This window comes from Hippopotamus amphibius, chromosome 10, assembly GCF_030028045.1.
Source record: "Hippopotamus amphibius kiboko isolate mHipAmp2 chromosome 10, mHipAmp2.hap2, whole genome shotgun sequence".
NCBI classification, from domain to species: Eukaryota; Metazoa; Chordata; class Mammalia; order Artiodactyla; family Hippopotamidae; genus Hippopotamus; species Hippopotamus amphibius.
This window is the reverse complement of record NC_080195.1, coordinates 96,638,596-96,710,684: the sequence shown is the minus strand read 5'-3', so window position 1 is coordinate 96,710,684 and position 72,089 is coordinate 96,638,596.

The following is a 72,089-nucleotide window of genomic DNA, read 5'->3' as shown; positions in this document are numbered from 1 at the left end:
TTGAACCAATATTTTCCATTTTTTCTTACTCATTAATTGCAATCTTAGGATGCAGGAATGAACCTCCTTAGGGCAAAAACTAAAGGCAAAAAGAGTAATAGACACTATTTAAAAATAAGCCTCTTCTGCCATGCAGTTATATTATCCTTGATGAAAATATTAGCACCCATCCTGTTTTCTCTTGAAATGAATTGTTTCTAAGATGATCTTTTTCGTTCATGAACCAGATGAAGGCCCAGATAAACAAGCACAATTTATATTCTAGAAGTGTCTACACATGCTTAGACTTCAGAGTATCAAAGTTTATGTCAAATTTGCATTTACTTATATACAGGTATACCTAATTGTAATTAATTTTGCTAGACCTCTATAAAAATACTTTCTTCTTATTGATTTCTGAGTGTGTAAATATATATTTTGTTTGTTTGTTGGTGGGAGAGAGAACTCTAATTTCCTTTATGGGTGGGTTATCAAGCAGCTGCACACATTTTTTCTCAGCTGCAAGCAGGAAGGATTTATTACATGACAAGCATCACAAGTGAGTATTTAGTACAGAAAAAAAATGCAAAAACCACAAATATTCAAAGTTCCAACTATTTCAGTAGGAATCTAAGTCTGAAGAAGAGACAATTCCTTTCAATTATTCAAAGAAATTATCTCTTTAGAAATTCAGTTTGGCTGAAGCAAGCCAAAAAATCATTCTCTTTTATACACAAAACAAATTTGCATTCTATCAAAAATACATTTTGGGATCAAGTCCACTTGTATGCAAATAATCTGTTGTTGGCAGTGTTTAAAAAAATCTGTAAAATCCAGAGTCACTATGGACAACATGACTGTACATGAAAGTTTGCAATCTCACAGATAAAGTATTCTGGAGTATCTTCATTCAAGTGGGGACTATATTTCTTTAGAAATTTTTAAAGGACATCTATAAAAGCCAGTGCCACGCTGAACAAGGTGATTATAAATCCATCAGTTTTCAAACATGGGTGTGCTCAAGCCCAGTTCTGGGACACTGACTGTATTCTATATCACTATGATTATTGGATTGTTAGGTAAATATTAATCTTTGATATCTATACAGAGTGGAGCAAATGACAGGGTCAACACATACATGTATATTTATGTTTATGACATACGTACGTACATGCCTACACACACACAAAGAAATATGAGCATCGATTCTGCAGGAATTGTTATATGGAATATGTTGCTTTACAAAATACTGGTTTTAGAACCTCAGAAATTAAAACAAATCAGCAGACAACAATAAAAGCAAAACAAATAATAAGAAAATGAAAACAAGGTGAGACATTCCCTTTCCTTTTCAGGAAGCTGGTTCCTGGAAACTCAGTCTCTGTCCTAAAATTTTGGTCTGCTCATTTCCTGTAAGGTTGGTACTTGCATTCTATGATATTCGACATTTTACACATACACACACACACACACACACACACACACACACACACACACACATATGTTATATACATGTATATAAAGATCAATTTTTGTTAATTATAAAAATTCATTTCTTTACCAGGGTTGCTTGATGATAAACACATCCAACATATTAGACATACATTTTACAACTCTACTACTCACTAGTAATTAATAACATGAATTTTTTTTAACAATATCTACATGTTCCATATGAAATTTAATTTCATTGGATAGGTAGATAATATTGTACAAGGAGAGCTTCCATTGAGTGCAGTTCAGCCAATACATTTGGTTAAGACTTTCTGCAACTTGACCTACAGTACTGCTCCGGTTTCTAAAGTCTTCACACTTGAAAAGCTATGGCAGGGTTATTTCAGAATGGGGACCATGGGGCCAAGGTAATTGGTCTTCAAACTGTTAATTCCTGCTACTGTGTTGATACAATTCAAGGGATACTTAGAAACATGATGACCAAAGTGTACATCTTAATTCTGCCTCTGGCTACTAATGTGGTTTTGAACCAGTCTCTGTTTTTTAAACTTTTTTCATGGCTAAAAATGTAAATATTACACTGAATAAATATGTTATAATGTTATTTTACTATCCAATGTATTAGGCTTTTGTGTTCTTTCTACAGAGCTCCTAAAGTTAACATGTCTTTTCGTAACTCAGAATAAAATAAACATTCACTTAAATTTGCATACAGATTTAACTGCTTACATTTTTAAAAATTATATTTATTTAATTCTATAGAATTAATCTTGCTTTGTATGTGAAGATTTAAATGGTTGTATTTTTCTTTCATGGTCAACATATGATTTCCTGCAATAGTATGATTCCAGCACCACCACACACAAGAGTTCACACACCTACTGCCATTCTACCAAAAGAAAAAAAAAATAGAATGTAACCCTAACATCTTAAATAATTTTTTCTATTAATGTAATTATATCATTTGACTTCAGTTTCATGGTAGAGATGTGGCATATCATCTTTCTCTTTTGCCAAAGGAAATAGGGGGGAAAGTGGCATGTATCATTTGGTCTCTTTCAGTACTTAATGTTTGCTTGCCTGATGTGGCATGAAACAGACATAAATTTGAGTCATGAACTCCAGTTTCAGGCTAGAAAATCTGGATTTCTCCTGTATCAAATAAGATTCTTGAGACTGGCTAAGTAAACTGCAAGAAGGGTTTTCATATTTTAAAACTAGAAGGAAATTTCAACTTCAGGCTTAAAGCAAAACCTAGATTAAGCCTGACAAAGATTTTTTTAAATTTGGAAATCTTTATATTTTGGTGTTCTCCCCGCTTTCACTCCTTGAATCAGAATATAGGATAAAGAAATCTGCATTATTAAAACAGGGATGGGACTTCCCTGGTGGTACAGTGGTTAACAACTGACCTGTGAATTGGGTTCAATCCCTGGTCTGGGAAGATCCCGCGTGCCGCAGAGCAACTAAGCCCGCAAGCCACAACTACTGAAGCCCACGTGCCTAGAGCCAGAGCTTCACGACCAGAGAAGCCACCACAATGAGAAGCCCACACATCACAATGAAGAGTAGCCCCTGCTCGCCACAACTAGAGAAAACATGCATGCAGCAACGAAGACCCAATACAGCCAATAAAAATAAATTTATTTAAAAAAAGAGATGATTTATTTTTAACCTTCCTCAAAGTGAAGCCTCTTTATTCAATTACTCATTAATTTAACTACACATTTTCTGTCTTTTTCATTATCAAATGGGATATGAGATTTGATAGCTAATTTAGTCATACTTAAAAGTTCAAAAATTGTCTGAGGATGGAGCAAATTACTCACAGTGAAGAACTTGTTTATGGAAAGGCATTTCAAAATTACAAATAATTTTAAATGAGGATATACATATGATGCTTATATAAATATATTTACAGAAATGTCAACATATCATTAGGAACATTAGAAAATCAGGGAAAAATTATTGAAATTTTAATAGATATTATTCAGTATAAAGAGGATAAAAATTGATAGAAAACAAAAAAGAGTTTCAATGACCAGAGGGAAATATCAAGTGGTCTAATATACATGTACTTGGAATGTGCATAAATGAGAGTAAAGGGGCCACGGAAGAAAAATATTAAAATAGACAACTGGACTTTTTTGCTGTGAACGAACAATTCAAGAACTGCTGACTACAAACCCTCTGCAATAATGAAGCAGGCACTAGATCCAACCTAAGTCAGTGGGAAAAACCCTGTCTATCTTCCTCATGGTGTAATAACAAGGTGTTGCTTCTCCCAATTCCAATCCAAAGCTGAAAAGATTATGGAGTAGAAACTCTGTCATCTGATTAAATCACAGAACAGAGAGCTGCAGAGGCCTCAGAATGTAAATTGACATTTAAACAGCACCCTGAATAGATTGGTTCCTGATGAAATAAAAGTTTGAAATAGGAACCAGAATCTTAAAACAGACTACTCAAAATATCCAAGATACAGTCCAAAATTTGTTCTCATACAACAAACAGGATAATTTCAATTTGAAAGATAAAATAAATCAAATACATCAAAGCTGATATGACCCAAATGTAGGAATTATTGAACAAGCATTTTAAAATAACTATTGTAACAATGCTCCAAGAAACATTTAATACTCTTGAAAGAAGTGAAAAATTAAAACCTCAGGAAAAAAATCAAAGATATAAAAAAAATTTAAATGATAACTTGAGAATTAATATTTACAATAAACAAACAAAAATGTATTAAATGGGCTCAATAGCAAAATGGAAAGGACAGAAGAAAGTCACTGAATTTGAAGATAAATCATTAAAAATCACCCAAACTAAACAGAGGGGAAAAAAAAAAAAACAGACAAAACTAAAAATAAGCCTGTGAGACTTGTGGGATGATTAAAAAAGAATTAACATCTGTGTCAATAGACTTTCAGAAGAAATGAAAGATAAATAGCTGAAAAAAATGTATGAAAATATAAAGTTGAACATTTCTCTGGTTTGGCAAAAGACACAAACTCGTTTATGCAAGAACCTAAGTTCCAAAGAAGAGAAACACACAGAAAAGTATGCACATACACTTCATAGTGAAGCTTCTGAACTAAAGAAAAACATGTCTTGAAAGCAGCTACCGAGAAATGAAATATTACCTAGGAAAATAACAATTTGAATGATATCAGATTTCTCATTTGAAACCATGTAATTAAGAAGAAACTGGTACATCATTTTTCAGGATTGAAAAACAATATTTATCAAAACTGAATTCTACATCTAGGAACAATATCCTTCAGGAATTAAAAGTGAAATACAGACATTCCACTCTAAGAAAATCTTAAGAGAATTTGCCACAACCAAGCATGCTGCAATATCACTAAATGAAGTACTTCAGACAGAAAGAAAATAATAGAGGAAGAAAATTTGAATCATAAGAATGAAAAGAGAGCATCAAAACATATGAGTAAATACAATTCACAACTACTTTCATCTTCAGTTCTAAAAGTGTGTTTTACTGTTAAAAGCAAAAATAACTGATGGGTTTGCCAACAATATTGAGACTATTTTTCAAAGTTAATTTTGGTAAGATTTTAATATTGAATTTTTTATATTATCTCAAATGCAGTTATGAAGTTTCTGGAACAGAGATCTGAGAGATTGTTGCTTACAGCAGTAACCACAACAGTTCATCATGTTCAGTTTCTGCCTCTTATGAGGCAATATGATGAGAGCTACTAGATAGTTAGAATTCATGTACCAAGTGTATACCTTGTGCCAAAGAAAAAGAGCTCTGAAATTACCAATCTAGGAATTTATACAGGAGTTATACAGCTGACACCCTCTCAAGACAGAAGCCATAATCCCTAGTCTTTTACAATTATTTGTAACATATACCACTGATTTTATATATCTAGGTTTTATCCCATGTTGAAATATAAGCAAATTCTTTGAAGAGGATAAAGAAGAAAGTTCCTTCCCTGGAGGGCAAGTATTTGACTCCAGTATAAATAAATATTCTACTTTTTGAATGAGAGAACATGGCTAAAATTCTAACAGCCTTGGACTATGAGGAGCAAATGAGTCCAGAGAAAAGGAGACATTCTCTAGTATGCCAATTTCTTTTGCTCAAGAAGCCAAATTGCTCAGAACTGTGAGACTAATAATGGGACATTGTTTTTTCTGACAGTATTTAAGACAATTATCTCACATTTGGAGTTGAGGAGTAAAGGGACCTAACTGGTAATAAGATATATGTATTGCACTATTGATAATACTAGACTTTAATCTACTCTATATGTATATTGCATGTCCTTATGCAATTAATTTAAAAAATACAAAAACACATCTCAAAAACATTATAGATTAAAATAAAGGAATACAAAAATGTTTATGTAATACACAAGAAGATAGAAAAGGGGAGGCAATAAACTGAGGGACAAATCAATAAAAAATAATACAATGGCATCAATTTTTAAAAATCAATACTTCCATTAAATGGCCCAAATTCATGAAATAAAAGACATACATTAGCAGAGTAGATGGAAAAACATGATTTAACTGCACAATGCCTACCATAAACTCAAGTCAAAAATACCTGCATATGTTGGTTAAGGGTAAAAGGGTAAAAATAAATAAATAAATAAAAAACTAATCAAAGTAAAAGTGGAGTGGCTATATTAACATCAAAGTAGATTGAAGAGCAGAAAAATAATTATCAGGGCAAAGAGAGAGATTACACAATGATAAAAGCATGAGCTCATCAAGAAAACAGAATTAAGTGTGTATGCACCAACCATCAGCTGCAAAACACACATAGAAAAACAAATAAACAAAAGGAGAAATAGAAAAATCCACAATTATAGTTGGAGACTTCAAAATGCCTCACTAATTGATAAAACACAAGTCAAAATCAGCAAGATTACAAGCAAACTGAAAAATACCATCAAAATTATCTCATTGACACAGATCACTCAACAAGAACGAATACTTTCAAGGGTGTGTGAGATTTCATCAATATGGACACACTATCTTAGGTCATAAAGCAAACCTTAACGAAAGAAAAATATCAGAAATTATTCAAAATTATACTCTCTGACTACAATCAAATTAAACTAGAAATCAATAATAAGAACATATCAGGAAAATCTCCAAGCACTTAGAAATAGCTAATACCTATCTAAATAAATAATGAATTTATCTGGGAAAAAGTCTCAAGGGATAAAAATAAAATATTGCACCACTTAAAAATGAAAATATATCAAAAATGTGTTGGATTCAGTAAAAGTAATGCTTATTCACAGTATTAAATCATTATCAGAAAAAAAAACCCTAAAATTATTTTTAAAAGGGAGAAAAAAGAATAATATAAGCCTAAAACAATTTAAGCCTATACATAAAGAGAAATAATAAAAATCAGTGAAGAAATCAATCATATTGAAAACAAGATAATGATTTAGAAAATAAACTAAACCAAAAGTTTTTCTTTTTAAAAGATCTACAAAATTGATAGAACTCTAGCAAACCTAAACAAAAAAAGAAAGAAGATTCAATATTACCAAAAAATAACAAAAATGAAATGGGGGCCATTACTATTGATCCCATTGACATTGAGTTAATAATTGACTGTCACTAATAACTTTATGTCATAAGTTTGATAAATTAGATGAAATGGACTAATTCTTTGAAAGGAAAAAAAGAGGAAAAAAAAGAGGAAAACAAACCAAAAAAAAGCAAGGAGAAAAACATAACCTGAATAGTTCTCTGCAATTAAAGATACTGAATAAATAATTAATAATCCTACAAAAAGGAAAAGCTCCATTCCCAGATTATTTAACTAGTAATGTCTACCAAACGTATAAGAAATAAATAATACCAATTCTCCACTTTCTTTTCCAGAAAAAGGAAGCATAGGAAGCACTTCCTAACTCATTCTATGAGACACGCATTACCCCAACACCCAACTTAGATAAAGATATTACAAGAAAATAAAACTCCAGGACCATATTTCTCTCACGTACATACCTCTCGTGAACTCTCTCTCACGGATGTAAACACAAAAAATCCTCAACAAGTGACATTAGTAAGATAAAAGGCTAGAAAGCTGCTGCTGGTCCAGATTCTCCCATGGAAACATTTAAACAAAACAAAACAAAAAACAAAAAAACAGCACTGGAGACTGCGTAGAATAACTATATAAAAACTCTGGAAAATATTCAAAGGTCTACAGCAACCAAGCAAATGATCAACCAAGCAAAAGTCACATTCAGAATCACAGGAAATTCTGTGGTGTTTTTGCCTACCTTTGCCCCTCTCCTTCTCCTAACTTGTATGGTCTTGGGAGAAGGTGGCAGCCCAATTTCCAGCTCCCTGCCTTGAAATGGAGTGAGCAGAGCAGACCCCCATACAAGGTTCCAACCTGTTTGGGTGCCTGAAGGACTGGTCTATGTTTTAAGGAAAGGGAAAAGCAGGGTAACTGGGATCTCAGGCTATGAAAAGCAGCTGAAGCAGTGGTCACTGTTGGTAAATTCAGAGCTAAACAGGAAGTGTTTTAGACAAATAATAATCTTTCAGGCACCACATAACAATAGTCATTTTAATGGGATTAAATTATTCTATTAAAAGACAGATCTGATATAAAATATCTATATAAATATACTGTTTACTGTCAAAGCAAAAGCACTGCAACGAAAAAAAGGCCTATGTTTGCAGTACATTTTATTGAAGTAAAATAGCCAATAACTATAACATAAATATAATCAATTCTATTTTAACATATTTTTCCTGACATCTTAAAGACTAGCCATTAGTGTTATCCCTAAAATTTATCATTTTAAAAGATGATTTTCTTATTTTCTTTTGTACATACAAACATAAGAAACTGACTGCCATTTCAGTAGTATATGGGTAAATCCTATGAAACTTTACATTTGAACATCCAATTTGTTCATTGTAAAATAGTTAAGATGCTCTACCAAATCAAGAATTATGGTTCTAGACAATCAGTAATAAAAGATTGCAAATTATTCCTGAATAAGAATTTGAATGGAAAGCAAATACCATATAGAGGTGTTTCATTTCAGGGTGTTTTTTTTTTGTTTCTTGGGGGGAATTGGTGTGTTTGATTTTTTGTTTGTTTGCTTTCCAGATCACCAGGCATATAGTGTTAGCATCAAAAATATTTGGGCCATAATTCTCCAACTTAATTATTTAGCATATAGTTTTTGTCAGTTCTTAAAGATCAATAAAAGGATAGCTTAGTTATCTTAAATTCCTTGAGATATTAAGTACCCATATAGAATAATTCACAGCATCAACAGTAAACATATTACTCAGGCACTGGTCCTTAATATAATCAAAATATACTTTTTCTAATTGGGAACACGTATGTTTTAAAAATTATCAAATTGCAGAGTAAACTGATACAACCTAAATCATCACAAGATATAATTCATGAAGTGTTAAAAGTTAACTAATACATTTCTAAGAACATTATGCAAGGCACTGGAAAAAACATTTTTTAACCAGAGTAGTCAATATTAGGAATTCAAATTTAGATATCCTTTAATGCAAGTTGCTATGATGCTAGAAGAACTGTAAATAAGTTATTACTGACATAACAAGACTGATAATTGTTTTACTTATTGTCATTTTGAATTAATTTATCCCTCACATTTCAAATAAAAAGGGATACAATCTAGTTCTTAAAATTATCCTACCACAGGTAATAAAGTAGAGTTCTTCATAAACTTTTTGAATCCCAAGCCAGTCTGTGCAAACTACTATAATTTGCTTAGTGGAATATAGCCAGTCTCCACAATATATCTTATAGTTTAACCAGTGATCTAGGGAATAAGAAGCTTAGCCAAGTTGTCTACCTCCACAAAAGCAAACTGTTGTCCCCTCTTACCTGTGTGGGTATGTTCCAAGACCCCAGTGGATGCCCCAAACCAAGGATAGTACCAAACATTAACTGCATAATATAAACTGCAAAACCAGCATGAATTTTTTTTCTTTATTCACAATTTCACAGATAGAATATTTGTCCTTACCGTAAATAAGGCTAACTCTCACGTAAATTGATACCCCAGTGGGCTTCACGCTAAGGGTAAGGTTAAATCAGAAGTTACATAACATTCAAGTGCAGACTTATAGCACTTTGTGGGCTTAGATCTGTAAAAACTCTATAGTGATCACCGAAGTGTTGTCAGAGAACATTCAAATGAAATAAGCTGTGCACTACAGGACCAGTTTAACACTCAGCTCTCTGTTTCTAAATATCTTTCTCCAATAAATGAAACCAGCATTCCTTGAAAAAGTAGTTCATTCCAGGGTTGAGGAAGGGACAATACAAGATGAACAGTAAGCACTCTATGATATCAGAAAACAAGAAAGTGCTCAAAAATTGGGGAATATCAAAGGAACCAAAGAGTCAACCTGAAAGAGTTCCCAGTGACCAAAACTGAGATATTTGGGCAACAAACTGAATAGTAATAGCATTTTGTTTTACCCATAAAGTGAAAGAAATATTTATGAAGCTTAACTTACAGAAGTATATATGGCAATTCTATATTACCCCTGAAAAAGCAGCAAGGATTCCTGACCCCAAAAATCTGGTTTGAATGTGCAGTTGACACTCAGCAAGAGAAACTGAGAGAAAGTTTATTACTCATACATGGGACTCTTAGAAACAGCTAGGTGGATGCAGGGAAGTCCACGTTGTCTTGGTTAAATCAGAGGGTGTTTGTTTTGGCCTTTGTAATGGCTAAGGACTTAGATGGGGGAAAATTAATGCACAAAAGGTTTAAATTTCCCACCAGTGCAAACTCCTGGATTTTATCTTCCTGTCCAAATGTGGAGCAGAAGGGGAAGAGAAAGTATGGCCTAAGAAGAAGTCAGCAGTCAAACATCAAAATAGAAGGCAGACACTTCATTCAGGAATAAATAAATAAATAAATAAATAAATAAATAAGACTAAGAAGCTCTTCCTTACAGAAGGATTCCAACTAATTAATGGGAAAAAATAAGGGAAAAATAGACTCACTATTCAGAAAGAACCAACTTGAAATTTTATATATAGCAAAGTTTAATGATCAGTACATAGAGTAATCTTTCAAAAGGGTTCAGAAGTCTTGGCAGATTGAGTACTTAGAGAAGATTTCTTGGTCTCTGTCTCTCTTTTACACACACACACACACACACAACAGTTGTACACATAATTGACCTGGTCTTCATAGGATGTGAGACAGGGCCTATCACTTTGGACAAAAATTTAAAATAAAGGATATCTTATCATTCTCTAATAGTTTGGGAAAGGTAGAAATTTCCTTCCATAATGAAAGCCAGAGTATTTTAACCCACTAGGAAAGAAAAGTTAATAACACAAAGGAGAGACACACCTAAGTACTGGCAAATTTGATTAGAAAATACTAGAGCTTAAAGTAATTCCTTCTCTAAAGTAATTTAGTCACATCATTTTCCTAATATCCTTTTTAACATGGGGGTATAAATGATGCTTAGGTCTGTTCCCTAAACTGTTAGCAAATTGGGGGTTCTATTTTTTTTTAATTTTATTCACTATTTTTTGGCAGTATTGGGTCTTTGTGTGGGCTTTCTCTAGTTGCAGAGAGCAGGGGCTACTCTTCATTGCTTCATTGTGGTATGTATGCTTTTCTTAAATTAATTAATTTGTTTATTTATTGGTTGTGTTGGGTCTTCATTGCTGCTGTGATGGCTTTCTGGCTTTCTCTAGCTCCGGAGAGCAGAGGCTACTCTTCGCTATAGCGTGCAGGCTTCTCATTGTGGTGGTTTCTCTTGTAGCGGAGCACAGGCTCTAGGCGTGTGGGCTTCAGTAGTTACAGCACATGGACTCAGTATTTGTGGCTCATGGACTCTAGAGCACAGGCTCAGTAGTTGTGGTGCACGGGCTTATTTGCTCCGTGGCATGTGGGATCTTCCCAGACCAGGGCTCGAACATGGGTCCCCTGCGTTGGCAGGTGGATTCTTAACCACAGCGCCACCAGGGAAGCCCGGGGATTCTATTTTAAGTAAATTTGTGAGTAAGAGATAGTTAAAAATATAGCTCTCCAAATCTCTTAGTGAATTTTTTGTTAAGAAAATGTATTTAATTTTTAAAGGCAAAAATATTAGACACAACAATTAAGAGCTTAGAATATCTATATTCATACAGAAGAAAAGAAATGTTGCCACTTTATTAGAGTTCCATTCTGATTATGGCTAAATTTCTTCCACCCTTCAACATGCTTTGTGCATGGAGACATATGGGAAGATAAATAAATGGATGGCTTGGGGAAACATAATTTTATTTGCAAAAAATAGTTGTATATGCTGTGGGACAATAAATTTGCTGCAGAAAATTAGGAACCTTTTCTACTCGATGAGGAAAATATGTGAAATGGGCTAATTTTGTTTGGAATGCATATGCTTTCTTGTGCTAATGAATAATATGTATTTAATTAATAGTCCATAGTGTTTTTGTTGTTTATCTTCTTACAACAGAAATACACATGAAATTTTAATTCATAGAAAGGAAAAATAGTGTGTGGTACCTGGCAACTGTGAGTAAATATTTCACTTAATCTTTATTGAAAATGAAGCAAAAAGATTTATTTTAATTTTTTTCATAACGTTTAGTCCACAGGTAGAGAGGCATAGAGAAAGTTCCCTTGTTTACATACAATTTTTAAAGCTTTGAATTACATTTTTGGGGTCTGGGTGTTTTGCAATTAACTCTCCATTTAGGTGTACGAGCTTTCATGGATTCTAAGCCATCGACTCACTAACTTCTGACTTTGCCTTTTCGTCAATACTACCATGAACTCTGATTTCATAACTTTAAATATATTTCTGACCTAGTATTGTTTTAGATTTCCTGCCAGATTAACACTGGACTGAGGAGACAAAATGCATATGATTTTTGACGATTACCCTCTAGCAAAGATTTAAAGCTACTGCTTAACCATAATCACTATCACGTACATGAAATGACAATTTTGGAATGCAGACATATGGGATTGTTAATAAAGCTGACCCTTCCTCTTGGCAAGGGCAATGATAGTCTCTTGTACAAACAGTTAGACTTGGCAATGTGATTAGAAAACAAGCTTAGTAAAAATATCCTTGGATAATTTTGCTGAAGTACAGAATGTCCACAGGGATTTGCTAATTGAATTGTTACACGCATGGTTGAGCAAGTTAACTACTGTGGTTCCACGTGTTCAGGGATTCACTGTGTCTCATTATGTCAGCCAAGACTGATTGCCAGAAGCGGGGAGTGTGTGTCACAGTTTAAAACAGTTTGTGTCCCTGGAGGTGGGTTCAATGTTGTTGTAGTGATAATTGGAATTTACAAGCAAGACCACTATGTTCTTGTCTTAATGGATACATTTTATGATAGGGAAGCAAGAATGCTGCCATTGATTTCTCTTCTTATTTGATTAATTTCCCAAGCTGACACAATTAATTTATCATAAATAATGCACAATATTTTGGTCTATGTTTGTACAGCAAACCCGAAACCCGAGGACATTATATTGCTGAATAATGTTCTTGATGAACTATGTTATTTTTAGTTAAATGTGAACGTACAGAAGAAGTTAGAGAGTTATTAGTGAAGTATTACTTGGATAGTTCAATAAAGACAAGCTCCTATACAATCACAACAAACTTTCTAGAAAAGATAATAGAAATTAGCCAAAATATCATTTTGCAGACAATAAAACTGTTTTCATGATACCCTATCTTTCCAACTCATCTAGGGTTGAGTTCTTATCTACACTGTTCAGTCTTCTTATAATAGTCCTCTATTTTCACCCAGTTTTATGCTACATTATAATTATATTTCTATGATTTTAATGCTGTTTTGGGGTGAATCTATATGTACCTGTGTGTGTATATATAATAGTGGAGGAATTATTTGCTATTTAGTTAGGATTCTTTGTTGTTTCACTATATTTTTAGAGTCATTCTTCCTCTTGCTGCTTATCAAATAGCAATGTATTTGATTCCCATACAAAATATAATTTGTGCAAAAAGAGTGATTAAGTAACATTTCAATTAAACTTTGCTTATATTTTTATATGATGGAACAATGGAGTAGAAACTTTATTCTGTGGAAAGTTTCTCCATTTGTTATTAAAATCAGAGTATCTTTTCCCATTATATCATCAGGTACATTCCTAAATGGAGATTATAAGATGTAGGAAAACTTGGGGGAGGAGCAAGAAGAGTGGCATTATCTGTAGAAAAATGCCATTGAAGGTCCTGCCTGTATTTATTTGTCACTCACTGTTCCAGGGCAAAGTGAAAATGCGATTAAAAATATTAGCTAAGACATATGTCAGAAAGACTAAATAAAGCGCTATATGTAATTTACCTCCTTTTCTCTACAAAATGTTGCTTGTCCAACCACAATGTTGTCATATTGTTCTTAGAGCTGACATGTAGTCAGTAGAGTTACCACTCTTTGCTACACTGAAAATAAGAATGATAGGACCCTTCCTTCCACCACCACCCCCCAAACCCACGCTGGAAAGAACCTGCATGAACAATGAGTGATTTGTCATCTAATCATTTAAATAGTAAGCTGTAGTTTACTGAGAAGCTTTTAGGAACCTTGGCATATTCTGAGAATGTAAAAAAATTTAGAGCTATTCTTAAGGCTTTTTACAAAAAACAGCTTATAATAGACAAAATCTTCAGCCTATTCTAACTAATTTTCCTTTACAACTCTGAAAACCACTAAATAAAGCAATAAAGTAGGTTAAAATGTAGAATAAGTATTAGCGATTAATGGAAAAGATAGTGAATTTTGCAGACTGACTCTTTATATGCTTCCCATATTGGACTTGGTCATTGCTGAGAAAATCTGTTTCTGTGAAATCACCTTCGAGGATTATGACTCTGCATTCTAGAAATAGTTTTTCCATTCTCTAATCACAATGCCTTTGCATGTATGTAAGAAGAAGCATATGTGCTAAATATCAATAGTAACATCTTCTAACATATATCAGCAGAAAAGTCACAGGTAAACAGTAAACACAAATAAAATTCTTAATAAGAAACTTCTCAGACATTTCTTAAATTACTGAGGGTTACAATTTCCCTAATTCATTTTACTTAGAGAACAAACTTACCGTCCAAACTCTCTTTCAGAGTGCACGTTTACTGTAGATTCTAACGGAAAACAAAAATGAAATTTGAGAGCTCTCAATTATTTTTAGGTACTTTGTGACTGCTATAGTGATCACCTCTCCCTGCCTAGTTAGTTCAAAGCTCCTAAATCAGAATAAACAGACACTATAATATTTGAAGATTGTTCAGGACAAAGATATTTTTTGGTGTTCTGCTCTTAGTCTAATAGCTTATAGGAAAGTGAGGAATAGATTTACGGAGTTGACTGGTCGGTCAAGACCTTGAATTCCATAACTAAAATAATTCTTATCATTTGGATGAGCAGCAGAGTCAGAAATTCCTTTAATTATCTCTGTCTTTCTTTTGCCCTCTGTTACCTTTCACCCTGTTTCTGTCTCTATCTTTCTCAATTATTTTTTCAGTGATTAATTACTTTCAATTTAAATTGGAAATATAAAAATACACATTTCAGTAAAACAAAGCACAGAAGACATAAATGTATATTTATACCAAAGTACTTGATTTGGAAGGTGTTGCTACATCCAGTAATTACTAGCTTTTGGTTTTGAAGTTTCATTTTTTTCATATTAGTAAAAATGACAAAGTTAATCTTTCCTTACAGGATGAAATCATGACTTTTCCTAAAACTTATTCTGTGATGATATTTTTTAAACAAAAATTACTTACTATAAAAAACAAAGTTTACAATTTTTTTTCAAATGAAAAGCCCTAGACCTGCTTTAGTAAATAATATATACTTTCTGTATCACACATACACATTAAAATGCAAAGAAATCTGATATCTGCTCATGAATATACATCTCGAATCATTTCTTTGCATAGCATTAGCTGTATAATCAAACTATAGCACAGAAAACCAACATTAGATCTGATTAGACTAGATACAAGAAAACACAAAATAATCATAATTGCTTACTGTTTTTATTTTCACAAACTTCCTTATTTTACTTTCTACCCTTTCTCAAATAGATCCATGATTAAGTCTGTATTGTTCAATTATTATATGTCAAGGGAAAACAAACTGTTTGAAAAAGTATTTGTTGACACAAGATAATATTATCATATTCAAGTATGCTTTTGGAAACATGTCTATTTTACTTTGAAGAAAGAATGTTTATATTTCTTCATTAGAATCACAACTGATATTTTTTCTACCATTGGCTTTATACCATTTATCTTTCCTGTGAATCCTCCACTCAGTGAATAACAACTTGATACATCCTACCAATGATTTAGACACACACAATCATACATGCACATATACACACAGGCAAAAAACAAAAAAAGAAATAAACAAAAAACCCTCTCAACTTGATAGTTTCCTGCCTTAATTTTGATCAGCTGACACATTTTTATTAGTCCATTTTGAGCTTGATTAATGTTAGGAAATTAGAGAATTTAGCACTCTTTCTTCTTCCTTCCTTCTTTCCTTCCTTCCTTCCTCCCGTATTTCTGTCTTTATTTATCTATTCACTTATTTCAGCTATTAATTCCACGATAGAAAAGTAGAATCAAAATGATCTTCAAGAATGCCTCAAGACTCCCTCTGCTATGCTTCAGAGCACCAGCCTCTCTCAGGGGAGATCTTATATATGCCTGGTATTCCAGTTTTTACATCAGATGCCCTGGATTTTGTGGTTACCAGCCAAGGGATATCTTTTGATCACCTGGCTATGATGGCCAGGGACACTTGCATTCCTGGGCCCTATGAGACTGTAACAACCAGAGACACTGTTCTTGGCATGCCACCACCACCAGAGCACTACACAGACATTGTACTGAAATACAATGACATCTTTTCTAGGAAAGAGGCCTACTTGCTTGTCCTAGAGCTTAGGCCTTAAGGGCAGGCCTCAGACTTGGCACCATCTACAGGCTATGCTCTCAGGGAATGCAGGCCAGGGGATATCGTATTTACACTCTCCTTCCATGTCACCGCAGCTCACTGGAATGTTCCAGAAAAGAGCTTACACACTCATCTGGAACCCTCATTTTTGTGAGTGCCACCCAGGGGACACCTCCAGATTGCTTGGCTCTGGAGGCCAGTGTGGCTTATACTGTGGTACCACAAAGTTGTATACATTTGCATTATTTAAAAGCTGCTGCCTGAGGGTCTGGCTTCCCATCAGCCTGAGTCTAGGTGCTGACCAAGACCTTTCCATTTGGTACACTGAATGGTCTTGACACACCTTCAACTATTGGGAGCTATTAAAAATAAAATAGGCTTCTTGGACAATTACAAAGGACTGAGACTGATAGACAACCACGAAGGGCAAGGTTGGATGATAAGGTTCATTTCCGACCCAAGGCCAACTCATCAAGACTGGAGAGATGGCTATTTAATTTAGAGCTTAGAAACCAAAACAGAGGGTCAAGAAAAATAAACATAGGAACATGTTCCAAACAAAACAAGATTAAAACCTCAGGAAAAGACCTTAATGAAATGGAGACAAGTAATTTACTTGATATAAAGTTCATAGTAATGGTCATAAATATGCTCACCAAACTTGGGAGAAGAATGGATGAATATAGTGAAAATGTCAACAAAAATATAGAAAAATAAGAAAGTACCAAACAGAAGTCACAGAGCTGAAGAATACAATAACTGAACTGAAAAATATACTAGCAGGGTTCAACAGCAGACTAGATGAAGCAAAGAAAGAATCAGCAAACTCAAACAAAGGGCAGAGAAACTCACCCAATCTGAGAAACAAAAAGAAGAAAGAATGAAAAAAATTATGATAGCTTAAGAAACTAATGGGACAAAATTAAGGAGACTAATATTCTCATTATAGGAGTCCCAGAAGAAGAGAGAGAGAAATGGGCAGAAAACTTATTTGAAGAAATAATGTGTGAAACCTTCCCAAACCTGGAGAAAGAACTAGGTATACAGACCTAGGAAGCCCACAGAGTTCCAAATATGGTGAGCCCAAAGGGGCCCATACCAAAACACATTATAATTAAGATGTCAAAAGTTAAAAACAAGGAAAGAAGTTTAAAAGAAGCAAAAGAAAAACAATTTGTTACATACAAAGAATACTAATAAGACTACCAGAAGACTTTTCAGCAGAAACTTTGCAGGTCAGAACAGAGTGAACTTATATGTTCAAAATGTTGCAGGAAAAAGTTTCCAACCCAAACTACTCACCCTGGTAAAGTTATTATTCAGAATTGAAGGAGAGATTAAGAGTTTTCTAAACAAGGAAAAGCTAAAGGAGTTCAATACCACTAATTTAGTCTTAAGAAATGTTAAAGGAACTTTAATAAGCTAATAAAAAGGTCATTAATTAGTAACAAGAAAACATTTGAAAGAATGAATCTCACCAATACAGCTATAAGTATATACTAAAAGTAGTAGGTCAGTCACTTATAAAACCAGTATGAAGGTTAAAAGAAAAAAATAGTCAATATAACTGTCACATGGTAAAAAACATGTACAATGTAACAACAAATCATAAAATGGGGGGAGAAAAAGTTAACAGGTTTAGAATGTATTCAAACTTTAGCTGTCATCAAATTAAAATAAACTGTTATAAATTCTTACTGTAAGTCTCATGGTAACTACAAAGCAAAAACTTATAGCAGATACACAAAACGTAATCAGAAAGGAATCCAAGCATACCAGTAAAGAAAGTCATCAAACCATAAAAAAGAGAGTAAGAGAAAAAGAAAAAAATTGAGGAAAAAAAAAAAAAAAACTGCCAGAAAACAATTAACAGGGTGGTGATAAGTACACACCTATCAATAATTACTCTAAATGTAAATGGACTAAATTCTCCAATCAAAATAAATAGAGTGGCAGATGTATTAAAAAACCAACCAACCAACTAACAAACAAAAAATAAGACATATTTTTATGCTGCTTAAAATAGACTCACTCCAGACGTAAGGACACAAACAAAATGAAAATGAAGCAATGAAAAGAGATTTTCAATGCATACAAAAACCGAAAGAAAGCTGGGGTAGCTATGATTATATGAGACAAAAAGACTAAAACAGATTGCAGTAAGAGACAAAGAAGGGCACTGCATAATGATAAAAATATCAACCCCAAAAGAGAATGTAATATTTGCAAATTTACGCACCCAAAATGGAGCAACCAAAAGCAAATATTATCAGACATAAAGGGAGAAATTGACACTCACACAATAACAGTAGAGGACTTTAACACACCACCTACATCATTGGATAGATCATACAGACAAAAAACCAATAAGAAAATGGTAGTTTTAAATGACACATTAGACCGGATTGACTTAACAGGTATACACAGAACATTTCATCAAAAAATGAGTAGACGTTCTTCTCAAGTGCACAAGGAACATTCTACGGGACATGTTATATGTTAGGTCACAAAACAGGTCTTAACAAATTTAAGAAAACTGAAATCATCAAGCATATTTTCTGACCACAGTGGTATGAAACTAGAAATCAATTACAAGAACAAGATTGAAAAATTCACAAATATGTGGAGATTAAACAACATGCTACTGAATAACCAGTGGGTCAATGAAGAACTCAAAAGAAAATTAAAAAAAAACAAAACCTTGAGATAAATTAAAATGGAAATAACAACATACTAAAATATATTGTATGCATCAAGAGCAATTCAAAAAGGGACGTTCATAGCAATATATGCCTACCTCAAGAAATGAGAAAAGTGTCAAAAAATAAACAAATTTTACACCTTGAAGAACTAGAAAAAGAACACAAAGTCCAAAGTTAGTAGCATGGAATAAATAACAAAGATCTGAGCAGAAGTAAATGAAATAGAGACTAAAAAGACAATAGACCCCCCCCCCAAAAAATAAATAAAATTTAAAAAAAAGAAAAAAAAAAGACAATAGAAAAAATTAATGAAACCAAGAGTCAGTTTGCTCAAATGGTACACAAAATTGACAAACATTAGGAAGACTCCCTAAGAAAAGTATAGAGAGGACTCAAATAAATAAAACCAGAAATGAAAGAGGACACATTACAACTGATACCACAGAAATACAGAGAATCATGAGACTACTATGAAAAACTACACATTTATAAAAAAGAAATTGATACATTTCTATTTTGTGCTCATGGATTGGAAGACTTAATATTGTTAAAATGTTCATACTACTCAATACAACCTACAGGTTTAATCCAATCCCTATCAAAATTTCAAAGGCATGTTTCACAGAAGTAGAACAAAAATCATAAAATATGTATGGAACTACAAAAGATTCTAAATACCTAAAGCACTGTTGAGAAATAAGTATATATATGGAGGGATCACATCTGTTAGAATGGCTATTAACAAAAATAGAAAAAATGTAAAAAGAAGAAAAAATAACAAGTGTTGGCAAAGCTGTGGAGAAAAGGGGATCATTGTGCACTGTTGGTGGAGACATAAATTAGTATAGCCACTATGGAAAACAGAATAGAGGTTCCTCAAAAAATTAAAAATAGAACTACCATACAATACAGCAATTCCATTTTGGAGTACTGACTCTAAGAAAACAAAAACAAAAAATCAAAAAGATACACACAACTTTGTGTTCATTGCAGCATTATTCACAATATGTAAGCAACCTACATACCCACTGATGAATGAAAAAAGAAGTTCAGCACATATATCTTAAAAAAAAAGATAATCTTAAAGAAAAAAAATCAAAAAAAAAAAAACCCAAGCTCATATATAAGAGAACAGATTGCAGATTGGTGATTGCCAGAGACAGGTATTGGGGGAATGTGTAAAATGGGTAAATGGAGTCAAAAGTTACATATTTCCAGTTCTAAAATAAATAAGTCCTGGGGTTGTACAGTACATCATGGTGTCTACAGTTAATAATACTGTCTTGCATAGTTGAAAGTTTCTAAGAGAGTAGATCTTAAAAAGTTCTCATAACAAGAAAAAAATTATGTAATTATGTATAGTGACAATTGTCAATTAGACTTATTGCTCTGATCATTTCACAATATACACAAATATCAAACCATTATGTTGTATACCTGAAGCCAATACAATGTTATAATAGAAAATAAAAAGAAACAGGACCTCAGAACAAAATGATCCTGTATAATCAGTCTTTGAAAACATCTCATATAAGGTGTGTCCATACTTGTGTGTGTGTGTGTGTGTGTGCGCGCGCGTGCATCTATATCTATATCTGTGTTATGTGGATACATTTAATTTAATTGGAATCATTTTGTACATTTATGTAATTATAAAAGTACAGAAATATCAACAACAAAATTCTTGAAAATGGAGCTTGCAACTGATGTCCAATTGCCCTGTAATGAAATCTCTGCTTCTGCTTTCCAAACAGATGGGGAATAAGCTGCTGTTGTATAAAACAAAATGCTAAAGAAGCCCTAGGAAAAACCCTAGTAGACACCTTCTTTGTGAGATACAGCTATGCCATTGTGTGCCATTCCAGTGCCAGGCCAGCATCTTCCTAGCCAATCCAAACATCTTGAAGTGAAATAATTGGTCACAGTTCCTAATAGTTTTCAGCAACTAAGTGCATATAGTTCATGGCTTTATTCTGTATAAAAACAAAGAAACAAACAGACAAAAAAACAAACAAAACTAATAGACTTAGATTAATGATGATGTTTCAAAATAACAATATTTTTAATATTTATTAATGCCTAGCAATAGTGGAATAAAATATATTGTCCTATAATTTTATTTAAATTTTTAAAAATCAGTATCACAACACGATTTACCAAATAGATATCATAATAATATAATTGGCAATCTAAGGTCTCCATAAGTTGAAGCAATGCCAAGTCTGATTAATTTTTGTCATCCAGGAGTATGCACTGAACAGTCACTCTATAACTATCATGACTTTGGGTCCTGACAACAAGTCTAATAGAGAATACAGTTTGCTTCAGGAAACACATATTTGTGGAGCTATAAGGAACAAATTTTATAGGACAAAAGTGGACAAACCACAACATACGTTTGACTAGAACTCTTGAAGAGTATAAGTTGATGACAAAGTTAGAGGGATTGGAAAATAGGCTAGATTTTTTTAGATATAGGAACTGACTATTTTACACTTATTTTAGTAACCCTTTCTCTATCCCCAGACTGGGAATCCCATACTATGAAAAAGTATACACTTCCATTGCAGAAATAAGCCTAATAATACAATATAAATACACTTTAAAAAATGTACAGATTGCACTGCATTAGAGGAATTTATATTTCTACAAGACACTTATTTTAATCAAAGATAAAGAATAGAATTTACCTGATAGTTCATGACAAAGCACCATAAGAATGGCAATCCTGATGCTATTTTTTTTTCTTAAAAAACAAATTGATTTAAGATGAAATTACCCCTTTTCAGGCAATGTTCATTAGAACTTTATTTTACCAGTTATTCACAAATACAACCTTCTGATTTCATGAGTTCTAGAGAATTCTGAGCTCAACTTCAACTACATTCAACAAAACCTGACTTTAGGGGTGTGTGAGTGAGTGTGTAAGATGAAGAGTTACTAATTTATGTATTTCATTTATTCCATGATCTTCCTGTAGTCTGTCATTGACAAGGGATTTGTATTAGAAGGAGGATGTTCAAATGATATGAGAGAAGAAGCTAGGGAGCTCTTATTGATTTATTTACTTTTTAAAATTTTTATTAGATCTATAGTTGATTTACAATGTTGTGTTAGTTTCACTGATTTTAGTGAATCAGTTATACATATACATATATGCAATCCTTTTTAGATTCTTTTCTCATATAGGCCATTACAGAGCAATGAGTAGACTTCTCTGTGCTATACAGTAGGTCCTTATTAGTTATCTGTTTTACATATAGTAGTGTGTATATGTCAGTCCCAATTTCCCAACTTATCCCTCCTCACCACTTAACCCCTGGTAACCATAAGTTTGTTTTCTACATCTGTAATTCTATTTCTGTTTTCAAAATAATTTCATGTGTACCCTTTTTTTTTTAGATTCCACATATAAGCAATATCACATATGTGTCTTTGTCTTACTTACTTCAGTCAGTATGACAATCTCTAGGTCCAATTATGTTGATGCAAATGGCATTATTATTATTATTTTTAATGGATTGTTCAGACTATACTACAAAGTTACAGAAATCAAAACAGTATGGTACTTGAACAAAAACAGAAATATAGATCAATGGAACAGGATAGAAAGTTAAGAGATAAACCCATGCACCTACGGTCAACTAATCTATGACAAAGGAGGCAAAAATATACAATGAAGAAAAGACAGTCTCTTCAATAAGTGGTGCTGGGAAAACTAGACAGCTACATGTAAACAAGTGAAATTAGAACACTCCCTAGCACCATACACAAAAATAAACTCAAATGGATTAAAGGCCTAAATGCAAGGCCAGATACTATAAAACTCTTAGAGGAAAACATAGGCAGAACACTCTTTGCCATAAATCACATTAAGATCTTTTTCAATACACCTCTTACAGTAATGAAAATGAATGAAAAACCAGTTTGGTCACCTAATCTGTGATGGAGGAGGCAAGAATAAACAATGGAGAAAAGACAACCTCTTCAATAAGTGGTGCTGGGAAAACAGGACAGCTACATGTAAAAGAATGAAATTAGAACACTCCCTAACACCATACACAAAAATAAACTCAAAGTGGATTAAAAACCTAAATGTAAGGCCAGACACTATTAAACTCTCAGAGGAAAACACAGGCAGAACATGCTTTGAAATAAATCACAGCAAGATCTTTTTTGACCCACCTCCTACAGTAATGGAAATAAAAATAAAAATAAACAAATGGGACCTAATTAAATGTAAAAGCTTTTGCATAGCAAAGGAAACCATAAACAAGACAAAAAGACAACCCTCAGATGGGAGAAAATATTTGCAGAGGAAACAACTGACAATGGATTAACCTCCAAAATATACAAACAGCTTATGCAGCTCAATATCAAAAAGTGGTTGGAAGGCCTAAATAGACATTTCTCCAAAGAAGATGTACAGATGGCCAACAAAACATGAAAAGATGATCTCTATCACTAATTATTAGATAAATGCAAGTCAAAACTACAATGAGGTTTCATCTCACACAGGTCAGAATGGCCATCATCAAAAAATTTACAAATGATAAATGCTGAAGAGGGTGTAGAGAAAAGGGAACTGTCTTACACTGTTAGTGGGAATGTGAATTGATACAGCCGCTATGGAGAACAGTACGGAGGCTCCTTCCAAAACTAAAAACAGAACTACCATATGACCCAGCAATCCCATCCCTGGGCATATACCCAGAGAAAACCATAATTCCAAAAGATACATGTACTCCAATGTTCACAGCAGCACTATTTATAGTAGCTAGGACATGGAAGCAACCTAAATGTCCATCAAGAGAGGAATGGATAAAGAAGATGTGGTACATATATACAATGGAATATTAGCCAGCCATAATAAGAAGTGAAATTGTGCCATTTGCAGAGATGTGGATGGACCTAGAGATTGTCATACAGAGTGAAGTGAGTCAGAAAGAGAAAAACAAATATCATATGGTAAATATTGCATATTAATGCATATGTGTAGAATCTAGAAAAAATGGTATAGATGAATATATTTGCAAAGCAGAAACAAAGACAGACATAGAAAACAAATGTATGGTTACCAAGGGGGGAAGAGGGGGTGGGATGAATTGGAAGATTGGGATTGACATATATTCACTACTATGTATAAAATAGATAACTAATGAGAACCTACTGTATAACACAGGGAACTCTACTCAGTGCCCTGTGGTGAGCTAAATTGGAAGGAAATCCAAAAAGGAGGGGATTATGTATAAGTATAGCTGATTCACTTTGTTGTATAGTAGAAACTAACACAACATCATAAAGCAACAATACTCCAATAAAAAAATTAAAAAAGAAAAAAAAGAATCCAAAAACAAATCCTTGCATATATGGCCAATTGATTTGTTTTTTTGACAACTGATGCTACTTTATTCCTTTTTTCCCCAGTTTTAGTGAAAGATAATTGACATACATCACTACAGAAGTTTAAGTTGTACAGCATAATGGTTTGATCTACATATATTGTGAAGTGATTACTATATTTGGTTCGGCTAACATCCATCTTCTCAAACAGGCACAATAAAAAGAAAAGACGAAAATAAAAAAGGAAAAAAAAAATTGAGTTTTGACAAGAGTGTCAAGGCAATTCAAGGAAGGAAATAAAAATGAGTTTTAAATAAATAAATAATAAATGATGCTGGGAAAACTAAATATTCACATCCAAAGGAATACGAACCAAAAAAAATAACTAAATAAGAATCAAATATCCAAATATGAGGGCTAAAACTTTTAGATAAGAAATAAAAACATAGCCATATTTACAAAATAAGAAATTTGAACACCAGTTGAGAGAATAAAATACAGAGGAAAAATACCCTAAATAAAATATCAGGTACATAGTATTTTTCTTGCATTTCATTTCAAATTTCCTATGGAAACAACGAGCTATGTAAAATATTACAAAATTTAGCAATACTAAATTTATGCAATTAAACTCACGGGAATAAATTTGCTAGTGCTGTTCTTAAAGCAGCACTATAACTTTGATTAAAAAAAAGCAAAAACTGTAGGTCAGTCTAATTCTCAAATGTGTATGAGTAAAACAAATCAAACCCACATTATCTTTTATGTTGTCCCCATTTTATGTAGAAATTCCAGTTCCCAGCAAGATACCCCCACTCCAGGGTTTGCAGAACCCTTAAAGTGTGTTTTACACTTCCACTGCAGTGTCTGCTTTCTCAGCCATGGTATATACGTTGCCACTTCTCTAGGACTGATGAGTTATAGCCTTGTTCCAAGATGCTCCAGTGCCAAGTAGAGCATACTCTCCTGGAAATAACCACTGCTTTGACAGAGAGCATAAGTGTTTTCATTGTTCAGATATATGGTTAGAAAAGGAGGCTCTGGTTACTTGTGATGGCTATGATGGTGGATTATAATAAATGAATGATGCATATTGTGAAAAAAATTATGCTTAAACTTGAGTGACAAAAAGAATAAAATAATTTTGGTAAAATAGAACTTTTACATGATTTACTTATAAAAATCAGACAGTGATGGCATGTTGCTGAATCTTACGAAAAACATAAATCCCTTCTATGTCATTTTTCCTTGGTGCCTCGTTTCTGTTCCCAAGACCAATTCGTCATTCAAAATGGCTCCTCTAGTTTCAGCAATCAAGTGATATTCCATTCAACACAAAGGAGGTAACAAAGGAAGAAAATATTATCCCTTTGAAGGAAATAGGAAAATGAGAAGGAATAAGTACATATTAGGAAAGATGACCATCAGTCAGTTTCACTTAAAGCATATTGAATTCAGGTGGCATACCCATGCATTAACTAGCAAATGGATATTTAAGAGCCAGTTTTAGTTTGAAAAAAATGATTTTAGAGAAATCTATATTTATTACTAAGTAGAGAAAATTAACAGTTTCCACTTGGTTCAAAGCTTTTAGTTGAAGAAGACCACATTTTATATAACTTTGTTACTCAGAACACAGTGCCTTCTATTTGGTAAATTCTAAAGATACACACAAAAAAATACATGCACATATGATAAATGCATAAAATTATATTTTTAAACAAAAAATTGATTAAATGAAGTAATAATGCATCTCATACTCATTACATGTTAAATAAATGATAGAGCATATAAAATATTCCAATGCCTGGATCACTCACCAGTAACCTCAAAATACTGATCTAATTAGAAAATCTCTATTATGCCCACCAATAAAAAATAAAATGTAATAATTGGTGAGTGTTTTAAATAATAGAACATTTTTGGAATTGAGGTGCACTGAGAGTCACATTTTTATTTGACATGAGACCAAAATTTACCTAATTAGTAAAATGGCTGAATCACCATTATTTATTAAATATGATTTTATTTTTCTTTTATTGTGGCTGAGCTACACAAGAAAAAAAACCATATTCTTCATAAAACATTAAAATGTTGATACCACTGGGAAGAGGAAAGGAGAAGGGGCAAAATAGGGGTATTTATACAAATTACTATGTACAAAATAAACAAAAAGGATATATTATACTGCACAGACATATATAGTCATTATTTTGCAATAACTTAAATGGAACATAATCTATAAAAATATTGAATCGCTATATTGTACACCTGAAACTAATATATTGTAAGTCAACTATACTTCAATAAATAAATAAATAGGTTAATTAATTTAAAAAATGTTACTGCCTGAGATTGGTTTTCCCGAAGGAAAAGCAAAACTTGGTACTATAACAACATTTTCTAAAGTTTAAATTTAATAATGACCACCCAATGACATGCATTATTGCATAAGTTAACTAAATTAGTTAACTTTCAAATTAAAACCAAATTAAATATTTTAAAAAATTTCCCAGTAAACAAATACTCCTGTTGAGATTTTTTTAATATCCTCTTCTTATTCTTTGTTAATTGAGGCATTTATTATATTTTTCCCATTTTTTGCTTCAATTATGCTTTGAGATAGAAGACAAAATATAATCTTTCAAATGCTAAAACATGGAACTTGGTTATATTCTCAAAATAAACAACTTAGCTTTCTAAAATTATTTTGGAAATTGAAATCATTTCTTTGGTTTAACATAAATTGTTACAATGTTATGACACATTTTATGAGATTCTTTTGCATTTATTTTTCTTGCTCACTTGAGGATTAGATGCATCTGGCAACTCATTTATGTCAATGATGTTTATTAATCACTTCCCATTATTTCAGTTATGATGTATGAAGGCTTTCACACTTGTGAGATTTCAAAAGTATCTAAAACTGATGATTCCCATTTTCTCATTTAAAACCTATTATGAAGTGCTCTCCTGAGAAAATAGCCACCTGTGTCCAGTTAGCAGCTTATGGTCATCTAGAGTTCCTGACTGCATTGATAAAATTTGTTTACTTCCTATTCCTATTTTTCCACTACAATGCCCTTCAACTAAATTGATCTCACTTGTTTGTTATTATCTTTTAATGTAATCAATTATCCAGTTAAATATCCACATTCTTTACATGCTATTTCTGCCAATTTTTGAACTGCTTTAAGTCAGAGAACCAAGCAATATGTGTATACTACAAACTACATGTAGATATCTAAGTATCTATAAATAAACAAAAATATTTCACATTAATTAGTTTTTCAGATTTGTATATTTAATTCATAATTAGCTTCCATTAGATAGATGCATAACAATAGGGAATAGACGAGGCCAAATATTGTATCATAGAAGGATACTATTTCAGACAGTTTGTATCATTTTTAACAAAAGTAAAAAAAAAAATATGTGGACAAAAATGATAATTTAAGTAATATTCTCACTCTGCCCTCCAGAAATTGATAAACAGACTTTCAAATATCTTTTTCTCTCTCTTCATATTCAGGTTATATATAATTAGAGGAAAATAATGGTACATAGATAGATAACCTTACAACAAATTAGATATTTCTAGTAATTAGTCCTCAAAATTTTCAACACATAACAATCAAGTCCCAAGTTGATGATAATTGACAACAGCACCTTATAAGTTTCACAGGCACAAAGTAGATATTTAGTGATTTTAGTAGACATTTTAAATATTTGTAATAACAAATATGAGAAATTATTGTTTAAAAATTAAAATAGAAACAAAAACATTCTTAAAATATGGTAAAATTCTGAATACAAGAAAACTACAGCTATATGAAAAATGACTAAAGAGTTTTATGTAAGTCTACGTTGCTGAATCAAAACTAAGAATGATCAAAGCATCAATATTTCAGGATACTTATTGTTGACTAACATATTTTATGCTTACCAAATTGCTTTTGGTCAAATTAATGTTAGCCAAATAATATGAATTTTAATTTTTACACTGAAAAAAATTTATGATATATTTATCTTAATCTTATATATAACTGTTTGTCAGAGTATTCCAAATAGAAAATATAAAAATGAGAATGCTTAAGTTTCAGAAAGGTCAGAAAACTCCTACATCTAAAATAGAGCTAATAATTCAAGATAATTGGGTATGTTTAGCCATCTGTGCAAGAGATGGTTTGCAAATGAGATGGGAATGTTTTGTATATATGTTGACAGGGATCATGATTTATCTTCTAAAAGGCACCAATAACAATAATGAAATTATAGAAAATAAGTTGGGATCTCTTAATTTTAACCTCCTTAGTATGAAGTAAAAGCAGTTTTGGTATTAGGTAAAAACAAAAATTGGAAAGTCGAATCTTGAATAGTGATATTGCCATTTGTTTAAAAGTACAAAATATCTTGTATTTAAAGGTGAGATGAATAAATTATCTCATATCCACTGCTTGATTAAAATATCTTAAGGATATCTAACTTGCTTTGTCCTTATCCTAAAGATTCTGAGTAATTTTGCAGTGAATAATTTTGCTTTAGTATAGATTTACAAGTTTGGAGCAGCCTGAAATAATGCCTATTACCAATTTTCTTTCTAGGGATACCAAGTTAAGATGAATACATTTTGAATTCTGATGCATTTTGTTCCTAAGAATTTTTCCTTAGACCCTTTATGCCTTTAGTCAAATAATGGCCTCAATTACTAGGACCCACAAATCTGAGAGTCTCACTTTGCTCACGTGAAACTTGTACAGTGCTGCCAGCCAGTTATGTATCAACTAGATTCTCTTTATTTGACACCTTTTCATCCGTACTTCCCGATTAATTTTTTTTATTTGTGACACAAGTTCCATGATATTTTGCTTGTGGCTACAAAGCACAGTGACATAGTCTAAATTAACAAATTATCTACATTACAATTTCTAATAGTTTTTCATCTTTCCTAACAAATCTTTGTAATACAGAATGATACTTTCTTTTAGCACGCTCCCATAATCATTCTCCACAGTAAAGTGTCTTTCAGAAATGGATGTTACCCTTATAATTTCTTATTCAAAATTTCACCTTGAATGTCTAAATAACAGAGGAAACACATCTCTACCTCAAACCCCCTCGACAAACTAACAAAAAATAACAAGTATATTACAGATGAAACTCCTCAGAAAATATATATAGTCTCCATAAAATGAAATGAAATAATTGAATCACAGTCTTCAAACAAAAGAGCTCAGAATACATATATGATAAATTCAGAGAGAATTAATACAACATACAACTAAAAAGTCCATTGGTAAGGGTCATAAAATAAATAGAAAATAATAATAAAGTCATTCTGGCAATTGCTATTTTATAAAGCAACAAAAAGAAGAATATACACCATTAAAAATAAACATATATATGAAAGACAAGGCAAAAGTAAAAATACAGTTATGTAAGAGAGTTTTTGGCATATCTCAAAACATCTTTGGAGAAAATAATAAGTATAATGCAAAAAAAAATCCCTTAAACTTCTTCAGAAGGAGGAGTATTTTGACCAACTTTGAAAAAATAGGCTTTAAGAAATGTTTAACAAGATGATACTCTGCTGGAAAGAGTAGAATGAGTAAACATTAAGAATGCTTCTTTAATGTGGAACCAAATTTTAATTTGGTAAAACTATTTGAATATCTTTCTCTCATTAGCTCATGACAATAGAGTTTTACTAGCTTGAACATCAAAAGAGGTTGAAATTATACAGAGCAATGGGAAAAATAAAATAAAATAAACATGCAAAGAACATAATCATGCAATAAACTTTACCAAGGCTCTTTGAGAGTGAGGAAATTCAAGTCCTTTCTTAAAAGCTTGATAAACTTTCCTCTTTTTAGATTCCTCAGAAGAAAGAAGAGTCAGATGCCAAAAAAATCTATATTTTATGTGTTTGTGGTGTGTGTGGTTGCTAAAGAGAAGAAGTGAGGAGTGAAGGTGAAAACATTTGTACAGAATAACATGCTGCCAATTTATATCTTTTAATGTAAGCAAAAAATAAATTTATTTTATAAGTCTGATGAGATATTCGCCCTGATTCAGTTCTTCCAACACTCAAAGCAGCCCTATTTGCTTATAGTTTTTTCTAGAAAATGGAGACAAAGTTAACTCTGATGTTATTGTTGGGATTTTTTGTGCTAAATTTAATTTCTATTTGCTAATATTTTTCAAAATATATTTCTAGCTGCATCCCCATTTATAACTGTGATCTTCGTTACAGGAATTCAGGTGAAAAATAGGCTTAAATGTGTTGGTTATTTTGCCTATATGTTTAACTGAATGCACATAAAATTTTAAAGCTAAGTTTCTCAGAAGCTATGCAAAATGCTTGCATGTTCTCACTCGGGAATAAATTAAATTGGGTAAAAGTAAAACTGTTGCTAAGGGAAGTTGCCCATTTGAAACTTTTTTTTTTGAAGTTGATTATATTGATAACTGGGAATAGTCAATCTCAAACTTTAGCTTTGAAAATCCTGAGCAATGGCATAGGAAATCTTTTACATTTTTTCTAAGTTAAAAAATGAACATGATTTAATACAGTTCAAAAGTATAAAAAACTATATAGTAGATAGAAGGAAATCAAGGAGAGGTTGTCCTAGATACTGGCCAAGAAGAAATACAGAAAGATTATAAGGCCTAAAGCATTTTCTGTTCGATCAAAAAGCCAAAAATTAAGGGTGATATTTATTTTTAAGGGCCAGAGTTGATCTAGTTCTGTGAACAATGCCATTGGCATTTTGATAGGGATTGCATTGAATCTGTAGATTGCCTTGGGTAATATGGTCATTTCAAAATATCGATTCTTCCAATTCAGCAACATGGTATATCTTTCCATCTGTTTGTGTCTTCTTCAATTTCTTTCATCAGTGTCTTATAGTTTTCCAAATACAGGTCTTTTACTTCCTTAGGCAGGTTCATTCCTAGGTATTTTATTCTTTCTATGTGATGGTCAATGGGATTGTTTTCTTAATTTCTTTTTCTGATAGTTCCTAGTTAGTGTATAGAAATGCAAAAGACTTCTGTGTATTAATTTTGTATTCTGCAACTTTACTGATTTCATTGATGAGCTCTAGTAGTTTTCTGGTAGCATCTTTAGGATATTCTATGTATATTATCATGTCATCTGCAAACAGTGACAGTCTTACTTCTTTTCCAATTTGGATTCCTTTCATTTCTTTTTCTTCTCTGATTGCCATGGCTAGGACTTCCAAAACTATGTTGAATAAAAGCAGCAACAATGAACATCCTTGCCTTGTTCCTGATCTTAGAGGAAATGTTTTCAGCTTTTCACCTTTGAGAATGATATTAGCTGTGGGTTTATCATATATGGTTTTCATCATATTGAGCTATGTTTCCTATATGCCCACTTTCTGAAGAGTTTTTACAATAATTGGATTTTTAATTTTATCAAAAGCTTTTTATGCATCTATTGAGATGATCATATAATTTATATTCTTCAGTTTGTGAGTGTAGTGTATCACACTGATTGATTTGCAGATATTAAAAAAATCCTTGTGGGGTTTCCCTGGTGGTCCAGTGGTAAAGAATCCATTCTGCAATGAAAGAGACATAGGTTCAATCTGTGGTCAGGGAACTAGGATCCCACATGCCACAGGGCAACTAAGTCTGCGTGTCACAACTACGCAGCTCACACGCCTCAACTAGAGAGCCTGTGTGTCACAAACTACAGAGCCCATGTGCTCTGGAGCTGACACACCATAACTAGAGAAGAGAAAATCTGCATGCCACAACTAGAGAGAAGTCACACACTGCAGCGAAGAGCCTGCGCACCACAACAAAATATCCTGCATACCTTAATGAAGATCCTGTGTGCTGCAACAGACTTGACACAGCCAAAAATAAAAATAAATAAATAAGTAAAGATATGTTTAAAAAAATCCTTGTATCTCTGGGATAAATCCCACTTGAACAATGTGTATGATCCTTTTAATGTATTGTTGGATTCAATTTACTAGTATTTTGTTAAGGATATTTGCATCTATGTTTATCAGTAGTATCAGCCTGAAGCTTCCTTTTTTTGTGATATCTGTGTCTGGTTTTGGTATCAGGGTGATGCTGACCTCATAGAATGAACTCAAAAGTGTTCCTTCCTCTGCAATTTTTTTGAATAGTTTGAGGAAAGATAGGTGCTAACTCTTCTCTAAATGTTTTGCAGGATATTGCTGTGAATCCATTTGGTCCTGGACTTTTGTTTGTTGGGGGCTTTTAAATTACTGATTCAATTTCATTGCTGGTAATTGGTCTGTTTGTATCTTTTATTTCTTCCTGGTTCAGTGCTGGGAGATTGTACCTTTAGAGTACGTCCATTTCTTCTACGTTTTCCATTACTGGCACATAGTTGTTCATATAGTCTCTTACGATCCTTTGTATTTCTGTGGTGTCAGTTATAACTTTTACATTTCTGATTTTATTGATTTGGGCCCTCTCCCTTTTTTCTTGATGTGTCTGGCTAAAGGTTTATCAATTTTGTTTATCTTTTCAAAGAACCATCTTTTAGTTTTAATAATTTTAAAATTTGTATGGAAACACAAATGACCCCAAAGAGCCAAAACAGTCTTGAGAAAGAAGAATACAGCAGGAGGAATCACTCTCCTTGACTTCAGACTATACTATAATACTACAGAAATCAAAACAATGTTGTAGCAGCACAAAAACAGGCACATGGATCAATGGAACAGGCTAGAGAGCCCAGAAATAAACCCACACACTTATGGTCAACTAATCTATGACAAAGGCGGCAAGAATATACAATGGAGAAAAGACAGTCCCTTCAATAGGTGGTGCTGGGAAAACTGAACAGCTATGTGTAAAAGAATGAAATTAGAATATTCTCTAAGAGCAATATAGAAGTAATCTCAAAATGGATTAAGATCTACATGTAAGACTGGATTCTATAAAACTCCTAGAGGAGAAAAGGGAACTCTCCTGCACTGTTGGTGGGATGTAAGTTGGTACAGCCACTATGGAAAACAATTTGGAGGTTCCTTCAAAAACTACAAATAGAACTACCATATGATCCAGTCATCCCACTCCTGGGCATATACCCAAAGAAAACCATAATCCCAAAAGAAACATGTACCATAATGTTTATTGCAGCACTACTTACAATAGCCAGGATATGGAAGCAACCTAAATGCCCATCAACAAACGAATGGATACAGAAGATGTGGCATATATATACAATGGAATATTACTCAGCTATAAAAAGGGATGAGATGGAGCTATATGTAATGAGGTGGACAGACCTAGAGTCTGTCATACAGAGTGAAGTAAGTCAGAAAGAGAAAGACAAATATTGTATGCTAACTCACATATATGGGATCTAAAAATGGTACTGATGAACTAAGTGACAAGAACAAGGACACAGGTGCAGAGAATGGACTGGAGAACTCGAGGTTTGGGAGGGGGTGGGGGGTGAAGGGGAAGCTGAGACGAAGCGAGAGAGTAGCACAGACACATGTATACTACCAAATGTAAAATAGATAGCCAGTGGGAAGTTGTTGTATAACAAAGGCAGTTCAACTCGAGGATGGAAGGTGCCTTAGAGGACTGGGATGGAGAGGGTGGGGGGGACTCGAGGGAGGGTGTGGGGGGAGTCAAGGGAGGGAGGGAATATGGGGATATGTGTATAAAAACAGATGATTGAACTTGGTGTACCCCCCAAAAAATAAAAATAAAAAAAAGAAAAGAAAAGCACCAGTTATAGTAAAATAAATAAATAAGTAAAACTCCTAGAGGAAAATATAGGCAGGACACTCCTTGACATAAACAGCATCAATATTTTCTTGGATGTCTCCTAAAACAATTTAAATAAAAACAAAAATAAACAAATGGAACCTAATTAAACTTAAAAGCTTTTGCACAGAAAAGAAAACCATGACAAAATGAAAAGATAACGAACTGAATGGGAGAAAATATTAGCAAATGATATGACTGGTAACAGGTTAATATCCAACATATACAATCATACAACTCAACTTCAAAAAAACAAACAACTCAGTTAAAAAAATGGGTGAAAGAACTGATTAGACATTTTTCCAAATAGAAAATGCAGATGGCCAAAAGGCATAAAAAAGATGCTCAACATCACTAATCATCAGGGAAATGCAAATTGAAACCACAATGAGGTATCACTTCATACCTGTCAAAATGGCTATCATCAAAAAGAACACAAATAACAAATGTTGGAGAGGGTGTGGAGAAAAGAGAATCCTCATACACTGTTGGTGGGAATTTAAATTGGTGCAGCCATTGTGGAAAACAGCATGGAGGTTTCTCAAAAGACTAAAAATGGAACTACCATATGCTCCAACAATTCCACTCCTGGGTAGATATCTGAAAAAAACAAAAATATTAATTCGAAAAGATATATGCACCCTAATGTTTTTAGCGGCATTATTTACAGTAGCCAAGACATGGAAGTAACCTAAATGTTCATCAACTAGTGACCGGATAAAGAAGTTGTGATATAAATACACAGTGGAATACTACTCAGCCATAAAAAAGAACAAAAGAACAAAATTTTGCCATTTGTAGCAACATGTATTGATTTGGAGGGAATTATGCTAAGTGAAATAAGTCAGACAGAAAAAGAAAAATACTGTATGATATCGCTATACATGGAATCTAAACAATACAACAAACTAGTGAAATATGGTTTAAGAATTTAAAATGCAAATGATTCTATGGCATAATTACATATTATTTGAAAAGAAATTGTTTACCACAGCTTGAAAAATGCTTGAAAAATGAATGTGTCTGCTATGAGATCAAGTAGGGGAGGGCATGTCTGATTAATGGATCAATGCTTATGAATTTGTAGTTTAGGATACTCCTCTGAGGGCAGACTGCCCTACATCAAACCCCACTCTTGCTGCTAGTTAGCTGTGTGACCTGGATCTTGGGCAAGATACAAATTTCAGTAAGCCTTAGTTCATGCAACTATAAAATTGAGATAATCACAGTATTTCCCTAACTAGTGTATGATATATTTAAGCATTTGGAATACAAAGTAAACATTAAATAAAAGTCAGTTTTTATTATTAAATGTACAAAATTTTGTCTGCCACATTGTTTATTCAACTTAGTTTTTTAATGCAACTTTAAGGTACATTTCATAACTGATAATGGGCCTCACCATATTATTCTTCAAGCTAGCTTTAATATGTCTTGACTATTCTAATTCTTCATCTTTCATGAAATTTAGAGTTACTAAGTTCCAAAAAATGCACCTGACATTTGATTATTATATTAATTTGATGAGATTTGTTCTCCTTATCACATTCCTTCTTCTTAGGGACATGTCATCATTCTATTTATTCCAGTCAAATTTTACTTATATATATACACACAGACACACACACATACACACACATGTATTGAACTGATTTTTAAATAACATTTAATATGACATTCTAAGTACTATCAGTTAGGTTTTGAGAGGGGATGGGAAGTGGAACTAAATCATATCTCTCTATTTAACTTTAAACACATAAACATGTGTTTAAAACTTCAAGTATTGAAATTTCAAGTATTAAAGGATGTAAGAAATGAAAGTAACTTTTTATTCATTACTCTATTACTTCTTTTTCTAGATTCTTTAGCCCCTCTTGTTTCTAACATAACATTATTGTCTTCATGATTTTTGTATAACCCTTCAAAATATATTTTCTCAATTCTTCCATTTAATTGTTTTGTTGACAAAATTAGCAATTGAATCTTTTCTTTTTTTTTCTGGCTGTGTCGTGCAGCATGTGGGATACTAGTTCCCTGACCAGGGATCAAACCCACGCCCCTTTCATTGGAAGCATGGAATCTTAACCACTGAACCATCAGGGAAGCCCCACAATTAAATCATATTGAATATAATTTTATTTCATTACAAATATTTTTAATTTTAGACAAGCCCTCATTTTTCCTTAATTTGAACTATTACTATTTTACTATTTGTTGTCTATATTATTACTGTAAATGGGTCCATTGCACAGGAAGCAGAATATTATAAAAGAAAGGCATGGTTGTATCATCTGCCTCATTAAATGCATTCAGAAAGAGATCAGATTGTTTTCCCCCCAACCATCCTCCATCAATGTTGGTAAAAGAGACTGAATTTATTTGACCTTATAGATTCTGATATAAAGGATAATTATACTCTTTCAATATTTTAGAGGGAATGAAAATTGTCTCAATATATTAACATTCTAAACATATATTAATTTTGAAAAAAAAAATAAATAAACATATATTAAAAAATGTAATCAAGGTAAGCCTGTGATGTAAGAAAATTATAAACTGCTCTTTAGCCACAGAAGTATGTAGTTGCCTCTCATGTTGTGCCATTGTTAGCTCCTAATAAATATAATTAAATAGTATTATTATTTCCTGATAAGAGTAATGGGAAGTGTATACATTTTTTCTCTTAAAAGTAACAATTCTGTAATTTCTGTTTTTTTGTATTCTTTGCATTTTTCCACTGGGAATGGATCTATTTTTATACTTGAATAAATATTTTTTCTGTCTTATGAATGTTTACAGGAACAATATTAGTGATTCTAAATTGATTAGATGGCTGCAGATTACACTGCATGTGTATGATGGACATAAATTTCAAGAATATATAAATGTTTAAAAAATATCATCATCAAATTGAAATCATATCGAGCATCTTTTTTGACCACAACACCATGAGAGTAGATATCAATTACAGGAAAAAAAACTGTAAAAAATACAAACACATGGAGGCTAAACAATACATGGAGGCTAAACAATACACTATTAAACAACCAAAAGATCACTTAGGAAATCAAAGAGGAAATTTAAAAATACCTAGAAACAAATGACAATGAAAACACAATGACCCAAAACCTATGGGATGCAGCAAAAGCAATTCTAAGGAGGGAAGTTTATAGCAATATAATCCTGCCTCAAGGAACAAGAAAAATATTGAATAAACACCCAAATCTTACATCTAAAACAATCAGAGAAAGAAGAGAAAAAAAAACCCCACAGTGAGCAGAAAGAAAGAAATCGTAAAGATCAGAGCAGAAATAAGCTAAAAAGAAATGAAGGAAACAATAGCAAAAATAAATAAAACTAAAAGCTGGTTCTTTGAGAAGATAAACAAAAGTGATAAACCATTATCAAGATTCATCAGGAAAAAAAGGGAGAAGATGCAAATCAACAGAATTAGAAATGAAAAAGGGGAAGTAACAACTGACACCACAGATATACAAAGGATCATGAGAGACTACTACAAGCAACTATATGCCAATAAATTGGATAACCTGGAAAAAAATGGATAAATTCTTAGAAAAGTACAATCTTCCAAGACTGAACCAGGAAGAAACAGAAATATGAACAGACCAATTACAAGCACTGAAATTGAAACTGTGATTGAAAATCTTCCAACAAACAAAAGCCCAGGGCCAGATGGCTTCACAGGCAAATTCTATCAAACATTTACAGAAGAGCTAACACCTATCCTTCTCAAACTCTTCCAAAATACAGCAGAAGGAGGAACACTCCCAAACTCATTCCATGAGGCCATCACCACTCTAATATAAAAACCAGACAAAGATGTCACAAAAAAGAAAATTACAGATCAATATCACTGATGAATATAGATTCAAAAATCTTCAACAAAATACTAACAATCAGAATCCAACAGCACATTAAAACATCATACAACATGATCAAGTGGGGTTTAACTCTGGAATGCAAAGATTTGACACATTTGATTTTCAATATACACAAATCAATCAATGTGATACACCATTTTAACAAACTGAAGGATAAAAACCATATGATAATCTCAATAGACGCAGAAAAATATTTTGATAAAATTCAATATCCATTTATGATAAAAACTCTCCAGAAAGTGGGCATAGAAGGAAGTTACCTCAACATAATAAAAGCCAGATATGAAAAACCAAAAGCCAACATCATTCTAAATGGTGAAAAACTGAATGCATTCCCTCTAAGAACAGGAACAGGACAAGGTTGGCACTGTCTCCACTATTATTCAACATAGTTTTGGAAACTTTAGCCATAGCAATCAGAGAAGAAAATGAAATAAAAGGAATCCAAATTGGAAAAGAAGTAAAATTGTCACTCTTGCGGATGCCATGATATGATATATAGAAACATCCTAAAGATGCTATCAGAAAACTACTAGTGCTAATTGATGAATTTAGTAAAGTTGCAGGATACAAAATTAATGCACAGAAATCTCCTGCATTCCTATACACTAACAATGAAAAAGCAGAAAGAGAATTAAGGAAACTCTCCTATTTACGATTGCAACAAAAAGACTAAAATACCTAGCAATAAACCTACCTAAGGAGGCAAAAGACCTGTATGCAGGAAACTATAAGACACTGATGAAAGAAATCAAAGAGGATACAAACAAATGCAGAGAAATACCATATTCATGGAAGAATCAACATTGTGAAGATGACTATACTACCCAAAACAATCTACAGATTCAATGCAATCCCTATCAAATTACCAATGGCATTTTTCACAGAACTAGAACAAGAAATTTTACAATTTGTATGGAAATGCAAAAGACCATGAGTAGCTAAAGCAATCTTGAGAACGAAAGATGGAGCTGGAGGAATCAGGCACCCTGACTTCAGACAATACTACAAGGCTACAGTGATCAAGACAGTATGGTACTGGCACAAAAACAGAAATATAGATCAATGGAACAGAATAGAGAGCCCAGAGATAAGGCACATATGGTCACCTTATCTTTGACAAAGGAGGCAAGAATATACAATGGAGAAAAGACAGCCTCTTCAATAAATGGTGCTGGGAAAAGTGGACAGCTACATGTAAAAGAATGAAATTAGAACACTTCCCAACACCATACAGAAAAATAAACTCAAAATGGATTGAAGTGCTACATGTAAGGCTAGACACTGTAAAACTCTTAGAGGAAAACATAGGCAGAACACTATATGACATAAATCAAAGTAAGTTCCTTTTTGACCCACCTCCTAGAATACTGGAAATAAAAACAAAAATAAACAAATGGGGCCTACTGAAACTTAAAAGCTTTTGCACAGCAAAAGAAACCATCAACAAGACAAGAAGACAACCCTCAGAATGGGAGAAAATATTCACCAACCAAGCAACTAACAAAGGATTAATCCCCAAAATATACAAGCTGCTCAATATCAAAAAAGTAAACAACCCAATTGAGCAGAGGCTTAACATCACTAATCATTAGAGAAATGCAAATGAAAGTCACAAAGAGGTATTACCTCACACTGGTCAGAATAGCCATCATCAAAAAATCTAGAAACAATAAATGCTGTAGAGGGTGTGGAGAAAAGGGAACCCTCCTGCACTATTGGTGGGAATGTAAATTGATAAAGCTACTATGGAAAACAGTATGGAGGTTCTTCAAAAAACTAAAAATAGAACCACCATATGACCCAACAATACCATTACTGGGCATATACCCTGAGAAAACCATAATTCAAAATGGTACATGCACTCCAATGTTCATTGCAGCACTATTTACAATAGCCAGGACATGGAAGCAACCTAAATGCCCATCGACAGGTGAATGGATAAAGAAGATGTGGCACATATGTACAATGGAATATTACTCAGCCATAAAAAGGAAAGAAATTGAGTTATTTGTAGTGAGGTGGATCGTCCTAGTCTGTCATACAGCATGAAGTAAGCCAGAAAGAAAAACAAATACTGTATGCTAACACGTATATATGGAATCTAAAAAAAATGGTATTAATGAACCCAGTGGCAGGGCAAGAATAAAGATGCAGACTTAGAGAATGGATATGAGGATGTGGAGGGGAAGGAGAAGCTGGGACAAAGTAAGAAAGTAGCATTAACATACATACATTACCAAATGTAAAATAGATAGCTAGTGTGAAGTTGCTGTATAACACAGAGAGTTCAACTCAATGACTGGTGATGACCTAGAGGGGTGGGATAGGCAGGGTGGGAGGGAGGCTCAAGAGGGAGGGGATATGGGGATATATGTATAAATAGAGCTTATTCACTTTGTTGTACAGCAGAAACTGGCACAACATTGTAAAGCAATATACTCCAATAAAAAGCTGGGGGAGGGGGGAGAAGAAACTAAAGATGGCTCACTGAAAGTGAATTTTAAAAGAAAATTAAAAAAAAAAAAAACAATGACTAAAGAAAAGTATCATCATTAATATTTCCCTATTTGCTTTAGACTTGCCTATTTTTATAGATTTACATATATGTTAAAAGTTCTTTTATTCCTTTGCTCTAACTCTATTCGAGTCTCAGGTTATTCCTTTCTTTGTTTTAACTCATATTAATAAAATGTTTTGTGGGGTTTTTTTTTGAGACAAATTCTCCCCATCCTTTTTCTAGTGTCTGTAATTGGCACTTTCTGTCAAAGCAGCCTACTGAGCAAAGTGCTCAAACTTGAAGAGGCTACTTTGAAGCATTCCCAAGAAGTTCAGTCATTATAAGCAATCTACAGAATTCAGCAGGAGTGTTAGAGAATATAAAACAGACAACATCAGCTTGCTGCTAAGTAGAATGTGTGTGAAGAGAACACCTGTAGGTGATTGTATTTTTTTCCTCTCTCCTTTTTACTGCCTAATAATTAGTTATTTGTTTCTTTTATAATTTTCCCCTAGCACATACATGACACTTAGAAAACGAGAGTGAAAACAAATCACAGATAAGAGTGTAGCAAAATAACAAACTGTCCTCATTTTGTATTTCACATGTCTCTGTTGTCTTTAATCGGGTCTATTTTTACACTGACTTCTTGAATTATGGAATGTTTTCCAGTGCAACTTGTGGCTGAGAATATAAACAGGAACTGATGCAAATGAAACGTCTTTCTTAATCCTTCTGACATGCTCAACTAACATCATTATGACAGAAAATAGCTCTACTGCAATAAGCAGGAAGGAAAGGAGAGAGGGAGGGAGGGGAAAGAAAGAAAGGGAAAAAGGGAGGAAGGGAGCAAGGGAAGGAGGGAGGGAAAACAAGAAGAAAAATAAATTTCAAAAGTAATCATACGTGTTCACAAAGTGCTTCCTGACAATTTTACTGCCAGCCATCATGCGCCTCAATCATCCCAAAACAATTCCATCCCCCCCAGCCCGGGTCTGTGGAAAAATTGTCTTCCACAAAACCGGTCCCTGGTGCCAAAAATGTTGGGGACCATTGATCTATAGGGTTAACTTCACTCACTCAAAGTGAGCCTTCAACAGTTTTCAGTGGCTCTACTCAACAGATGCCACCTGACTCCACCACGCCACCACCCCCACCAGAGTTAGGTCTCACTTCAGGTAATCTAAAGAGTTTTTACAAACTGATAGTAATTGATTTTTTAATCAAGATTTTTTTTTACCTCAGGAAACTGGCAATGCTCAGTCATTGAGGCTACTTTAGAATGATCCCCGAGTTCTCTTTCTTTCTCTTCTCTAATTCATTTCTAGCGTCGTTCAATTCCTCTACACAACATGAACACTTACACAAACCTTCTAAACTGCATCAATCATCTCTTTCTTGTTTTTCTTTCAAAAACACAAATTATTTTTCCTACTTACCTATATTATATAGTTTTAGGTGTGATTCTTCCTCTAAGCTTGCTGAGGCCAGAGGTCTTAACTAACTAGTGTTCTTTACTGGTCATATCATCAATCAGAATGTTAGGTGTATAGAAAACCAAAATATCTCATTGTACAAAGTAAGGAAATATAGCTCATTATTTTATGATAACACATACATTTAATCTTCTTTCCTCTCCAAATATTTTTTCTACTGACTTAGTAAAACAATATCAAAAATAACTTCTGTAGAGATAATTTCATTACTTCTAGCTGAGTAATATTTATAATGAATATTACTTTTAATTATTTTATTTATTTTTGTTAATAGAATCCTATTTTATCTACTAATAATTATTTTATCATTTATTATTTAACTATAATGAATATTTATTGTGATAAATACTTATTATAATAAATACTTCCCCATTCTGAGCATAAAATATTTTAATACAATCATAATTCTATCAATATTTTTTTTACTGAGAAAAGATGAATTCTTAATTATCATGTGAATTTACTTAGAAAAGCACATACAAGCAATGTTCACAACTATAAATTTAAACCTTTTGCACTAAAAAAATCAAACACGAAACAACAAACACAAAACCACAGGCATGAACTGTAAATCTGTATTAATTATCAATTAGTCATAAAGTTAATTCTTAGTAGTAATTCAATATTTTCCTCCTTAGCAATTTTAATGTTTTAGCACCAAATAATCTCCCACAGAGGTACTCATAACAACTCTGGTTGCCAGTGTAAGGAGAATTTTTAAAGGACAAAAATCCTTTAGATTCTACTAAAATTGCCATTTCCAAATTTGGCATGAATGTTTTGATAAATATTATTCCATTTAAACATAAGATTAGCAGTTCTTTAGATGAATGCAATAAGAAACATTAGCTATCCCTTAATATTCAAAACCATTAACTATCATTTCTAAAGAAATTTAGAGTAAATGCAATTATTTAAAATGTGGGGTTGAGAGACTCTCCCACAACTGAAGTGAGATCCTCCTACACATTTCTTTTATTGCTTCATTCAGATAGTGAAAGTTAGATATATGTAGACCTGACATTAAAATATTAAATTATTATTCATTTAAGAAATTTTAAGTTTTGTAGATTTCACTTTTAGCAAAGTCTTAATGCATTAACATTTATTACAGACACATTAAACAGCACTTAGGAAGTTCAATTAATACTTCATTGTTAGAGGCTGTTCAATATTGTTAATAAATCTTTCAAAAGATGATCACAATGCAAGAAACATGCCAGCATCATTAAAACAATTTTGCTAAATACCCAAATAAGGATTAGTCAGGCCAGAATTTTTCCAATAATGCAGTCAGGACACTGTCTGAACCTGGTAAAGAGAGCCCAGGAACATTCCTCTAACCTCCTTTCTCTTGAACCAATTTCTAAAATAGGAAAAAATTTTCCTTATCCCTTTTCTTCACATTCTGAAAAGACTAGCCAAATTTTTTTCAGGTGTAAATCCAATAAAATGCATTAAACTTTGTGATGCTTATCCTTTTGTGAGTGTTGACCATTTTCTTTTATTTGGGCATACTCACATATCAAAAGAAATCAAAATATCTTAAGGTGAAAAGACTATTTGTATAGTACATGACAATTTTTATAACAATGTACCTACACTTTTCAGATTTAGTTTAATGGTAATTGCTTTCTGGTTTTATTCCCAAATGCTCACATAATTGTCATCAGTGCTTACACAACTTCTCACTACCTACACAGCTACTGCCCTCATCTAAGTCACCACAACATTTCACTTAGCTTGTTGCAATAGCTCCTAAAACTTCTCCCTGTTGCCACTTTTGCCTCAGCATCTGTTCTCAACAAAGCAACCAGGGAGATTCATATACAACATAAAGCATCATGTCACCTCAGTACTCAACACATTCCAGTGGTTTTGTACTTTATCAGGATAGAAATCAAGAGTTATTAAAACACCATAAAGGGACCATATACTGCACTCCCCAAATGCCATTCCCTCAACACACATGTTACGCTGGCTTCAAATTCCACTTTATTACTCTCTGCCTTTCTCCTTCTCCTCTGAGCTACCTTAGTTGCCTTGCTGCTCAACCATAATGTGCTTGTTTTGATCTCATGGTGTTTACACATGTGGTTTCCTTTGCCTGATGTTCTCTTCACTCAGATAACTCTGTTGCATCCTTGCTCCATTTCTCTACTACAGGTCATCTATTAGTCACCTATTAGTGAGGTCTAAACTGACCACCATATAAAATACTCCATCCAACCAGGCCTTGGCACTCACTGTCTCCCCACTAGCTTTTCATTTTCTTCATAACATTTATTGCCACTTGGCTTGCTATAAATTCACTTGTTTATCTGTTTATTGCTAGTCTACCAACAATAGAGTATGTAAGGGATATATAATAAATATGCTGGACAAACTGATAATTGAATGCAAGAAAAGGAGGAGCTTTTCTTCTATACCAGAGTTCGGCAATCTGAAGCCCTTAGGCTAAAACCAGCCAGCCACCTGTCTTGGTAAATAAAGTTTTATTAGAACACAGTCATGCACATTTGTTCACATACTGCTTATGGCAACCTCTGCATGATGATGGCAGAGTTGAGTAGTTGTGACAGAGAATGTGAAATTAACAAAGACAAAAATATTACTCTTTTTACAGAAAAAAGTTTGCTTATCACTATTTTCGTAAATGATTTCCATTTTCTACTGTTTTTTTTTTTCAAATAGGTAGAAGTAGCTATTATTATAGCATACAATATTGTCATGAAGAAAATGAAGTCAGATTTTAGTAACTTGTGGGAACCATGATTTATACTAGATCAGGGAATGTGGTTTGGCAGTTGAAAATTTCACATGAAAATTACTATGTGAAAGGAAGTTTAACATTTCTGTGAGCGTTCCCTAGGAAAGTTCCCTAAGAAAATCTGGTAAGAGTGAAACGAAACACCACAAGCTAGTCATTCAATCAAAGGAGTTAAACAGATCATTGAAAAATAAAGGGAAAGCAAGCTGGTGCCGGAGATGACATTTCACTGAGATATGTTGTTTTATCTTTCATCTTTCAGAATTTACGTGGGAGAGGAACATATGATGTTTAGTTCCAGTGAGCAATTAAATATTTAATGAGAAAGAGCACTAATTGGTAGAAAATGTTCTCATTGATTGTTTCTTAACCAGTTAGTAACTGCTTATAAAATTCATATATTAGAGACTTAATGAGTGATATAAATTACTCTGCCAAAAAATGGCATATCGTTATCACAGAATTTATGTAGTAGCCATCCTCATTTTCCCCTGACTTTGAAACCTTAGTAGAGAAAAGAGCACTAAATTTAAGTTAATGATTTGTGTTTTTTTTCTATATTTATTCATTTGTTTGACTGCCAAAGTCATGTATTCTCTAAGGTGTCTGTTCTCTAATGTAGAATATGATTAGTTGTTTATTCTCCCAGTTGCCTGAAAAGGAAATAATGTGATAAAAGAAGTTAAGGGAGGGTCCTAGATGGAAATTGGATTAGTCAATAATTTTACATTTATTCTTAGGAAATCTATGCCATGATCAAACAAGTTTGTTTAATGAAGCAAGAAGAGAATAAAACCACTTTTATTTCAAACTTGTTTTGAATTTTGTGATAATTCAGTCAAATAAATTTCCTTTATTTGCCTTACTGAATTATTATTAGTTAAACATATATCCACTGTGTAGGTTAAGGAATAAATTTTCCCAGCCATTCCTGAAGACTCTTCTGGTGCTGCAAACCAGTCACAGCTCCATTCCTCCAATAGTTAATAGTTATCCTGATATTTATAGCAGTCAGTTCCTTAAATTTCCTTATAGTTTATCAAGCAAGTGTGTAGCATTAGACACCAGAATTCAGTTTTCCCATTTTTCAGCTTTATTGTGTCTTTTACTCTCTATCCCTTTCTTTTCTTTATAATTTCTCTGTTTTAGATTCTGTGAAGTTTAATTTAGAAAGTTTCACAGAATCTGAATTATGGAGATTGCAACTCATGGTGCAGCTTAACATGTGTCAGACAAAGATTTGATAAGGTATTAAATAATAATAGATTCCTTTAACAGGAAGCAGAGAGTATTTGCCTCCTGGCTTTCACTTTTTGTTGTTGCTATTCCAGCCATTTATATCCAATTTCTCATTTCATCTTCCACTGGAGGTTAAAAAATGGTGATAATCTAATTCTATCATATTACTCTAACTTTTCAGCTGAAATAATTTTGAAAAGTAGTGTTATCTTTCATCTACTATTTGGTTACCCAATGGTACAGTTCATATAGGAAAGGTGGGATAATTACCTAGATCTTTTTCTGTTATTTATTCAGTTTTAAAAAATGAATTATTTTTCACATTAATAAGAGTTCACTTACTTAAGATAAGTTTCAATCCATCACACCTCTTAGTCACATTAAATCTCAAACTGTCCTATCTTGAACTGACAAGTGGAAGCCTCAGCAGGTTGCATCTTGTATCCTCAGGGCATGACCCTAGTGGTCCTTAATAGCTATCATGCTATCAGATAATTCAGGAGGGTCCATGATTCCCTAGACATGGAACCACCCATTTCTCCAAGAAACCCATTTTTCTTTTAATTGGACAGTACTACAATGAGAATCGATCACTATTTTCTAAGCCTTCTTGTAGGATTTAGGATGGATAGGTATAGATACAGTTATACAGATAAAAATGCCTTGTGAGACATACTAATATTCCCATTTCCATTCCAATCAAAAATTATGGAATTTTATATGACTTCTATATTACCTTTGTGTCACATTTCATATACATTGATAATTCTGGTTTTCAATGACATGAGAGATGATAGAGTGAGAATATCCCATGTTTATTTACATACATTATTTCACATGGTAGTACAGCCGCCTCAGAATAACAACACTAATACTCCCGTCTCCAACTATGATTACTAACAAGATATTTGTTGATGATAGTAGTTTGTTTTTCATTTTCTTTATTCTCCAATTTTTATCATTTCTGTATTCTCTTCTTGCTCTCGATGAGTCTGACTAGACTGTACTGATCTTCTCAATGAACAAGATTTTCATTTTATTGATATCCATTTATTTTATTTATTTACAGGGTTAAGTGGTCTAGGTATGTCCATTAGATCAGTGTGGCTTCTCTCAGGTTCTTCTGTCACTCTTGGTGACTTTCTGTTTTGCTTAGCTTTCTTATTTTCATCTTTCAGTTATCAACTCAAATATAATTTTCTCACCAAAGTCTTTCCACATTGTTTGTAGAAAAGAATGGAACTGCATTCCATGCCATGTCAGTGTCTATGTAAACTTGGGAAGGAGAAAGTTAGTTTAGGCGGGATCACAATTAATGTAGAAAATAAACATGGGTCATTCTGTTTCAATGGCAGAAACTTCTCCCATGATGCAGATCTCATGTCACTTTCATTGTTGTCACTTTCAAAAGTAGTATAATGCTATATTACTTCCAATTATAGTTTTATTTCATATAATCCACAATTGTAATATTTTATGTTAATAATAGCCTTTTATAATTAAATCTATTTAATTTTACATTGTTTTTGTCTTGATCATTTTCATGTAAAAGAGTCTAAAGGGTGATGTTTACATGTAAATATTACAAAACGATATAGGATTTTTTAAAATTTGTTTTCATGAAAGGATAAATGTAATCCCCACAATTAACAAGATTTTATATGACTAATGGATTTGGAAAGATGATTATATTCTGTTTTGGCAAACATTTGTGAGAGCTTAAGTCAGAAGAGAAGATAAATTATTTTATGAGTACACAGGATCTGTTATATACCTCTATCCATTTTGTAACTATATCTATTATATATATCAGGGGTTAGCAAACTACACCCTGCAGGCCAAATCTGGCCTGCTGCCTGTCATATAAATAAAGTTTTATTTAAAAATCAGTGATGCTCTTTTGTTTATGCATTGTTTATGGTTGCTTACATATTACAGTATCACAGGGTTACAGTTGGGCGGTTGTGATAGAGACCTGTATGGCCCACAAGAGCAAAATATTTATATTATGTATGGTCTTTACAGAAAAATGTTTGCCTATCTCTGATCTATATCATCAATTTTATTATCGATACCTAATCATATATATAACCTGTTTACATGTACATATACATACATACATACATAGATGTGTATCCATCAGTGTATATGTCTGATATGTGTGGGTGTATGTGTGTATATATAAATATATATATATTTCTCCAAATAAATATTCTCAATATATACATTCTTCCAGAAAAGGTTTTTGATGACCCACAAGTAAAATAGATAGACCCCCAGGTAAGAAAGATAAAAGATATATAGAACAATATAAAATAAGAGTATAACAACAATAAAAATAACAATAATAACAGCAAACAGCAATATTTTGAATCTGATAAATATTTCAATTAAGGTACAAGTCTGCTTTGAGGCCTGCAGCAAATATGAAAATAATGATCAAATTTGGGCTACATATGATAAATTAAAGCAAATTCATGAGAACAAAGGAATAGTTCTTATTTTCTTATGTAGATTTAAAGAAAGCAACCTAGCTGAACTTGGGACTATAATCTCTTTATTTAAAGACTTCATTTTAAATACAGAATGCTCCAAAAAGCAAGTTTTCTGAGAGTTTTAGCAATAAAAAATGTACAATAATTTTTTCACTTTATATATTAGGAATGCATCTATGGTAATACAAGGAAACATATTGAATTGTAAAAATTAACACTGAATTGTAAAAACATTTGCAATAGCTTATTTAAATGAAATGTGTGTGTGTGTGTGTGTGTGTGTGTGTGTGTGTGTATATTTGAGGATCTTTTTCATTTTTATTTTTATATGCCTAAATTCAGATGTCAGTACAAATTTTCCTAAAATCTAATACAAAGGATTTACATGAACGATTTTAGTAATTTTTTTTCTCAGAGTTCAAAATGTGTTCAATTAACTCAGTGTATTTGTCCTTATGTATGTAGGGACAGGTGATATTGGCTCATTTAGCCCAGGGAAATGTTGAGACTTAGAGAAATTGAAGGAGTGAAAATAATATAAAAACTAAGGGCTCTTGATTGATAGCACCACTCTTTCTTTGAATGAAGAACAATGTACTTATAATACTTTTGTATTCAGCTGCAATATCCTATAACAATATTTAATACAATTTTGATCATGCTGACACCTCATTAATTACAGCTGATTCTGTGATGTAAGTTTTGTAAAGATCTGATGTTTATTTTCTCAATATTGTACTGGATAATGCATTTATGTAATAAGTAGGATAACAAGTAGACAAATTTGTTTTTCATTACTTTATGTAGAGAAGTTAGTAGGTTTTATAAACTTAATAGTTTTTAAGTAAATGTACAAAGACAACATAAATTGGAAAGAATATAATCTTTTTCCCCCCAGAAACTCTACCTACTACTATTAATATTAAAGACAATATTAAAGACACTTCTGTAGTATAACAATACTCAAAAAGATTTTTGTAATGTATTACTAATTCTTAAGGGGAAATTTTTTAAAATACATATTGCTTCACTGATTGAAAATCTCAGCAATTATTTCACTATTGTTTACAATTCTATTTGGTCCATTTGGCAGGGCAACTCTATTCATGGTTCTGACCTACAATGTCTCAGGGACCTGAAGGTCAGTTTCAGAAGTGAGAAAGGAGATTCAAAGTGACATGTAATGTACTGAATAGAGAAATACTTTGTTTATAACCTCTATCAGCCTTTCATGATACATATTACCTTTTGCCTTTTTATTTTCCATTTTATCCCCTTTTTGGTCAATTCTTCTCTTGCTTGCTTACTGTCACATCCACATGCTCTATAAATAACAACAATAACAAAAGGAAACAAGCCATTTGGACATGAGACAATTATTTCAAGGTTACCAAGACTTTGATTTCAAACAGATAACCACTGACCATTAGGAACTAGCTTTAGGGTCAATAGTTTATTTTACTAGAAGCAAAAACAAAACAAAATAAAATTATTACTAGACTTAAAGGCGCATGTTCTAATTTTTCCTTTTGTTTATTGCTTGATCAATCTTTAAGGAAATAGCAAAAGTAATAACAATATATAATCAATAAATATTAATCATCCACATCACTTAATTGAGCTCTGACTCTCTAGCAAACTCTTCTAGACCCTGTCCATTTATTGTCCCTGGAAAGTATTTGCTCTTAGCACATCCATTTTACCAAAAACAAAAACAAACAAAAACCAAGTCCTTGAGAGGTTAATCAACTTACCAGAGGTCATACTAGCAGTGAAAGCATAGCTCACAATTCCGACCTAGGTAAGCAGATTCTGGAGAAGCTATGTGGCTTCTCACAAAATAAAATGTCCTTTTTGAAAATTAAATATTCACTACTGTGGTGCAATAAACATATAAATCACACCAAAAATCACAGGTACTAGAAGATAAGCTTGTGTTTCTTAATTTGCCTTAATAAAAAGCAAACAAAAAACCAAACTTTGCAACAGTCACAAACTGGCCATTAAGATTATTTTGAAAGTAATTCATAGCTATTAGAGAGGAAGCATGGACTGATTCTGTCCTCTTATGAAGTTATAATTCTGTTCAGTAGACATGTACAGTAAGATATATAACAAGTAAGATATATAACAGCTAATACTTACAGAATGTTTACCACATGTCAACACTTTGTCTTATCTGCATTAACTCATTATACTCATCTATATTATAATAGATAATCAAAATTTGGATATGTTGTATCATAATTTTATTCAAATCAGTGAAACATTAAAGATACATGATTACTATATGTTCAAAATACAGTTTGAAACTCCTGTTCTAACTCACTTTCTCCCATCACACATATTTTCAAGCATGTAGAAGTGATCATTCAGTAAAATCTTATTCTGACAGTAAAGTAGCCCAGTTTCCCTGTGACGTGTTTTGAGCTGATTTTGTTGACTGAAAGCACGAGACTACATTGCTTCAGTATAAGAAAACTGCAACAGTTTCAATTTTGTCATTCTATCAAGCAGATGTAATCTTTCATAAGAGATTAAGAACAACACATTCTGATATATATTTCAGCTATGAGAAAATCTTTTCGAAGTCTTCAAAAGGAAAGGATTTTTATTATAAATGTTTGCATATTTTAAACTTGGACTTAACACTGGCAAGAGATAATTTATAGCTAGTATGTCACATATAATATTGTCTATACTTTTCCCTGCCAAAATTCAGGTCATTCATAATAGCAAGTTATGCATTTTATGGGACATTAATCAGGCAATCAGCTGTTGCGCGATATTAAAAAGGGCCTTACTAAAAGAGAAGAGTGATTGGAAAATTTCTTAGGAAAACTCAATTATAGATACAACAGTTCATTTATTTCAGCTGGCTGGATATCATCAACCCTATGGGCAATAGCATGTGGGAATGGCAGAACTCAAAATGGATGAAGACCGGATCCCTGACACCATCCAGCTACCAGATCAGCCATACTGTTAGGTGAGAGACAAACTTATTACAAGTTTAAAGCACTTTGTCTTAAGGTCTCTTTTATACCAGCTTTACTTATACCCAATTATTCACTATATCACATTAAAAAATGCTAACCTATCAGTCAATAAATCTGAAAGCTTGAATAATAATAGGTACATTTTACAAATTATAGTTTTTTTCTGTTACTTTTGTTAACCATTTCTATATGCCAGTTTATCTATCTCTCTCTCTTACTATCATGACTAAATACACCTAAATATATTGATAGTGTTCACTCAATCATTCGGTTGTTCTTTCCATGTGTGTGAATTAAAGTTTTGAATGATTTGTTAACCTATAAATAATTGTACACAGAGGCAATTTTATCCTATTTTTCATACTATTCCAAACTTAACCATTTGAGGGAAACAGAATTTCATCAAGAAATGGCTTTCTGCAGAGCAATTCCAAAGCAAATTACAAAAAAGAAGAAAATATCTCTGCTCTTAAAATTCAAAGTTCTGATATGGAACACAGTTCTCTGTGTATTAAAAAATGAAATCCATGTGGTCTACCATCCTGCAGCTTTTACTTCCACTACTTGGAGCTAGATTTTGGCTTTCTGCTCCATTTCAATAGCTTGATAGTGCTGAGGAATGAAGTCAGAAAGGAAACAAAGGGCTTGATTTTATTCTGAATAAGGTTATTTCAAAAGATCTACTGCTGGATGCTCTGTCCTGCCAGATCCAGGAGGAAACAGCCAGAGCATTTAGGAGGTTCCTGCAATAAAAGAGATTCGATGTAATAAAGGTGACTCCAAGCTGACTCCAGAGCATAGCTGTGGAGTGGTGAGATGTGGTCACACTCTGGGCGTGATGAAGTGCAAACGTAGGTGTCCTGCTGCTCTGTACTCATTCCGAGACTTGCAGGACTATACTCCCTTCAAGGCCCTCTACTAAACCTCTCTCTCATGATCTTCTGAAAAGTTCACACACTCAAAGAAATGAATAATACATTTTTTCAAATGCATATTTTTTGGATCTTGCAAACTAAATATTGCTGATACAGGGAATATAAATGTCTTGCCTTTTGACTTTTAGGCAGATGAGATAGTCAACCATAGGAAGACCAAAAACACAAATTAATATCTTGGAAAATATCTCAGAAAATTTCCCTGTCCTATTTTTCCCTAATATGTATATACGTATATATATATTTTTCTGGAAACACATTTATTTCTATCCCTGTATTAGGGTGTGCAAGATAAGAATGAGTATAGGCTGGGCTTAGCTTCATAGGGAAGTAGCCTGCTGAGTGGATTTTATGCATCCCAAGGAGGTCTTTTTTAGACTATTTCATCAGAGTATAAAAGAACCAGAAAATAATTTTTATTAATGTATCTATAAGCAATATATGCAAATACCTATATATACTAACATAAAATTTGCATATATAGATATTGAAAATAATAAAATTAAATTAAGCTTTATCATATTTAAAATATGGACTATTTATTGTATCTTTCACATATATTTTATAGATTTTAAGTGTCAGATTTTGTAAGCCAGGCAATCTGGAGATGATTTCTACAATTAAGGACAAGGCCAAGATAATTACTTTCATGATTTCTATTGCATATCATATGGAGGTTCTAGTCAGTGCACTAACAAAATAAAATAAATAAAAATAACAAATACAGTTTGAATGATATAAAGTTATCTGTCTCACAGAGGATATGAATAACTACTTAGAAAATCACAAAAATCTGTAAGTACACACACCCACACATAATCAAACTTCAATTTGCAATGTCACAGGTTATAAGGCTAATATTAAAAATATATTTTAATTTAATGGTATTGAGCAGTTGATCAAAACTAAAAATAGAGTACCACTTATAATTTCGCTCCAAAATACAGGAAATACTTCTAGGTATAAATTTTCCAAAATATATGTAATGTCTATTTGGTGTAAACTACAAAACACTGATGAAATAAATCAAAGAAAATATAAATAAATGATGGAGATATTGTGTTTGTTGATTAGATGTTATATTCTTATATATATATATATATATATATATATATGCTATATTCTTCTCATTGTGATCTAAGAAATCTAAAAAATCATTGCAATTTCAATAAAACCCAGCAGACATTTTTATCATTGAACAGTCTGAGTTTAAAATTCATGTAGTATCACAAATAGAATAGCCAAAATGTTTTGGAAAAAAAAGAATAAAGTTCGATGATTCACATAACCTGAATTCAAAACAATACAAAGCTGCAGTAATTTTACTAAAAGTAAAACCTAAAATTTTTAAACTTAAAAATTTTAGAATTAAAGCATACAAGAAAATCTTTGTGACTTGGAATAATCAATGATTTCTTAGCTATGGCGCTAAACGCACATTTCCTTAATTAAGAACTTCTGTTCACTGAAGTACAGTTAGGAGAAGTAAGAAAAGCCACAGTTTGACTTTATCATATATTTGATAAAGAACCTGTAACCAGAATAAAGAAAATTCCAAACACACCATTAAAAAATAAATAGCCCTATAAAAAATGGATACAAGGTCTGAACAGACACTTCACCAAATGAGATATACAAATGGCAAGCAAGCACATAAAGAGATATTCAACATCATTATCATTTGGGTATTGCAGGCTAAAAGCCACACTCAAGTATCACAACATATCTATTCAAATATCTAAACAGAAAAACTAACAATTCCAAATACTGAGAACACTGAGTAAAGGAACTCTCATGCATTTCTGGACAGATATACAAAATGTTACAAATATTGCAAAAATAGTTTGACAGGTTTTTTGTTTACAGCATATACTTACCATGACAAACTATTGATGCACTCCACAGCACAAATGAATTTCAAATGCACTATACTAAGTGAAAGAAGCCAAACTCATAATGCTATCTACCTCATAATTTTTTTATACGACATTCTAGACTAGGCAAAACTATTGGAATCTGAAAACGGATTACTGCTGGATGTATGAAGAAGCTACCTAAGGCTACAAGGACATTTAAGGGAAAATATCTCTGGTGATGGAACCATGGTGTGTGTTGATTACTGTGGTGGATATATGGCTGCACTGATCTGCCAAAACTCCTGAAACTGTAAATTAAAATGGGTGACTTCTACCGCATGTAAATTACATCTTAGTAATGACAACGTAAAAAATCCCACATGATATACTTGGTTATTACTGCAACTTAAAACAGTTATTACCTGTCAAAGTTCCTTTCTGATCATTTTCTTACCTGCTGCAGTAATACAGTTCAATCAGAGATCACTTTCCACCTTTACTATTTCTTGCAGAGCATGTCTGCTAACATCAAATCATCTAAGCTTAATTAACTTTCTTTTTTGAAGAACATTTTTACTGGCATAGGGATCTAGATCAACATTTTTATTGTTGTGTGTTTGTCTTTAACAAATTCAGGACATCATTCCATTATTTCTGGCCTCCATGTTTTTACTAGGAATGGGTCTAAGTAGATAACTAGATTTCTGTAAACCAGATTAGCTTTAAATATAGCTTACCTCTCTTAGAATAAAACATGAGGCAAAATGAAATCCAAGACAATACTGCAAGTTGGAGAACTGCTGGAAGAACATCTTGACAGTGGATTTTGGGATATTTTCTTTCTTCTTCCCTTTCTTCAAGTAACTTTTGCATAAAATTTAGCAGTTTTAATAAACGTGACAAATTCTAGTATGATTGGATTATTTATCTGTCTTCAGATTGATTTGATTTTTAAGCTAAATAGTCCTTATTGCAGCATCAATAATTTGTATTCAGTATTAATATTTTTTATACCTAGTATAGTCCTATGCTCACACTTGGTGTAGAATATACACAACTCCTTAGAAAGAGTATAAATTTTTGATAAGCTAACACTATCTCCTAAAACGGTATAAACATAATAAATTCAATATGTAATAAATATATGCTATATATAGCAATAAATTTTGAAGTGTAACTGTAGTCTATTCATTTCATGCTATTTTCAAGCATATGAAATGACAAAATAAATGCATGTAACATTTCTTCCTTATTTTATAATACAGATTGTAATCTGTATAATGGACGTGAATCTGAAGTGATAGATGGTGCTATTGGTCCATTATTATGGATGTTATAATCGGATTTCTCTTGTTTACCCCCACCCATCTAACCCTCATTATTTTCCCACAGTTTCATAGGTCAGTGTATGAAGATATATGAAAAGTTAATTTGAAGGCAGCCTTTTTTTTAACTAGGCAACTTTTATTTGCATTTCCTCTCTATATACAGGGTATTAACTGAAGAATGACAGGAGCAGGAAACAAAACACTTCAGTTCTTTTATGTGTGGTTCAGGATAGATTACTCACAGTCACTTGGAAATCGTCACAGTGTGTTGCTCTAGGACCATCCAACCTCTACATCTGTAGTTTAGTGGCAGGATTTGTTCCTAGTAAGTTTTCAATAATACTTCTTATAATACCTATCTAGCCTTTGAAATCACTTGAATTATACGACGGGGAGTCAAAAATAATCTACATTCCGGTTATTATCAAAACTTCTGCTGGCCTCACTGTCTTATCAGCACTTTCCGTTCAAGGCTACTGTCTCCTCAGTCACTGCTGTGCAGGTGTGAACGTGTTACACCAGTTCATTTGTAACTGTGGTGTGAGCAAAAATGGATGCCCCACTTGTGATGTGCATGAAAGAAGAGCAGCATGCAGTGATTTGTTTTTTGTGGTCTGCGGGTGTACCTGGTGCTGCTATTTATCGAAGACTTTGTACATAGTACGGAGAAAGTGTTTTGCCACAAAGGAGTGTGTACGAATGGATGGAGAAGTTCAAGGAAGGTTGCATTAGTGTTAGCAGCCCTACAAGGATGAAGATTCACTTCTGATGAAGTGAAGAGAGTGATTCATTCGTGGCTCGCAGCTCAGCCTAAAACATTTTTTAATGAGGAAATATGAAAGCTTGTTGACAGATGGACAAAGTGTATTGAAAAGCAAGGAGATTATGACGAAAAATGATGTATTTGTCTTTTCTAAAAGTTAATTAAAGTAAATTCTACAGTCAGAGTGTGGATAATTTTTGACTCACCCTTGTAATATATTCTTTAATCCTAAAGGTAAATCAAACACAATGAGAAAAATCTATTTTCTCAAAACTTGTTTTCTGTTGTCCTGTTAAAAACATTAAATTTAAATGAACAACTGGATCTTATGTGGACAAGAAAGAAAATATTAATTTTAAACAGCCGCAGGGATACAATTAAGAAAAATCAATAATGGCAATGATAATTATCACGATGTGAGTCCTACATTGTGGAAGAAAAACAAAAAGGAGACTATTGCATGGGTTACCTCGTTAATGCTCCTCAAAAAATTCTAATACTACGAGGACAACTGTAGTGACCTATGAAGCTATTCTGATGACCTTTACCTTGAGATGAGCACTGGTAATTTTTGATAACTAAGTAATACAACTCATCTGATGAATCCACTTAGTTCTGTTAGCTTTTCTTCTACACAACAGACTTAAAAGTTGTACTTTATTTCCTTCTTTTTTCCATACAGATATAAACTATCAGTTGAAGTTAATAGCTAGAATAGGAAGGTACCAATTTAACATCATCAAATTTTCATGAAGGCTTTCAGCTATAAGAAGGCAATATTATGGAGACACAATAAATTGTATGTTAGCAATGTCTTTTCTTCCACTTGCAAAACAGCATAGCACACTTGTGGGTGGAACCATAACTAGCAACTGACACAGGAGCAGGCTGAGCTTCTTTGTACATTTCTGGGATAATCAAGACACCATGGCACTTCTTCCTTCTGAATTTCTCCAGTTTGAAAAGCTGACTCAAAATTATAGGAATCAAAATTTTCTTTGTGTTTTTAACACTGAATTTTTAACTTGTGTAATTTCAATATCCAAGCCATGCAAATGACAATAAAAATTTCAGTTTACTTAATGCATGCAAATTATAAAGCTCTTTGTAACTTTTTAATTATGAAAACTCTCTTTAAGATAATTAGGTCAGATATTGTAATATCAAAATGCCAACTGTCATTTGAGAAAAATGATACTTGTGTGAACAAGTAAATTGCCTGAGATCAAACAGTAAGTAACTGACAAAGGCTTTCAATGAAGAATTCTGATCTTCTGTTCCTGAATCTTTCTGCTACCTTGTGTAGCTTCCAATTTGAAAAGCAGATTTAATTCTCAAATCATTCTTTTAAGGATCCAATATTTTTGAAAAGATGTTAATTTTTAAAACCACAGCATGATGTTATAGAGATTACTTTGTTTGCCAGAATGTTGTTATACTATGCAATAGCCATATTTAATGAGCATGAAAACTTGATTACTAATTCTTTGTATCCATAAAATATTCTATCTATTATGTTTAAAAATGGAACTCAGCATGTTTATAATATATAAAAGTAGCTAAGTTTTAACTGGAAAACTACAGAAGCTAACGTAAAATTATACCTTAAAATATACTGAACTTTTAAAAGAAAGGAAAGAATTTCTTAGAAGAACTCTTTCAAAATTAGAGCTCAGATACCAAAAGCATGAGCAACAAACAAACCAAGGATAAACTGGACTTCATTAAATTTAAAAGCCTTTGTGCATCTAAGGACGGTATCAGAAAGTAAAAACACAACCTACAAAATGAGAGGAAATATTTGCAAATCTTATATTAGATAATGGTCTAAATCTAGCATATATAAAGAACTTTTACAACTCAGCAAGAAAAAAACAGCTCTTTTTTTTTTAAATAGGTAAACGACTTGAATAGGTATTTATCTTAAAAACTTGTCCAAATGGCCAAGAAGCACATGGAAAAATGCTCAACATTTTTAGTCATTAAAAAAAGTATAAGTCATAATGATGAGGTACCATTTCACAAGTTAGAGTAGCTAGAAAAAAACAAACAAACCAACAACCCAGAAAATAGTAAGTGTTGGGAGAATGTGGAGAAACTGGAACCCCTCCGCAATGCCCACCTTCCTACAGTTCCTTAGCCCTTGACAAGCACTAGTCTGTTTTCCATTGCTATAATGTTTTTCACTTCTATGTTGTTATATACACAGCCTTCATATAGTCTGTGACCTTTGAGATTGTCTTTTGTCATTAAGCATAGTACCTTTGAGTTCCACTGAAATTGCTACTTGCACCAAGCAGTACATTTATGTTTATGGCTAAGTCATATTCCTTTGTATGAATGCATCATATTCTGTTTAACCATTCACCTATTAAGGAATGTTTTGGTTGTTTCCAGTTTGGGGCTATTATAAACAAAAATGCTATAAATATTTGTGTAGAGAATTCTGCATTTTTAATTTTCTGAGTTAAATGCCTAGGAGCACAATAGATGGATCATGTGATATCAGGTTGAATTTATTAAGAAGCTTCCAAACAACTATAAAAATGGCTGTTCCATTTTACAATCCCGCCAGTGGTGTGTGAAAAATTCAGTTTTTCTGTATCCTCACTAACATTTGGTATCATCTCTGTGATTTTTTTTTTAAATTTAACTATTCTAATAGATGTGTAGTAATATCTCTGTCATCGTACTTTGCATTTCCCTAATGTCTAGTAATGTTGAACATCTTTTTATGTTGTTAATTGCCATGTGAATATCCTTATCAATGAAATGTCTCTATATATCTTTTATTTTATAATTGGATTTTTATTGTTGCATTTTAAGACTTCTTTACATATTCTAGGTAAGTCTTTTGTTAGATATGTGATTTTGCAAATATTTTCTCTCAGTTTTAACCTGTCTTTTCCTACTCTTTACAGGATTTTTCATAGAAAAATATAACTTTATTTTGATGAAGTCAATTTATCTTTTTGACATTAAACAGACTGTACTTCTGGTGTCATGTCTAAGAAAGTTGTAGATTATGAAGATTTTTGTTTCAATCATCTAAAAATTTATAGTTATATTTTATACTTTAAATCTACAACTGATTTTGAATTCACATTTATTTAATGTGCAGTGTGAAATTTAGGTGTTTTTTAGTTTGTTTTTGCCTATGGATATCCAATTATTTCATCACCGCTTGTTAAAAGTACTATTCCTACTACTGTAAATTGCTTTTATAACTTTGTGAAAAATCAGTTGACCAGCGTTGTTTCAGGGGTATTGCTGGGTTCTCAATTCTGTTTCATTTACCTTTGTTTTATCCATCTCCCAATGCCATACTGTCATGATTACTGCAGCTATATACAAAGGTGAGTCAAAAATTATTCACAGTCTGGCTGTAGAATTTAATTAACTTTTAGAAAAGACAAATACATCATTTTTCATCATAATCTCCTTGCTTTTCAATACACTTTGTCCATCTGTCAACAAGCTTTCGTATTTCCTCATTAAAAAATGTTTTAGGCTGAGCTGCGAGCCACGAGTGAACCACAGTCTTCACTTCATCAGAAGTGAATCTTCATCCTTGTAGGGCTACTAACACTAGTGCGACCTTCCTTGAACTTCTCTATCCATTCATACACAATCCTTTGTGACAAAACACTTTCTCTGTACTGTGCACAGTCTTTGATAAATAGCGGCACCAGGTACACCCTCAGACCACAGAAAACGAATCACTGCATGCTGTTCTTCTTTCATGCACATCACAAGTGGGGCAACCATTTTTGCTCGCACTGCAGTTACAAATGAACTGATGTAACATATTCACACCTGCACAGCAGTGACTGGGGAGACCGTAGCCTTGAATGGAAAGCACTGATAAGACTGTGAGGCCAGCAAAAGTTTTAATAATAACCGGAGTGCAGATAATTTTTGACTCACCCTTGTAGAAAGACCTTGTATTGTAGAGTAATAATTTTTCAAGATTGTTTTAGCTGCTCTTATTTCCACTTAACTTTTAGAACAATCCTGTCTATATCTACAAAAATCTTAATGAGATTTTGACAAAAATTGCATTGAAGGTGTCTGTAAATTTTGGGAGAACATCTTTTACTGTAAGTCTTCTAGTCTATGACCTTATTATGTCACTCCATTTATTTAGATCTATTTTTTAGTACTCAGCATACCAGTCCTCTATATGTTTTATTAGGTTTATACTTAAGTATTTTGTTTTTGAGCAATTTTAAATATTAGTATTATGTTTAAAATCTTGTTTCCCACCTGCCAATTTCTAGTACATAAAACCACAACTGATTGATTTGTGTACAATGATTTTGCATCCTGTGGTGCTTAATATTAACCCTCATTAGTTCTAGGAAGTTTCTTTGTCTATTAGATTCCTTGGGATTTTCTTTGTGGACCATTATGTCCACTGTATATAGAGAAAGTACTGTTTCATCTTTTCTGATCTTCATGACATTTTTTTCCTTCCTATTGTGCTGGCTAGAACTTCTAGCACCATATTGACCAGCAGTGGTAAGAATGGACGTCAGCACTTTACTCCACATCACAGAGAGAAAACATTTTTTCACCATTAAGTATCACGGTAGCTACAGATATATTATAAATTTGTTTATCTAGTGGAGAAAATCCTTCTTATTCTGAGTTTGCTTAGAGTTTCTTTTTTATTTCTCATCTATGGATACTAAGTTTTATAAAAATGTTTTTTACCTGCATCAGAAGATATGATAACGTGATTTCTTCTTCATCCTCTTATTCTGGTGCATTACACAGATTTTCAGATTTGCACCAGCTTTGCATCTCAGAAAATCCTGCATGTCACGATGGAAAATTCTCTTTATTACTAAATTCCATTTGTTAAGAATTTTGCATCTAAATTTTCCAATGTATGTGTATAGAGTTGTCCATAGCTTTTCTCTCTTGCCCTGCTGTTTCACTGCTGGGTTTAGTAGTTTGTGTCCTTCTTTTCCCCTAGAGTTTTGTCTTTCATATTGTCCCTTTCAATAAACCAGGTTTTTGATTATTATTGCATTGTTTTGGTATTTTCAATTTTATTGATTTGTGTTCCTTTCTTATTGTTTTTTTCACCCAATTTTGGTTTACTTTGATCTTTTTGGTCAAGATCAAAGTTTACAGTGGGAGCTTAAGTTATTTATTTAAGCTTTTTCTTCTCTTTTCTAATATAGGGAGTTCCCTTTCATCATTGATTTAGCTGCACCACACAAGTTTTGATATGTATTATTTTCATTTTCATTCACTTCTTTAAATTTTTTTTTTCCTTAAGGCTTCCCCTTTGACCAATGACTCATTCAGAAATATGTTATTTAGTTTTTAAGAATATGGAGATTTTCTTTTTATCTTTTTGTCACTGATTTCTAGCTTAACTGTGATTAGAGTACACATTTTCTCTGATATCAATTATTTAACAGTGCTTGAATCTGTTTTATGGCCCTGGGTTTCATATACATTGACATAAATTCTATGGACACTTGAAAAGACTATAAAGAATGTATACCCTTCTCTTGTTCAACAGGGTGTTCCACAAATGTCAATTAGTTCCTGTTGATGGATGTTTCTGTTGAGTCCTGTTATTCTCGCTGATTTTTTTGTCTAATTTTCCACCAGTTATTGAGAGAGAAGTGCAAAAGTCTCAAACTATAATTGTAGATTTGATGATTTCAACTTTCCGTTTTATCAGTTTTTGCTTTACATAATTTGCAGGTCTCTTGTTTAGTACTATGTCTTCCTACTGGATTGACTTTTTTCCCCCATTATGTAACATTTCTTTAAAGGCTACATTATCCAATACATATATATTAATTCCTGCTCTCTGCTGATTAATATTTTCTTTGTCTATATTTTTCCATTCTTTCACTTTCATCATCTGTTTTTATTATATTTAAAGTAAGTTTCTTACAGACAGCATACACTTGGATGATGTTATTTTATCCACTTTACCAGTCTCTGACTTTAATTAGTATAGTTAGACCATTCACATTAATGAGACTATTGATGTGTTTTAAAGGATTATGTCCACAATTTTGTTTTCTTTATGAATTTTTTCTGCCTTAAATTTTTTTCTTTGAATTTCATTTTGATTTACCTGAGGTGTATGTGTTTTTTCAACATATCTCTTTGTATAGATTTGTCAATGGCTGCTTTAGGTATTATATATACTTATAGCATAATGTTGTTGACATTTTAACAGTTTGAGTAAAGTGTAGAAACTTCACATCACTTTATCTTCCTTTAATTTCCCCAATTTTAATTTCCTTAAATATTTTCTCTAGATACACTTAGAACCACATTAGGCATTGTTACACGTTTTGCTTCCACCAATAAAAAATAACTAAGAAAATTTAAGACAAAAACTACAGTGTATTGTATTTACTATACTCTTTATTCTTTTCTTTTTTTCCCCTTCCTGATGTTACAAGTTTTCTTCTCTTATTTGTTTTTTCTGTTTTAAAATTTTTTAGTCATTGTTTGAAAGTATGTCATTTGGTGACAAATAATCTTAGTTTTCATGCTTCTGAGCATGTTTTGATTGCTCCTTCATTCCTGGAGAATATTTTCACTAGATTTAGAAACATTCAGTTTGACAGTTCCCCCCTTCTAGTACTTGGAATGTTTTATCATCTCTCTTTTATGTGATTTCACTGTCATGCAAATTGTTCTTCACCTATAGATAATATGTCATTTCCTTGTGTCTGCTTTCAAGATATTTTTCCTTACTTTTTAGTGTATTTTCATTTATTTAAAGTGTGTTCATAATTGCCTGTTGAGACATTTAATAATAGCTGGCTTAAAACCATTGTCTGATAATTTTAGTATCTGTATCATCTTAGTGTCGGAATCTGTCAAATTTCCTGTCTAATTTAACTTGAGATCTTCCAGATTCTTGCTATAAATGATGTCCAATTGAAATCTGGACATTTTGATATTATGAGATGAGACACTCAATCTTATTTAAGACTTACGTTTTAGCAGACCTCCTCTTACACTGTTCCATTAGCAGAAAAGTAATACCACCTCTTTACTGCCAGTTTTGTTGTTAATTTATTAAGGCAATGTTAGAAATTTGACACACATTCTACTTCTTAGAACATCTAAGGAGTATATGATTTCTGGACTCTCTGTGTATCATAGAGAGTGTGAAGCAGATAACACAATGTTTTAATTATTGTTGTTTTTATAAAAGTGATAAGAATGGTTACCCTGTTTACTCTTCCTCAGGAATGTCCTGGCTGCATTTGATGCTCTACTTTCTCTAAAACATTTAAGATGAGTTTATCAATTTCCATTAAAAGCAAACTCCTTGTAAGAATTTAAAAGTTGCACTCAGTTGATCAGCTTACAACAAATTGATATCTTTACAGTAATGGGTCTTTGAAACTTTAAGCATTTCATTTGTCCCTATATAATTAGATATTTTCTAATAATCTTCATTGAGAATTAAAAGTTTCCATGAAATAATTCCATACCATCGCTATATTCATATATCAATACCCATATTTTTGTTGATACTGTTTATTTAAAATGTTTGTTTTTAATTACATTTTCTAATTTTTCTCATAGATAGAAAAATAAAATTGAAGTTTTTTTATTTCAGGCTTATAACAAGCAAAATGTGTTAAGTTCCCATGTTTGTTAATTTTATCATTATTGTGTAGAATAACTTTGATGTTCTATGCAGGAAATCTATTCATTTATGAAAAATAAAAGTTTATTTCTTTCATCAAAGTCCTAATATTTACTTTCTTATATTCCTGTACTTACGAGGACCTTATATTTTTTTGCCCTACAATAATAGTTTGGAATTCAAGTACAAGCACAATAATGAATTGAAGTGGTATAGCAATCATTTTTATTTCATCAGTGATCTCAAAGGATAAGCATTCCATATTTTCCCTTCCTGTAGGTTTTTCATTTGTTTTATAAATAGCTTTTAATGATAAAGAAAGTCTCTTTTCCTGTTTGATAAGATTTATTTTCACCTGTGGATGCTGAATTTTTATCTAGTACTTTTTCTACATCTATTATCCTCATCATATAATTTTTCTCACTTTTCTTCTGATAATGTGGTTGATTATATTGGATGAAAATTAATTTACAACTGCAGTGCTGAATAAATCCTATTCAATGTCATATTTTGTTTGTTTGGTTAGTTGTTTGGTTTTATTTGATGTTCTATTTGATTTCCCTATATTTTTGTTTAGAATTTTTGCATTCATGTTCTTTATAGAGATTAGATTGAAATTTTACTTTCTTTAATGGTTCTTGTCAGGTTTTCATATCAAGGCATTCTAAAAAGAGATGGGAACTGTTTTCTCTTTTCTAACAGCCAGAGGAGTTTCTGTAATACTTATTGCTGTTTCACATATTTGATAGAATTCAAGTGAAACCATGTGGGACTACAGATATATTTGTGGAGGAGTTTTAAGTTACAGATTATTTTATTTATAATATAGGATAAAATACATGTCTTTTATTTGGGGAGCACGTAATGATGAAACTAGTGGCCCAATACTCCCTGAGGAGCTGAATGCCATTGTGAATTGTTTGCGGATGACTTTTTTCCAACACTTTGCCCACAGACAAGGCCAACAGATTTATGTCCTTACTAACAACTTTTAAGAAGTGAATTTTATTTTTCTAGTTCTTTATTTCAATTAATATGTTAATATTTTTGGTCAGAGTATACGTGGAGATCTTACTCCTCACTATATGTTTATCCTTGGCTTTGCCTTTTCTTCTCAGCTCTTAGCTTCTCAAGGAATTTGGTAGCATGCTTGATTTTTCCTATTTCAATTTTGGTAATATTTTGCTATTTTAAAATATTCCCTTTTCTTTACTTCCAGCAGAAACACACATTTACAATGATGAGAACTATTATTTAAACAGCAAATCTATATATTTAATATCAGAAAGGCTTTTCAGAATATCTTTTCAACCACATTACAGGAAATGAATCTACACTCTTTTAGATAATCATTAGGCTTTTGACTACTCCTTGTACTGGGAAAACCTTAGTCCTTCACCTGTGTTTCTCCCTTACTTTCACACAGAATGCTTCATTTCTGACACTTCTGGTCACCAAATGTGTGTGGGTGTTTTCCACACCAAGCAATTCTGCTGTACCAGCTAGGTGTCCTATAACTTAAATCAGTCTTGACACTATTTACCTGGAAATAGAGTCAGATTCCCCCAAGTTAAGGGCTCATTCCACAACACTGTACTCACACACTTAAGATGCCAATCACAAGTAATAGGTCCCCAGGATACCCACAAATTCTGTCTGACTTGGCTACAAATCAGAGGTTCCTATGATTCCTAACTTAAGTTTGAATAATTTTCTAGAGCTGCTCACAAAACTAAAGGAAACATTTAATTAAGTTTACCGATTTATTATAGAATGTGACAAAGGATAGAAATGAATAGTCAGATGAAGAGATACACAGGGTGAGGTCTGGGAGGGTCCCGAGGGCAGGAGCTTCTGTCCCCAAGGAATTGAAGTGTGTCAGCCTCCCTGTCCATGGATGTGTTCACCCACCTGGCAGCTTCCTGAACAACATAATATTGGAATTTTTATACAGGCTTCCTCAAGTAAGTATGATCAGTCATTAACTCCTTTTCCAGCCACTTTTCCCTCTCTAAAGATGTGTGTCAGTGTTTGTGTGTACGGGGGAAGGGAGTGATGAAAATCTTAAGCTTCTAATTATGGCTTCATCTTTTTGGTGGCCAGCTCTCATCCAGGAGTCATCCAAGAGCCCACTCAGAGTCACCTCATTAGAATAAAGGTTGCTTCTAGTACTCTTATCACTTAGGAAATTACAAAAGTTTTAGGAGCTGTGCCAGGAGCCAGGGCAGAGAAAAATATATATATATATATTTCTATTATCTCACACTCCTATTGTACATTTAGGGGCACAAATTAATACTGTATGAAGCAAAATTGGATTGTGAAGAAGTTTCCCAAAATAAAATCACTGAGATCCAATTCACTGAGAATCAATAGAGAATGTCATTGCTGAATGACTCACAAATGCTGCCCAGACACAAATGCTATAGAAACAGTTGCCAGACATTTGCATAAACAACATCCTGGGTTTACTGTATATATCTGGGTGCCCATGGTTTTATAAATTATGTTGCAGGTTTGTCCAGGCTACCTTCAATATAGGACAAAATCCCTCATGGCTCAGGCCCAACCCAGAACATCCACTACTCCCCATTACAAGTAAAGGGGTAGTGCCCATCTCAGTCTGTGGGTACTGACTTTATTTAAATGGTTTCATCAGTGTATTTCTTTGAAAAATTTTTATTGGAAAATCAAATTTCATTTAACCAGTTTTTGTTTGGGAAGCCCAATCACCAAATTCAAGAATGTGTTCTGCCACATCACTGAAAGGAAAAAATCAAGACTTAAGAGTACAAGCAGGTTCTGACTGCTTCTTCATTAATTAATCCACATGTAGGATATCAACATCCTAGAAGTGATCATGTTGCAAATGCTGAGCTTGGTTTATTCCATATTTATCAGTAAATAATTCTTTCATATGCATATATTTTATGTTATTGAGACTATACAGATGATAAAGGATAGGCATAGGCTTTATTTTTTTCTTTTTGATTATTTCAGTTGGGTTTACCTATTAATTGTAATGGAAGCTTGTAATTTTGAGAATAGAAGTTTAAAACTTTTGCCTCTAGATACAAAAAGAATTTTTTTTTAAATTCAAAATTTAAAAAGGCTGTCACTTAAAATATTTATAATATAATTTGTCCTGTTATTTCAATTTAAAAATGATACAGTCAGATAAAACAATGGTAACATATATTACCTATTTGATGAATCATATGAAGTCCTCTATTCTGAAGCCATTGAGAAAAGAGAAATCTCAATATATAACTGATATAGAAAAAGCTGGGAACTGTGGCCAGAGTATAAATTCAGAATTGGAGAAGGAGAAGCTATTAGGCTCAGCATTATCTTCCAGCTTCCAGTTAATGTTATCTCAGTTTCCTGGTACTTTATTTGAAAATCATTTCAATTTGTCAGTCCATCAAAAGTCTGGGGTGTACTGGATTTAACTCTTAAACTCATATAATAGATCAAATAAAGTCACTATATTCTAATTACTAAAGATGGCTCTTGTCATTTTTATAAGTGTGTAATTAAGTATTCAAAGAAAGCCAGACACCAGGATGAACAAAGGAGGGTAAGTGTCTTTGAAGCTTTCTATATAATCATTTATATTTCTAAGACCTGATATAATACTTACAGCTTCTACTATTTAATGATTATTAAGAAGTTTATCATCATATTCAGCCAGTAGTTTAATCAGTCATTAGATTTATTCTTGAATCTCTTTTCTTTGAATTAATTATCTTAATTTTTCTTTGAATCATCTTCATTTAAAAGGAAATTTTGTTTTAGAGTAACACAGTTTTCTTGTTTGAAACCAATAGACCTAATTCATTTCTAAGAATTTTTATATAAATGATATTTTATAGCTTGTTTCCCATCCCAGTAAAGAAATAAAGCAATGTATGATCTGATTAGTCAATAAAACTCCGATTATTATTTGTGAGACTGAGTATAGCCGATTATTCTCCATTTAGCTATAACTGTAATGGTAGTGACTGGTTTAGAGCATTCCTTGATTATTACAGGTGCTAATTCAAAGAGGAAATGTGTTTTTTCCAGTGTGGCCTTTGGCAAACTCTTCAGCCTGTATCTTTCATCACACTTACTACGTGAAGAAAACTTGATTCTTGAAAGGACAATTCTGTATTTTGAATTGTTAATTGTTAATTTCTAGGGAATAGAAATATAATTGATTTATATATATATATATAGATCTTGCATGCTACATCCTTGTTGAACTCATTTATTAGTTTAATAAATGTGAAAAGACGTTGAGATTTTGTCAAATGATTTTTCTTTTACTGTTGAGATAATAATGTTTTTTGTTTTTTATTAACATGATGTAATATATTAATTTTCAAATGTTAAAGCAACTTCCTTCACTCTGGAGGGAAAGTTTCGCTGCATATTGAACTCTTGAATGACAGTTTTATTTTTTCCATGCTTTGACTATAACACTCAGTTACTTCTGGCCTCCTTGGTTTCTTTAAAGAAGTCAGATACAAATATTATAAAAAGACATTTGCATATTATGAGTCACAATTTTCTTGCTGCTTTCAAGATTTTCTTTCTTTGGCTTTCAACAATTTATTCAATAGGTGTGGGTATCTTTGAGTTTATCTTATTTAATTTTTTAAGCTTCATCTATTTATACTGTTTTCATCAAATTTGGAAAGTTTTCAGCCATTATTTTTTCAAATATTCTTTGGCTTCTTTCTCTCTGTAGTCATTTGAACAATAAACATCCACAAATATTAGATTACTTTTAGCTCAGTAAACTTATTTCAGACTTCTGGCCTCCAGAAGTATGAGAGAATATATTAATGGTGTTTTAAGCCACTAGTTCTATAATACAGCAACCACAGGCAGCTTAAATACTCTCTGTCACTTTTCTCTATCTATGCAAAAAGGACTCCCTTTATGCATATGTTGGCTTGCTTAATGATATCCTATAGGTCTTTGAATCTCTGTTCATTTTTTTCATTCTTTGTCTTCCTGTTCCTCAACTGGATAATCTCAGTTGAGCTCTCTTGTTCAAGTTAAGATTCTTTCTTCTGACAGTTCTAACACTGTGTTTTTCCTCTATATTAAATTTTTCCATTTTACTGTATCTTTCCACTCCACAATTTTTATTTGGCTTGCTTTTTTAATTCACTATTTCAGTGACATCTCATTCTCATATCTTCCTTTTAATTCTTTGGGCATGGTTTTCTTTCAATTTTGGACCTAGTTATGGTAGCTGACTTCTTGTAAGTTCAAAATCTGGACTTCCTTGGGACATCTTACTGGGTTTTTTTTGGGGGGAGAGTACCCTCTACATCTGTCATTATTTCCTGCTTCTTTACATGTCTTATAAATATAACACATTTAATTTTTGTTGAAAACTGAACATTTGGAAAACCATCTGTGACTTTTATGAAGATCAGATCCTTCCCTTTCCCCAGAGTTTGTTGTTGTTACCATTTGCTTTATTTAGACCATTTAGCTACTTTGCTGAACAGTAAAATCTGTATTCTTTTGTGTTCGTGGCCACTGAAGTCCTTTCTAGATATGTTTAGTTATCAGCTAATGATTAAATGGAGATTTCTTCAAATGCCTTTATCCAATAAATCTCTCAGACTTTGCTTAGGGGACCTGTGTATGTATTGAGGCACAACTTCCACCAAATCTTTGCCTTAGCCTTCACTTCTTGCTTGTGTAGAAGTAAAGATCAGCCAGAGTAAGATACTGTCTTACTTAGATCTTTCCTTGGTATGTGCACAGCCCTACACATGTGTATGGCCTTCTAGATTCCCAGGAATATGTCAGAAGTTTTCAAAGCTCTTCTTGGTCTTCTTCCTTCCTAGATATTATTTTTTAAGTATTTTGGTCAATTTTTTTTTGTCTGCCTCAGCTTTTATTTCTACATGAGTCAGCTGCAAAGTCAAACAATTGTTGCTAATTGTTTTTGACAAAAGACATGGGTTTATAGCTGCTTATACAGCAGAATTCAAAGTCAAAACAAAGAAATTTTTTTCCCTGTGGATGGGCTTTTAGGGAGTTCCAGATTTATTCTGCTTCCTCTTGTGACTGCTAGAGTGCTGGTTTTTACAGCTATCTTGTTTGTGAGATAATTGGTTTTCAAGACTTCCACAGAGCTATGGAGAGAGGTACGGAAACAGTGCAAGGTAAACACCATCTCATTTTTCTTCTTGAGATTCACTCATTTTAGTTAAATAAGTGTTCTCAAATCACTATAAACTTTTGGTTACTTTTTATTCAGAGCCCTAAAAATTTTTGTTTTGCTATTTCTTACTAGTGTTCTCATTTCATTCTCTTTATAAAGAAGCAGATTTGGAGAACTTATTCTACCATTCCTGAAATGCCTTCTCTTTCTCTTGCTTTTAATTTATTTTTTAAACAAATATCTATTAAGTACCTAACATTTTAAGCACTTTTATAGATGTGAGATATAATGTGAACAAAAAGACTTTTTCCCTAGGCTTGTGGAATTCAAACTCTAGTGGAAGATATAGGCATTATCATTTATATGAATATATTACTATAAAACATTTTGAAGTTATAAAGAACTATGATGTTTCAGGAAATCTGAGGAAGTAAAGAAAGCTTCTCTGAATAATTCATATTTATATTTTAATACATAATAGATACAGATTATATTCAAAGTAAGCTGATCAACAAATAGATAGCAAAATAAATGTAGATATTCTGTGAGCTAGCTTGTACAAAGGCACTGAGATTGATGGAAATTATTTAAACAGGATGACTAAATGGTGTTTCAGAGAGGGAGAGGGAATGCTTGGTGAAAGGCAGATCAAGAAGGTTTTCTTGGTTTGTTTGTTTTTGAGAAAAGTAAAAAATGTATTTCATGGAGGATAGAAACGTGATTCCATATTTGTTGAAAATATATCTTTTTTTTCAAGCTCTTTATTAGAGTATAATTGCTTTACACTGTTGTGCCAGTTTCTGCTGTACAGCCAAGTGAATCAGTTATACATATACATATATCCACTCTTTTTTAGGTTCTATTCTCATATAGGTCATTACAGAGTACTGAGTAGAGTTCCCTATGTTATATAGTAGGTTATTATTAGTTATCTATTTTATATATAGTAGTGTGTATACGTCAATCCCAATCTCCTAATTTATCCCTTCTCACCCTTTCCCGCTTGATAACTATAAGTTTGTTTTCTACATCTGTGACTCTATTTCTGTTTTGTAAACAGGTTCATTTGTACCATTTTTTCTAGATTCCACATATAAGTGATATCATATGATATTTATCTTTCTCTGTCTGACTTACTTCACTCAGTTTGACAATCTCTAGGTCCATCCAAAATTTGAAAAGATACATGTCCCCAGTGTTCACTGCAGCACTATTTAAAACAGCCAGGACATGGAAGCAACCTAAATGTCCACTGACGGAGGAATGGATAAAGAAGATGTAGTACATACATACAATGGAATATTACTCAGCCAGAAGAAAGAAGGAAATAATGCCATTTGCAGCAACATGGATGGATCTCCTTCTATTTAAATCGTGTTTCTTTGCCAACCCTTATGAGATTTTACAGTGTTATTATTCGATTGTTTAACCAAATCTAAGAATTTTTGTTTAATAAATATAATGCATAGACCTTAGGGTGCCTCCTGCCATGTTCAAATTCTTTATAATTCCTCCCCTTTGAGTGTGGAAGAAACCAGTGACTTATTTAGAACAACAGAATATTTCAAAGGTGACAGATGTCACTCCTATGGTTAGGCTACAATATTATCTATATGAACAGTGTACCTATATAAGCATCTATTGCTAGCTTGCACTAGAGACTCTTCCCTTTTGGCTCTGGAGAAGTAAGTGGCCATGCTGTGATAGG